At 45.2% G+C, this 72,089-nt stretch overlaps 1 protein-coding gene across 1 annotated transcript; it reads right to left on the reverse strand.

The window, feature by feature from the left end:
- Window positions 1–31,492: 31,492 nt before the first annotated feature.
- Window positions 31,493–32,404, reverse strand: LOC144752622 (olfactory receptor 6M1-like). Its single transcript, XM_078640503.1, has one exon. The coding sequence runs from the start codon at window positions 32,402–32,404 to the stop codon at window positions 31,493–31,495; it is 912 nt and encodes a 303-aa protein (XP_078496629.1).
- Between the last annotated feature and the right edge of the window lie 39,685 nt (window positions 32,405–72,089).

The following is a 72,089-nucleotide window of genomic DNA, read 5'->3' on the forward strand; positions in this document are numbered from 1 at the left end:
CAATTATGCCGTTGCTTATCTGGATGACATTGTTGTGTATAGCCCTGATTGGAAAACACAACTAGAACACTTAAAAAACGTATTCGAAACCTTGGCCCAGGCAGGATTAACTATGAATCCAAAGAAGACCACTCTGGGTACCCATCAAATAAACTATTTAGGTTACACCATAAGTGAAGGAACTCCTAAAAATCCAAGTTGACAAACTGGAAGCTATCAGAAATATTCCCCGACCAACCACCAGAAAAGAAGTACGAGCTTTCCTAGGGTTAGTCGGATATTATCGAAGATTCATTCCCCAGTTATCTGACGTGGCCAGCCCTCTCACAGACTTATTGAGAGGAAAACCTTCAAGAGCTAAAATCGGGTGAGGCCCAACACAAGAGAAAAGCTTTGAAACCCTAAAGACTATACTGTGCCAAACCCCGATTTTGACTTGTCCCGACTACAAAAAGACTTTTGTTTTGCAAACAGACGCCTCAGATGAAGGACTGGGAGCTGTATTATCTCAACCAGATAATCAAGGATTGCTTAAACCAGTGCTGTTTCTGAGTCGCAAACTATTCCCGGGGGAGACACGATATGCCACCATGGAGAAAGAATGCATGGCCATCAAGTGGGCCATGGAATCTTTACAGTACTATTTGTTGGGAAAAACTTTCTTTTTAGTTACCGACCATGCTCCCCTAACTTGGTTAGCAATCAATAAGGAAACCAATGCTAAAGTGTTAAGATGGTTTTTAGCCTTACGGCCTTTTTTATTTCAGATTCTGCATATGCCGGGAAAGTTCCAAGGGAATGTAGATTATCTCTCCAGATTTCCGACAGCTGAATGGCCCGATCGTCCATCTCCAGAAGAGAGGCAATGTGATAGAGAGCATCCTATCACCCAGGCTACTGGGAACTTCAAGATGGTGTCCAGAGGTCCACCTCAACCAGAGGCATCAAGCGGTCTAGTCTACGGAGCACGAGAGGAACAGAAGCCCGGACAGGAGTTAAAAGGGAGCCGTTGGCTCAGCTGTGGGCCGTCTGGTGATTGGAGATTTGGAGGAGGCGCAGCTGCGACGGACAGCGGCAGGAGAGGAGGCAAAACTACGCAGGACGGGACATCGGACGACAGAGCCCGTGGAGACTGAGTGAAGAGTCCAGGCAGTGGAAACACGGAGTCGACGAATCAACGAAGCGGCGGAGCTGACCTACGGGAGGTTTCCCCAACACATTCCGCGCTCGTATCTGGCTGTTCCTCCGAGCAACAGGACACCGCGATACCCACTGCTATGGTCACCGGGGACCGTAGCCCCAGGCAAGTGACATGAGGAGAACGGTGGAGGAGGAGGTTGGAGGGCACAGGACTGTTGGGCTTGTGGCATAAATAAAGTTGTGCACGCTGCATGCGAACACTCTTTTCTTCCCTTCCCCTTTCCTCGTTACCCTGACCCTTCCTCCTACTTAGGAAATAATCCTAACCTCGGTGACCCCAAAGTATTGGTGATGGGTGCATGCATAGAGCTTTAAGAATCTATACAGTTCGTGACGGTAGTGTTCTTCTGTTTGCCTTTTGGGAAACGCCGGTACGAGTGACTTGCGAGGAAGAGTGACCAAGGAGGAGAGAGTCCGAGAACTGCTTCCCTGAACTCCAAAGACCGCGCCCGATAAGCTTTGTTATTTGCTACCAAGTTTTCTGAACGATTTATCCTTTTGACGCGTGAATAAAACGCGTATGTTGCTACTGTCACTGACTGTGTGAAAGAGTTAATTAAAGACAAGATATCGAAACGCTTACAATAACACACTTAATATGAGTTACTATCTATATGAATAAATAAAGTGGTGTTTGTATAAGTTTGTAGCTTAGTAAATGTAAGTATAATCAATTGTTTGCATAAGTGAGTATGATGACTGCATAAGTGAATAGGATGAGTGCTGGTGTGTAATGTCGATGTAGGTGTATAAGTATATTTAATAGTGTTCTATTGATCTTTGTTAGCATGTATGAGTGAATCTATAGGTAAGTGTTTAGATGTGTGTGTAGATGTAGGAATCACTGAGTGGGTTTTTAGAAACTTGTATTGGTGTGTCAATAGTTTCAAATATAGTACTCCATATTTTATAATGAGCGTTGAAAGGGTATACTAGTGTATGATGAGATGTATCAGATTGTCACGTGGATGGTGTCATCAGTGATGTCATTTGAGATTGCATCAGTGATATCATCAGTGATGTCACTGACCATGTCATGAATGATGTAATATGTGACATCATCAGAGATGTTAACTTTTTCGAATGCCATGAGTCTTGAACGTGGGAATGAATCTGAAACGTACAATTTGGAAGCTCACTGCGGAAGAAGCATGACACGAACAATGGACTTACTATTTTTTACAATAGTAATGATGACTTTACAGAAATTGGACAGTAAGGCGATGAGGTGATGCTCATCCACCCCTTTTTGGACCAATCACAGACAGACAAAGACCCTAAAAGTTTCAACTTTAGATAGATTAGTTAGTGAAAAAGGGTATACATTAGGACAGTTGAGATGATGAAGAGAGATTCTTTTTCCAATCTTATCTTTGCACCCGAGATGCTGTTGGTGTGCACAATTTTTCATATGGCGCAAGGACTTTGAATTTCCTGACTTTAACTTTGAATGGGTGCGGATTCTTATGAGCGGGGAACATCGAGAGAGATAGAGAGATGTTTCTCTGGAAATTATTCTGTTTTATCCTGACTTCTGCATATTCGCGTCTTTGTAATATTAACCATTTATTATTTCATACTTTCTATGCTAATAAATGAATGTTTAAATTCTGAATTTTTGTTTCAGGTTATTAAATGTTTGCTTGAATTTTGAAATAAATTAAATGAATATGCTAGCGATTTGAGCTATTCCTAAAGTTAAAATAAATGGAGAATTAATCAGGTCTTGTTATCCATAGTGAATTTTTACTAGCAGATTCATCGACAACAAATGGTGAGGTATCCTTTAATGCTTCATTTGAAATCAAACCATGGTAATAGAATTTAACTGCAGGTGTAAATAATGTATAAAAGTTAGTTTAGATACCCCACTAAATCCCCAGCAGCACTCCTTTTGGTTGTCACTGAATCCTCGGAGCCAGATTATATGAGTGTATGGATGATTAGTAGTGTTTTGGGCCCAGTGAATGAATAGATGATGAATAGCTCCCTGGGTTAAAGTGATGGTTTGGGGAGAATTTCTTGAGGAGCGATGCAACACTCTATACTTCTGAGGTGAGTAGCGTCCTCATCGTTAAACTTACAGTGGTCCATGAAGAGAGCCAGTCTTTCAACACATTTATCTGTGGTTTCATCTACTCTCTGGTGTTCTTAACTGAAGATGTATTGTTTGTAATCTACATATGACACTGGATTTAAGTTGACGTTCAAGACTGATTTGATTTGATTGTAGATCACGTTGTTATAATGTGGTTTCTTTTATATGGTTTCATTTACACCTTCATCAGCCATGTTCTTTAGATACTTGATAAACTTTTTGTCATTTATCTCATCTATTTAATCTATGAAGTCCTCAAAATTCTCTATCCAGGAAACCCATCTATTGCTAATATTGTGTTTTTTGGGCAGTATCAAATGATGATGGCAGCTTTAAGAAAGCAGTAGCACTGTAACCATTGGTGGACAGCAGTGGTCTCTCTAATGCTTCTTGGGAAGCTCCCTCAAGCAAACCATCTCTAGAGCTTTGTGACGTGCTCACTTCATGGTCATCCTTGACAATTGTAGGAACTTTGACCTCGCCCTGGCTTTCCATTGGTGTTTTTTATTGTGATGGAGATTTGTGGTGTTCTTTCGAAGCCCCCACTTGGCAGCTTTTGGAGGTGGGCCACTTGGTTTATCTTCAGCTCCGCAAGCACAACCCTGGCCCTCTCTGGGGCCACTCCATAGTAGGTGGTGGTATGACCCTATGTGGTCTTTTCGGTAAGTCATAAAGTCATAAATAACTTTATTTTGTCGTACATGCCACAAACTGTTTTACATCTTAATAATCCACACAATAATAGAACACATGAGAATTAAAATATGAAACAAGTATTTTGTTTTTTTGGGGGGAGTTTTATATAGCGCAAACTAGACCCAAAGGTATCAGAGTACTTTACATGAGCACCAGTTGCGTTACAGACGGACATATTCGTTTTTGTTAGGCATGGGGAGGTTAAGTGATTTGCCCACACATTTCCCAAATAAAAGAAGAAGGTAAAACAACTGGTCTAAAACTAGCTTTGTAGGGTGTTAAAATATAATTATTGCTTATCCAATCCTGCATCTTGGACAGAAGGGCCTGGCAAAACACTTTATGTATGGAGTCAATTAGGCTTATGGGCCTATGTCACCTTTCCTGAATATGGGAACTGCCTCTGCACCCTTCCAGGACACTGGGATTGGGGCACCTTCTGCTATGGCATTAGAAAGTAACAGGATATAGCATGACCAATTAACTCTTTCATATAGAAAGAGGTCACCAGAGATGCCATCGGAGCACCCAGAGCTTTGGCTTGAGCAATTGAACCAATGTAAACCTCAATTTCGCTCATGGTAAACAGATCCCTATTATCAGCCTGGAGAAGTATTAAAGCAACTGCAGGGAGGTCAGACGTGCAGGTGTCCGAGTAAGGGGCTTTGAAGGGATCATGCCAGTCAGAATCAGAACTATGGTTTGCAGGAGGGGGAGCCCCTAATTAGTTGCCAGGCACAACCAGAGACCAGAACTTTTTTGATTCTCTATACTCACAATCTTCCTTGATGAGCTGCCATCTAGTCTTGTCCCACTCTCTTTTTGCTTTTGAGTGGGCATTCTTATAGGCTCTTCTGATTGTTCTTACTCATTCAGGATCTTTGGATTTTATGGCCAGAGTGAGTTGGTTCCTAGACATCTGCAATCTCGACTAAACCAGGATTTTGATTCCCTGCCGGTATGTCTAGAATTATTCTTTGACACAGGCATGACATGATGAAGTAAGAGCCCAACTGCTCAAAGAATAGGGAATGAGTATCTGAGACCGCCGCCAACCTTCCTGACTTCTCATATAAAGCTACCATCTCCAGCGTACAAAGTAAGAAGTCCTGGTGTGCAAGTTGGAGCTTATCTTCCTGGAGAATCATCTTGTGCCATCTGAGGCAGCGCTTACCATTAGATCAGTGCACCTCCCTTGTTAACTGTTTATTTTCATACCTACAATACATGCCGCTCCATGGGTACACCAATCACAAGAAGAGGGGGTTATGGTCACTATCGGAACTTACAGATACAAGTATATCAACAGCACTACTCCAAAGCCTCAGGTCTAACAGAATATCATGATGTATATGTCATGCAATTTGTTCTAATAAAAGAGTAGGCTCCCATTCTGATGGATTTTGTCTTTCCATTTGTGGTCCTCCGCCCAAACTCCAAAGTCAAGGCTTTTAGTTGTAACAACACATTCAACCATTTTTTGACAGGAGGTAGGTCTGATCATGGAATTGACCACAAATCATCTACCTCCTTAGTGTCACTCACACCTTCTCTATCCAAGGGTTCAAAGGTGATATTAAAGTCATCGGAAAGTATCAAAGGGAGAGTGAGGTTTCTTTCATCCAAAAGCTCCTCAAGTTTTTGTATTGTGACAGATGGCTTTCCCCATCAGGTTCCTCTTGAAGAGACATTGTAAATATTATTAGTAAAACCTGAACAACCCGTAGGTCGTATTCCCATAATATCTGGGTTGTCAGAGGGGAGCTGCAAAATTGCACAGCAAAGAGCTATTCTTACCCATATCAGTAAGCCCCCAGAGGAGTTCCCTGGTTTATTAGGGAATGCAGCGAAGCAATAGCTTACGTACCCCACCTTGTACACTGGCTATACACTCCATATTTCCTGTAGTATACAAATATCAAACATTTCTATAAAATCGTTCCAATGTGGCAGGATCAATTTGCTCTTCACCCCTGCCACATTCCAGGAAACTAGCGAAAGGATAGGTACTGATTCAATAGGAGAGTGAGGGTGATAGCCAGGCACTGGATAGATATCAGCTTCCAGGGCACCGATACTAGGCAGTTTGTTAACTGTAATTACTGGAAAAGGGACCTCCGATTGACCCACCCGATCCTGCTGTTCAATCCACCACATCTATTACACCTTCTTGTCCAGTCCATGATGGAGTCATTAATTAGCATCCTGTCTACAGGGGGAATACTCAAAGTGGTATTAGACATTACTATGGCAAGTTCTATGTCATCTGAAAAATGTTGGTTATGGAGTCAATCGATTTCACACAAGGTGGAATCACCTGGAGGACTTTTAGGCAGTGGAGGGCAGGTGCCGGTGGACTATTTATTAGTTGGCGCTTGAATTGTACATTAGACAATGCAGGAGGACATGACCTAGTGTCCAAAGCTATCAGATTATCAACCAACCTTCCATCTACCAGGAGAAGTCCGATTCAATTGATAGGATTATTAGGGAACTCACATCTCCTGGACTTCACAATGTCTACTCTTATTACTGACCTGGATCCTCTCATATTGCGAATCCAATGAATAATCTTGTTCCTTTGTGAATCATCGCCCTCGTGCCCCATATGAGGGGCTAGTTTTGGAATGTTAGTCATATAACTTTTATGAGCAGAGGAAGTCAGGAGCTCTGGAGTTGTTGTCTGATGCCTTGGCGTGTTTCTGGGCAGGGGTTTCATTGAATGATTCGTTCTCCTACAGTAAGAGTGCCCAACCTTTCCCTGGTTAACTCAAAAGGATTGCCTAGGAGCTTCCTGCTATTAGCCACATTAGCAAAGCTTCTGGCTGCAAATACATGCTCTAATATATGATCATTACATGCTCATAAGATGGACATTTTTGGGATGATTTAGTTGCAGGGTTTTTAACATGAGGGGACAATGCCTTTGTCTGCATACAAGCCCCCTTATTCCTTTCTAGCAGCTGTTTCACCAGCCCATTGACATCACCTACCATCGACCTGAGAGCGTCAATTTCTGCTCTGAGGTCACTAATATGCTTATGGACATTAGAATCAGGGGACTAGGGACCCACTGCTGCCCCTAAAGGAGACCCCTCACCTGTCTGCTCCTCATCAATCTGAAGGTCTTCTGTAAGACTTTTGAGGGGTGAAAATCCATTACTGCAAATAATTTCTGAGTCTAGTTGGCCTGGGGGAGCTGGTTCTAACAAGGTAAGCACTGCCGCCATTATAGAGCTTGTTGGCATGTGGGTGCTTGCTATATGGCTCTTGGGATGGTATTTGATTTAATGAGGTCCACGCTTAATAGGGAGCAACTTGAGCTATGAGGGGAAGTGTCTGTTGGTGGTTCTAAAATTTCCTCGCATTTAACCAGGAGTGTTTTGGGCTCGATGGACTCAATTAATACCAAGTCACAGAACAACACCCTCCTGAAAATACAGCACAAAACTATTACGTGAGTAAAAGAAACAAATCCTTTCAGGCTGTACTACAAATTGTGTTTGGGAACACACACTATACATTGATGTCCGGGAGCAGGACTTAGTGGGGGTGGCTCAGCCAAGCCTCATCTGGGCTCTGATGAGTATGGACTGGCCCACCCTTGGCTCGCGCATGTTCCGCACTGTGAGGCTAGAGGCAGCGCTATAAGCACGGTGATAATGCCTCCTTCCTAGCAGCTGCAGCAGATTGCGGCTTTGAGGCACCCTGGGACAGGGAGTCCTACCAGGGTGGTGACCAGGGTGTGGAGGGAGCAGCCCTCAACAGGATAGCATCCCACACTGCTAGGGTAGATGCAGCACTACAAGCTCGATGACCATGCCTCCACCCACCAACTACAGTAGGTTGTGGCCAGGGAGTCCCACCAGGGAGGTGAACAGGGTATGAAGTGAGCAGCCCTCAACAGGATAGCGTCCCATGCTGCTGGGGTAGATGCATCACTATAGGCACATTGACCACGCCTCCCCCTAGCAGATGCAGGAGGTTGTGGCCTCGATGCACCCTGGGACAGGGAGTTTCACCAGGGTAGTGAACAGGGCATAGAGTGAGCAGCCCTCAACCAGATGGAGTCCAGCGCTGTCGGGGTAGAAGCAGTGCTATAAGCACAATGATCATGTCCCCCCCCTAAGCAGCTGCAGCAGGTTGCAGCTTCAGTGCCTTCTGGGACAGGGAGTCGAGTGAGCAGCCCTCAACAGGATAGCCAAGTATTTTCGTATTCAAATGATTTGATAATCAGATAACGTAATGATATTCTATTGGCTTTGCTCTCAAATGTCTCTTTGAAAACACCTGGCTGATATCTGCTTCATAGCGCTTCATAGCACTTCAGATGGCAGCTTAATTTGACCTTGATTATCACAATATGCTTCCTTTCTAAACCTGGTTGCATCTACCTTTAACATTGTCACTCTGTATGACATATATCATTAATTTGTGTAGTAGCACAGTACCTGTATTTGTGGCATTTTCATTTGACTCTTGGCCACCAATGTGTCGATTTTCAATTATGTATTCTTTATCTTTGAAAGCTTTGTACAGGCTGGCGTTGCATTGAGACTCCACAGGTGCCAGTGAAAGAGGAGAGCGAGCATCTCACTGACCTCCTGTCTGCCCAAGAACACGATGGGTCAGTGGAGAGGGTGTCAATCTATCGCCAACTCTGACCCCAGAACAGCAGCGTCTGAAGCTGCTGGGGGAGGTTTTCCTCTCTGTTCTCCCTCAACCCTAGAATCACACACCTGTGGATCTATGACATTCACACTGGAGACAATCTGAATGTTAAAAATAAGAGTTATAGGCTGACAAACAAGGTGAGGGCCAGTATAAAGGAGGAGGTCTCCAAGATGCTGGCGTTAGGGTTGATTGACCCCTCCAACATTATCTGGTCCAGCCCTGTGGTGCCAGTACTAGCACCACATGGCTGGACCAGATAATGTACAAAACGAATGTAAAAACAGACATGTAACCCCCTTTTTAAAATGTTTAAAACACAACTCTAGAATAAATAATAAATAGAAATACACTAGCCTACACATCTAAAACTCTAAAACACTACCAACACACTCAAACACTACACTAACCTACACTACTGAAACACCACTACATTACCCTAAACCACTACCCCTGCACGACAACCTGACACTACCCAAAACTATAAAACACTACCCTACACTACACTAACACCACAACACAACACTACCCTAAACCCTAAAACACTACACCCAGCACGACACAGCCCCTAGCCCGTCCTTTCTCTACTCCCAAACACTACCCTGCTGCACGACACCCCGACACTACCCTAAACCCTAAAACACTACCTTACACTACACTAACACCACAACACTACCCTAAACCCTAAAACACTACCCCCAGCACGACCCTGCCCCTAGCCCTAGTCCTGTCCCTATGTCAGGATCCTTCCTAATGAACGGTCAGCAAGAGTTTTCAAAATGAGGCAACCGGACTGGAGTTTGGCTCTTTTCTGGTCCAAGGCGTGGAATTCAGGGAATTCCAAGATGGCGGGCGAGCAGGACAACTGCCAGCCTAAGTTGCCAGTCTAGTTTTCTGAACATTCCTGAACGGAGTTCAGGTGAGGCGCGCGCTCTATCAGAGCTGCGCACTTCACTGAGAATTCTGCCCGAGTCAGTTGGAGAATTCCTGTCAGAGTAGAAAACATTGTAGAGAAAGGTTATTTCTTTAGAATTCCAGAGTGGTTGAGAGATAGTTTCCTAGTAGTAACTCAGAATTATAGTATCCTCGCAGAAACTGCCACGTAGGAGGCTAGCAGCAAAAGGAGGAAAGACATTCAGCGAGACTCCGTCAAGACAGCGTGTCCTCGCTTCTGGAGCAGAGCAAGCTGTCGTCACGTTGAGGAAAACGATTTCACAGAGCTAAGTGATAATAAAATCTAGACTGTATTTGGCAGAAATGGTATTACGCTTAAGCTGGTGACATTTATAATTTAAGAGATAACAATAACGTTATTGGAGCAGGTGTTTCAAGACACAGCAACAAGAAAATAAACACGTCCTACAGAGAAATGTAAATAGTTCGTTTAAATGCAATTTAGACAATACTTGAAGTAAAAGGAAAGAAAAGCTTACCTGAATCTAGTGAGGCGAATAACTCGAACAGGAGGCAGCAGTCTAAAAGAAGAAGAAAGACAAGTGCAGAACACATTATAAAGATAGCGGAATACAACACTGGTAGGTCAAAAGAAATTAAGGAACATAACAGATAAAGGAAGGTGATAGAGCAGGAAATTAATCAATTGACTGTTTTGCAGATGAGGTATTCACAAGCCAACATACAATACAAGAGGAAGAATAAAAGACACAGAGTTGCATAGCGTGGTAGGTTTATAGTCTAGAAAACACATTTTCAAAGGGAATAGCTAGAGCGAAAAACTAACGGAGCCATTTCATTTTAGTGAGATTGAACACAAGGCAACTCCAGTTAAAGAAACCTCACAGTAGAAAGAAGAGCTACAGGTCTAAGCAGTCCCATGGGTACGTAGGTTAATTACTAATAGAAGCAGGTAGAACAGAGTTAAGATTTATAGGCTAAAGATATTTGTATGTGTTTAGTATTTACAGGAACCTAGTTTGGCTGGATAAGTCAGAGGAGGATTCGCTGAAGTACCGAAGGACCGGACCAGTCTCTTCTGTGCCTTTCTTTTATTATGGTTATTTTCTCCACTTTTCCCCTTCCCTTTTTCTGATTGCTTGGAGTTATGATTTTAATCTGACTCCGACTGATTGGAGAGAGGGAGTTGGAAAGCAAGCATCTTCTGTTCCTGTGCAAGTGGACATAGAGACAAGGATTGGAAATTCGTGGAGTCCTGACAGAGTGAAGTGCCCACGTTGTAAATTTGCACCCGAACAGAATGGTTGAGGGGGTTAATTTGCAGACCTTAGGGGCGGTATTGGATGCCATCCAAAAAGAATTAGTGACAGTTAAAGAACAGAATCGGGGTTTGAGGCAGGAGGTGATAAATGCCAGAAAGGAAACAGCTGAGTTAGCGCAGAGGATTAGGCAGCCACCTCCAGGAAATAGGGAAACTCCTATCACTTCTGCTGGGGATGTCAATAGGTTAACTACACAGGTGATACACTCTTTGTCACCAGTCATTCCCTTAGCTGCACCAGAGAGATTTAGTGGGGACCCACAGAAGGCACAAGTATTCATCACGCAATGCTCCCTGCATTTCATGTGTCGTACTTCTATCTTCCCCGACGCACAATCTAAAGTGGCATTCATCTTGTCTTATTTGAGCGGAGATGCAGCAGCTTGGTCAATGCCCATAGTGACTCGAGATGACCCTCTCCTGCAGAATTATGATGAATTTAAAAAAGAATTCTTGCGCATCTTTGATCGAAGGCGAATCTCTCAAGCTGTAGATAATGAGCTACTGGAATTAAAACAGGGGAATCGAGATTTGGTGGCGTATTTGGCCCACTTTAATAAGTTAATAATGGAAACAGATTGGCCGGAAAGCAAAAGAACAGCAATTTTTTATCGTGGCCTGAGGGATGAATTAAAAGATGGCCTGGCACAGATTCCCAACCGACCCACAGAGATTTCGGCTCTCATAGATTTAGTCCTGGAGTTGGATTTCCGGCAAGGTGAAAGGCGAGGAGAAAGGAAGCGAGAATTTCGAAGCACCGTGCCCCGTTTTGACAGGGCAAGAACTGACGTAGGAAGAGTTGCGGAAGGGTCCAACAACCAAGAACCCATGCAGATAGGGACAATAAGAGGTCCGCTTACCAAAGAAGAAAAAGAGAAGAGACGAGCCAGTAATTTATGTATGTATTGTGGTTCCGGCGGACATTTTGTGAGGAATTGCCCAAAGAAACCCAAAGGATTGTACAAGCCGAAGGAAAACTAGTTGCACCACCTGTAGAAGGAGTTGTACAGGTGGATGCGAGTCAAAATCCAACTCCACAAGAGCATCAACTGGCCAATACGCTGCAGTCATCCTCCCCGCATCTAATTCAATCCATGACAATTAAATTCCGTCAGGAGGTCAAGAAGGGAGTGACGGTGATGGTGGATTCAGGGGCAACAGGGAACTTTTGCGATCAAAAATTTGCTGCCAAAATAGGATTGAAGGCAATTCTCAAGGAGAAAAGTGAACCAGTTAGAGCCATCGATGGAACAAACCTATCTTCTGGGCCCATAGTGAGTCATACCGAAATGGTGCGGTTGATGAGAGAAGATGGACATCAAGAAGAAATCCAGTTTAATCTAATTGATGCTCCTCAATTCCAGTTAATCTTAGGACTTCCTTGGCTCACAGAGCATAACCCGACCATCGATTGGGCAGCAAGAACTATAGAAATGACTTCGGATTATTGCAAGAATCATTGCTTTGGAGACCAAAAGAAAAAAGATCAAGACAATCCAGCTCAGGCCTTGTGTTCAGCGAATGCAGTCGTGTGCGTAATCAACACACAGTCAATACCATCGCAATATCAAGATTTCGAAGATGTGTTTGAAGAACAGGAAGCTGAACAACTACCTCCCCATAGAGTATACGATTGTAAAATAGACTTTGAACCAGGAGCAAATATGCCATGTTGCAGAGTTTATGCTTTAACTGAGAAGGAGCATAATCATTTAAAGGAATACATCAGCAAGTATTTGGCAAACGGATTCATTCGCCCCTCCCAATCTCCGGTATCTTCGCCTTTGTTTTTCGTGCCTAAGAAGGAAGAGGGTGAGTTAAGAACTTGCATAGACTATCACGCAATCAATCGGATAACTAAGAAGAACAGGTACCCACTCCCTCTCATCTCAGTTTTGTTGGACCAGGTGAAAGGAGCCCAGATATTCACCAAACTAGATTTGAGGGGGGCCTATCATCTCATCCGAGTAAGAGCCGGCGATGAGTGTAAAACCGCCTTTAGGACTCGCTTTGGATTATTCGAATATCAAGTGATGCCTTATGGGTTGTGTAACGCCCCAGCTGCGTTCCAGCATTTCATAAACGATGTCCTTAGTGAGTTTATAGATCAATGTGCCATAGTGTATATAGATGACATCTTGATATACTCCGTCAAGAAGAATATTACAGAAGCTAAGAGAAAATAAGCTGTTCGTCAAACTAGAGAAGTGTGCCTTTGACGTGACAGAAGTGGAATTCTTGGGGTTTGTCATCTCGCCAGCTGGAATACTCATGGATCAGCGAAAAATTCAGGCCGTCTTGGAGTGGAAGTCTCCAACCAGCGTAAAAGAAGTACAGGCATTTATTGGCTTCGCCAATTTTTATCGAAGATTTATCAGTGAATTCTCTCGGCGAATTCTGCCTCTCACACAACTATTGAGAAAAGGAGTAAAATTTCAGTGGACAGCAGAAGCAGAGACGGCATTCAAGGCATTGAAGGAAGAATTCACGTCAGCTCCAATTCTTCACGCAGACCCATCAGAACCCTTTTATGTAGAGACGGACGCCTCAGACTTGGCAGTGGGTGGAGTTCTGTCTCAGAGGAATAAGGAAACAGGTCAATTGCATCCGGTTGCATATCGTTCAAGAAAGTTGTCACCGGCAGAAATCAATTACACAATTACGGAAAAATAATTGTTGGCAATAAAGGATGCCTTCAAGGAATGGAGGCATTATTTGATGGGAGCTCATCATATTGTGACAGTTTACACGGACCATCGAAACTTAAAATTCTTAAAGTCAGCTAGAACACTAACCCCGAGACAGCTTCGTTGGTCATTATACTTTGCTGACTATGATTTTGTCATCACAATTTAGGCCAGGAGCGCAGAATGGCAAGGCGGACGCCTTGTCCCGTATGGGAACTGGAGAAGAAAAAGATCAAATCAAGACACAAGCCATCATTCCAGATACCAAGATCATAGGCGCTGTGGAAACTCTGAGTGTGAAAGAACAGATACCTCGAGCCTTGTCACCAGCAAAGATGTTGGAATGGACGCAGCAGGAAGATAATAGAGAAGTAGTAGATGGGCTACCTTATCACTCAGGAGCATTGTATTTGCCAACTTCTACACTGCAGAACCAAGTCATGAAGGAATGTCATGATCATTTGTTGGCAGGACACAAGGGAGAGCAGAAGACGATGGATTTAGTGAAAAGAAGTTATTGGTGGCCACAAATGAACAAAGATATAGAGAGATATGTGAAAACTTGTGAGATATGTGCGCAGGGGAAGTCAGAACGACAGGCACCCAAAGGGCTTTTACAACCCTTACCTACTCCTCCCTATCCTTGGCACACAATCACCTTAGAATTGATAACCGATCTTCCTTCCTGTCAAGGTTTCAATACTATTTTAGTAATAGTCGATGCATACACCAAGATGACACATTTTGTGGCCATGAAAGGGATTCCAACGGCGAAACAGTTAGCAACTCATTTCGGTGCTCAGGTTGTGCGGTTACATGGGATTCCTAAGGTCATTATATCAGACCGAGGAACTCAAATTGTGCTCCATTTCTGGAGAACCTTCATGAAGGCACTTGGAGTTGAGACACGTTTTTCCACCAGTTTCCATCCGGAAACGGATGGACAAACTGAACGAGTGAACCAGGAGGTGGAGCAGTATTTGAGGCTATTTACCTTAAAACAGGGTGGGGAATGGTTGGACTATTTGTGGGCTGCTGAGTTCGCTCATAACAACGCCACAAATGTGTCCACAGGTTACTCCCCATTTTATTTGAATTATGGCAAACATCCAAATGTTACCATGCTGGATGTTTCGCTTCCAGTTCCAGCAGTTCAGGATTTGGTGACACATTTGAGTCAGGTACATAATACAGCATCAGAAAATTTAGAACAGGCAAAGATTAAGTATAAGAAATATGCAGATAGGAAGAGAAGGGATTCCCCTCACCTAGAGATAGGGGAGGAGGTTTGGTTAAACACAAAGAACTTGCGCTTGAAAGGAAATCGAAAGTTCCAGCCTCGATTCATTGGTCCTTATCCTATTGAAGCACAAATTAATCCAGTAACCTATAAACTGACGCTACCTATGAAACTCAAAGTTCACCCAGTCTTCCATGTTTCCTTGTTAAAAAAGGCAGTCCCAGGATTAAGACGAGAGAGTGCTCCACCACCTGTTCAGTTGGAAGCTGGTGTGGAATTTGAAGTTAAGGACATTTTAGATTCCAAAAGAGTGAAGAGTAAACTGTACTATTTGGTGGATTGGAAAGGCTATGGACCAGAGGAACGCTCTTGGGAATCAGAGTCAGATGTACATGCACCAAGATTAGTAAGACTTTTCCATCAGCGATACCCAACCAAACCCGGACCGGGAGGGCCTTCCTTGGTGGGGGGTACTGTCAGGATCCTTCCTAATGAACGGTCAGCAAGAGTTTTCAAAATGAGGCAACCGGACTGGAGTTTGGCTCTTTCCTGGTCCAAGGCGTGGAATTCACGGAATTCCAAGATGGCGGGCGAGCAGGAAAACTGCCAGCCTAAGTTGCCAGTCTAGTTTTCTGAACATTCCTGAACGGAGTTCAGGTGAGGCGCGCGCTCTATCAGAGCTGCGCACTTCACCGAGAATTCTGCCCGAGTCAGTTGGAGAATTCCTGTCAGAGTAGAAAACATTGTAGAGAAAGGTTATTTCTTTAGAATTCCAGAGTGGTTGAGAGATATTTTCCTAGTAGTAACTCAGAATTATAGTATCCTCGCAGAAACTGCCACGTAGGAGGCTAGCAGCAAAAGGAGGAAAGACATTCAGAGAGACTCCGTCAAGACAGCGTGTCCTCGCTTCTGGAGCAGAGCAAGCTGTCGTCACGTTGAGGAAAACGATTTCACAGAGCTAAGTTATAATAAAATCTAGACTGTATTTGGCAGAAATGGTATTACGCTTAAGCTGGTGACATTTATAATTTAAGAGATAACAATAACGTTATTGGAGCAGGTGTTACAAGACACAGCAACAAGAAAATAAACACGTCTTACAGAGAAATGTAAATAGTTCGTTTAAATGCAATTTAGACAATACTTGAAGTAAAATGAAAGAAAAGCTTACCTGAATCTAGTGAGGCGAATAACTCGAACAGGAGGCAGCAGTCTAAAAGAAGAAGAAAGACAAGTGCAGAACACATTATAAAGATAGCGGAATACAACACTGGTAGGTCAAAAGAAATTAAGGAACATAACAGATAAAGGAAGGTGATAGAGCAGGAAATTAATCAATTGACTGTTTTGCAGATGAGGTATTCACAAGCCAACATAAAATACAAGAGGAAGAATAAAAGACACAGAGTTGCATAGCGTGGTAGGTTTATAGTCTAGAAAACACATTTTCAAAGGGAATAGCTAGAGCGAAAAACTAACGGAGCCATTTCATTTTAGTGAGATTGAACACAAGGCAACTCGAGTTAAAGAAACCTCACAGTAGAAAGAAGAGCTACAGGTCTAAGCAGTCCCATGGGTACGTAGGTTAATTACTAATAGAAGCAGGTAGAACAGAGTTAAGATTTATAGGCTAAAGATATTTGCATGTGTTTAGTATTTACAGGAACCTAGTTTGGCTGGATAAGTCAGAGGAGGATTCGCTGAAGTACCGAAGGACCGGACCAGTCTCTTCTGTGCCTTTCTTTTATTATGGTTATTTTCTCCACTTTTCCCCTTCCCTTTTTCTGATTGCTTGGAGTTATGATTTTAATCTGACTCCGACTGATTGGAGAGAGGGAGTTGGAAAGCAAGCATCTTCTGTTCCTGTGCAAGTCGACATAGAGACAAGGATTGGAAATTCGTGGAGTCCTGACACCCTACTCCTAAACACTACCCCGGATGACCCCTGACACTACCCAAAACCCTAAAACACTACCCTACACTACACTTACACCACAACACTACCCTAAACCCTAAAACACTACCCCCAGCACAACACTGCCCCTAGCCCCAGTCCTTTCCCTACTCCTAAACACTACCCTGCACGCCCTGGACACTATCCTAAACCCTAAAACATTACCCTACACTACACTAATATCACAACACTACCCTAAACCCTAAAACACTACCCCCAGCACAACACTGCCCCATGTCCCAGTCCTGTCCCTACTCCCAAACACTACCCTGTACGACACCACCCTAAAACAGTACCCTACACTACACTAACATCAGAACACTACCCTAAACCCTACTACACTACCCCAGCACAACCCTGCCCCTAGCTCCAGTCCTGTCCCTACTCCCAAACACTACCCTGCATGACACGAAACTACTCTACACCAGACAAACACAGGTACACTAAACTGCATGACCCCGACACTACTTTACACTACACAAACACAAGTACACAACCATGCATGCCATTACACAGCCCCTACACGCCCCTACACAGCCCCACTTACCTCTTACCACGCGTGGTTCTAATCTTTTCCCCCTTCCTGGTTCCTTTGGCTTCCTCCATCATGGGCAGGCAGGATATGTTTCTGATAGGGGGCTGGCGGGCAGGCGCAGAGAGTGGCCCATGGTGCCACTGCCGGCCCGGAGTGCCTCCTACAGGCTGACTCATCTTCCAGCGAACTTCACCTACATCCTTGTGCACTCGCCTGCACCCGGAAAAGCAGCAGCAGACCCAGAAAAGCACTAGCAGCAGACCCTCAGATCCTCACTGGAGCAAATGGCCGCTGTGAAGACCTCCTAGAGTGGCGCCTTCCCCCTACGCATGCGTTGTAACAATGCATGCGATGTAACAGCACGCATACTAAAGGCTACGCATTGTTACATCGCATGCTGAGTAACGCATGCATAGTAATGGTACGCAAACAAATGTCCGCTTACTAATGGATGCTAAGGCCCACGGCCATCTCTCCAGAACTTAGGCTCAGTGTGGATTATAGGGGATTCAATTTCATCATGAAGTCTGACGCACACCCCATCCTCCAAGCTGATGACTGATGAGCTCATCGACAGGGTCAGCACTGCCTACTTCCCGAGTACCTTTGATCTCACATCAGGGTGCTGGCAGATTGCTCTGACTGAGGGGGCAAAAGTTAGATGGGCATTCTCTACCCCAATGGCCACTTCCAATTTAGAGTGGTGCCCTATGGCTTTAAGAATGCCCTGCCACCTTTCACAGGTTGGGCAACAGGGTCCTAGCTGGGGAAAAGGTATTCTGTGCCATCTACCAGGAGGAAATCGCTGTCTCCAGCTCCAGCTGGGAGGTGATTAGGTCCTGCCGCAGGCAGGCCTGACTATCAAGACAAGTAAAGGCCAGATAGGGGAGGGTTCCGTAGTGTATCTGGGCACATGGTGGGTAGGGGCATGGGGCAGGCTCTCCAAACCAAGACTGAAAATATCCTTGTCTGGTAACCCCCAAAAACACAGATTAGGTGAGGTCATTTCTAGGCCTCACAGGATACTACAGAAGGTTTGTTAAGGGATATGGCACCATTCTTGTCCCCTTAACAGAGCTGACTTTGAAGAGGTGGTGATCTGGACTGAGGCCTACCAGAAAGCCTTCGATACCCTCAAGGAGACAATTTATACAGCACCTGTATTCAAGGCTCTACGGAATTTATAGTGCAGACAGACAGCTGTGAGAATGCCATAGAAGACTGTCTTAGCACATTTATATGAGGTTGGGCTAGACCAACATGTAGCCTTCATTAGTAAGAGGTTACTTCTCTGGGAACAAAGGTGGAGTGCGATTGAAAGGGAGGCCTGTGCTGTGGTCTGGATACTGAAGATTCTGGGACCCATAGCTGTTTGGGCCTCACTTCTGGGTTCAGACAGATCCTAGGCCCCTCAAATGGCTCATTCAATTGCAGGGTGTAAATCTCAAACTGTTGAGGTGGTCCATCTCTCTACAGGGAGTGGGCTTTATGATGGAACACCATCCTGGGTCAGACCATGCCATTTCTGAAGATCTATCCATGTTGTTCCACCTTAGTAATGAGAACTCCCAAAGGGTTGAGTAGTTCTCCCCACTTTCAGCTGGGGGGTGACACATGTTAGACCTGTCAGCCCTAGGGTATTCTTTGACAAAACTGTTTGCCTTACCCCTTCATTTTTGCTAATCTTGTTTTTTATGGTATTAGGACTCTGAGCACTTTACCACTGCTAACCAGTGCTAAAATGCATGTGCTTCCTCCTTAAAACATGGCAACAAGGGCTTATCCCCAACTGGCATATTTAATTTAGCTATAAGTCCTCAGTAAACTGGCACTGCATGTGCCCAGGGCCTCTACATTAAATGCTACTAGTGGCCTGCAGCACTGATTGAGCCATCCAGTTAAGTAGGCCTTTAAACATGTGTCAGGCCTGTCATCGCAGTTTTAACTGCCATTTCAACATTGCAAAATAACGGTTTTGTTGGGCCCACCCCTTCCATTTTAATGCATATAATTCATCCCTAGGGTAGGCGTTGGACAGCCCAAAGGGCACAATGCAGTGTATTTAAAAAGTAAGGCATGCAATTTTAGGTTTTATATGTCCTGGTTGCGCAAAAAACTCTACTTCCCCACAGACTAACAGTGGAGTTACATTATTTCATTCAATAAACTATAATATCCAAAGGAGAGCAAGTAACAAGTTCATGTTTTGTGTCCTTGGAATTGCAATGAAAAATCCTAACTTATGGTGATGTCAGATTTTAAATTACAGTTTTGAAAATGCTACTTTTAGAAAGTAAGAACAAAAGGGGATAGGTCCATAATCACGTGGTGGAGGCTAGACCCTTTTTATAACATATATAACACAAATTGCCCGAACCACAAAATCTCCACAAGCTTATTAAGCTTAATAAGCTTAATAAGCTTGTGGAGATTTTGTGGTTCGGGCAATTTGTGTTATATACTTTTAGAAAGTTGGCATTTCCTGTCTTATCTGTTTAGTGTCTGTGCCATGTCACATGACTGGGTGTAGCTGACAGTTGTGCTTTGTCAATCCCTCGTGCCTGGATGATCTATCACTGGCAAGATGGGACGGAGGAGATAGACACAGGTTCACTTACACCTGAATAGATTGTGTCCAACCGCCACACAAAGGTCTACATACCCTGTGTGCTTAATCTGGTACCATGACAGAGAAGGCAGGATGCCTAGGGACTTCAAAGGGAAACCTCTAGAAGCTTCTCCTCCACTTCAAAGGAACAACTGGGTAGAAATACTGTACCTCAGACACTTCAGTACACTTCTGGACCTGTGGATTCATTGCCAGGAAAAAAAACTGCTGTGCTACTTAAGGACTGCCACTATGCTGGACTGCTGCCCAACTGCACTGCTGCCTTGCTGACCTACTGCCCGCTGCCCTCTTGCCTAAGTGAGAAGGACTGGACCTGCATCTCTTGAACCTAGAATCCCAGATTGGTTTCAAGGGCTCATTGGCTGGCCTCCTGGCTTGATCCTTAGGGACAGAAGGCTCCAGCAACCTTGCTCCTGCACATGGACTCTACCATCAGTGAGTCTACTTTGCCAAGTGGTGCCACCCCAGTCCTGGACCCTTGAAATTGGGCTCTAAGGTGCTCTGCCATCCCCAGTGGATCCAGCAGAACTGATGGCTCTCCTCTGCTGTGTGGCTCAACCCCAAGCATAACCTTATGCATAGCCGCTGTTGCGTGAATCTGTTATTATCAACAAGGTGGTTATGCTTTTGATCATGGCAGTTAAATAAAAAAAATGCAGAAATGAATCATGGCAAAATTGCATACTATTTACATTGGTCAAAAGGACAAGGTGCTCCTATAAATTGATGGTGCAGCAAAAGTGACTAAAGTGATCAAACAAGCGCACTTGTGATATATATATCCTCTGGGTTTGTGGATTTGGTGGCATGCATCCTAACCGCTGGTGGTGCAGATGGAGGTGATACAACAAAAGCCTCATTTTTTAAAAACAAACACCTTTCTCCACTTCTGAGAGAAAAAAAACGGCCCTCGAATCTTCAGGGAATTTCAATTTTATTCACTGGCAGAACTCGTAAACAGGAACGCGTTTCGGCTGTGCATGCAGCCTTTGTCAACCTTTAAGTGCATCATTTTTTTCACATTTTCATACTCCCCACAAATGTTGCTTCTTAAATAAACATTGAAAAGTAACTCTGGTTTTCCGGATCCCTCTTGCTGTCAAATATCACAATACTACTATTAGCAATCACCTGGTTTAAAGCAAATGGCAAAACATCTGTATTTAGTTGGCATTTCTTACAATATTAAATCTTCCAAAACTTAAATGTAATCACTGCCAATTTCACTACTGGCAACGTGTGCGCTGTGCTTTCTTTGCGTGAACGTTATTAACATCGTAGTTCACTTCTTTAAAACTGTATCCAAATGCAAGTGATGTCAGTTATAGCAATGGTCCCTTGAATTCATTGCTCGGCCTATGCGTTCAGTAGTGTCCGGCATCGATTACCTCAATTCATCAAATGTCTGGGCTTCCTGTAGAGCTCAAGCCCTCGCCAAGGGTAGCCCTTGGACCCCCAGCACCGCACTTGTGCTGCTGCTGTGGTCCCTTCCCATTCCCGGCGCTCCATTGTGGTACTCAGGTGCTCGCCAGCTTCAACAACTATCCTCTGGGCTTGTGGATTTCCTGGTGTGCATTCTAACCGCCGGTGGTGCAGACAGAGGCGACATGGAAATTCCCTGGAGATTCGAGTGCAGATTGTTCTCTCTAAGAAGTGGAGAAAAGTGTTTTTGAACTAATGGGGCATTTGTGGTATCGCCTCTACCTGCTTCACCATTGGTTAGGATGCACACCAGTAAATCCACAAACCCAGAGGATAGTGGTTGAAGCTAGCGAGCCTCGAGGACAAAAACGGAGTAAAGGCCTGTGTAATAATCCAAGAAATAGACACAGGTGTTGGAAGAATAAGATGGTAGTTTATTCTTTAGAGAAGATCTCAGCCACCAGTTCATTAAGACATCCACTAGTACATCAACTGCTCTCAGGTCCTCTTAACATTTCAAAGGATGCTATGACCTACACACATTCTAAGCATAGAAACATAAGAAAGCTAGAATGATTACAAGAAGGATAATAGAGACAATGAGGAGAGAACAGATAATGAACAAGATATCACACATCTCCCTCCTTAAAGGAAAAACAAAACTAGACCCTGTTGCTTTGTACCCTCCTCAGGTTCCCCTGGTAATCTGTTCTAAAATTGCTCTATTTTTCTAACTCTATTGTGGTATGTTTTCACTGTGTTACTGTTTGAAATGTTGCATATATGCTTTGCCTCATAGTTAAGCCTGACTGTTCTGTGCCAAACAAGCCGAGGGGTGAACTGAGGCACTGCCACCCACTTATCTGGCTCAATGAACCTACTGGAATGCTACTGCCAGACACCGCTTGCTCGAGAATACCATTGACAATAAGTGCTTGGGATGGTGGGATTGTGACATTAAATGCTTCAGGGCTTTCAGAGTGTTGGCTTGCCAACTGCCACCCCCAGGCAGCTGCATCCTCTCCAGAGGGTAGCAGGGCGGAACTTTATCTGAGATAGGACAGGCATAGAGCCACCATCACATTGTCCAAACTTTACAATGGGTTGGAGGAGTGTCCATTTCCATGATGAGGAGAGATCTCTAATTTCATGGAGTTCCAACCAAAGGACATGCCCTCATACATCACTGCATCAAATCGTGGGGCCACTCACTCGGATTGTGGACCTAGATCCGTGTATCTAACACTAGACCAAAGCGTGCAACTCATTGCCACATTTGTTTGCCCTTTTTGAGACTGTACAAGGCACTGTTACTTTTAGACTACCTTATTCAAAGCAAGTAGTTCAGGATATTAAAAAAAAAGAACGAAACTGAAAGATATACACGCATCTCAGTACATTTCGCGCTGTCATGCTCACCATGTGAACAAATATGCGTTAAACTGAATCCCACAGACAATAGCAAATGAAATATCACCTTTCTGACTTGAAACATTTTATATGAATTCTGTGAGTTATAAAAGTCACATGGCAAAATCAACAAATATATTTAAATACAAATACACAGTACCTATCTTGCTAATAGCTACTCATTCTAAAGTGGACTTTGGCGTTTTGAATGTATTTTATCACATAAGGAAAAACACTGAACATATGTCAGGGCATTTGATAGGTAACTGTAATGTTAGGGAGAGTCTTCAATGCATTTTTGCCCAGAAACAATTAACAAAAAGTAATGGGTGTTCTACATCCGGTACCCTACAACTGACCTACCATACATTATTCTGTGTGGAGCAATTAAATGTTGAAATATAAATAATGCATTTCCACATCGACACCATCGTTGTACTGCACATAAAGAGCTTTGAATGTAATGGCGACAAACACATTGTAATAGTGGAGGCGTTAATTTGTGAAAAGGTAGGGCCGAATTCGACCAAGAACCCTTCAGTATTTGCCCGGCGTTAGCCGCCTCTCATACCATTCGAGATTTACCAAACAAAGAGGCAGGCGCTGGAGACAGAAGGCAGGAAACAGGAGTTTATTCCGACGGAGCAGAACACGTCAAATCGGACAACAGGGTATCTTCTCGAGGTGCTCTAACCGCATCTCTGAGGCCTGGCCTCTTATACACAGGTTTATGGCTTTATTACATACACTGCATCCGTAATGTTTCTTTGAAGGACAGAAAAGACATCCTCGGAATCCCCGGGCCAGGCCCGTTCCCACACACATCTACAGTAGAGTTCCCACCCCGATCTCAGCATATGGTGGTTATCGCGCAGCTGGACATTCCGCTGGGAACGGGGATGTGTGTGATCAGTCGGATCTTCGGAGTGCAAAAGCTTTGATTAATCCCCGCTCCTTTGATGTGAGGCGAGGTCCTACTGTAGGGGGCAATAAACTGCATCTGTTGGGCTAGGTGATGGCCTGGGATCAGGCCGAACAATCGGGCAGGGAGGAAGAGGTTATCAAAAGGGTCTGTTCTTTGAATGAGATGAAAGAGTGAGGGGGTTCAGCACGAGATGTGGCTCGGAGACAGGTTTGCTTTAGAGGTGCGCTTATGGCCAAAGCAGGAGAGACCGGGTGCTGTCGGGGCGCGGGGGAATGCTTGCGAGGCCGGGGAGTGAGGGGGAGAGACGCGCAGGCTATTGGCAATGGGCAGAGAGGCCACGACACACAAAATGGCTGCCACTTACGTGCATGATGGGGCCTAAAAGGGACAAGATGGCGTGGCCACTGTTTCACGATTCTCACTTTACTTTCAACAGTGGCTGTGGTGAACATGAATGAACGCCGCTTATATATACCTAATTTTAGTCATTTTCCACAGTCCCCAGTTTTTATCATAAGTTAGTTCATTCCTGTTCACGTCACAGGTGAGGATGTACAAGCTGACATTAGTTATACAATTCACTTTGGTAGCCCAGATGCATTACAGGCAGATGGAAATAATTCTGCTATCAATGCAGACAGAATCGTACATAACCATATGTAGTCAATGTGGTGGGCGGGGAGACAGTGCATACAAAATTACATTAGCTGCGTCATCCGTTAGACCTTGGGGGCGGGGACATTACTTTAGATGATGCAGGAGATTCGTCCGAATACAAACATGATGTCATACAAAAATGTTCTGGCAGGATGAGGGCTATTATCACTTGAGGTCTGGACTCCATGGGGGTCAAAACTAGACAGCATGTTCATGTGCATAACTGGTGTTCTACAATCATCAAGATACAGAGTTAACGCCTTCTTAGTTATCCATGTACAGTTGAAAGTGACCGATGTAAGGTTTCGAAAGCTCAATTGGGTGGTAATCAATACAAAGCGGTTGGGAGAGGAATTCAACTTAATACAAGGGCCAGTCAAGGGGTGGCAATGTTCGAAAAAAAGGTTCGTCTTTCCAGTGTCTTATTACAGCGAGCCATCACTGGTAGGCTCTCATTGTTTTTCTTCTTTCGTTGGCACTGTTGAGCACCGGCGGTGGAGCTATGCGTCCAGCTCGGATTCAGATTTCGCGTTGCAGGGTGTGGCCACTCTTTGCTCTCGGACCACAGTCCTGTTTGTCCTGTTACCTAACTAATGTACCATAGGTACTTTAGTCGGGGTACCCGTATTCCGTTCTTCTTTCGGGACAAACCCTATTCTATCTTTTGTGCTGTGTTTCTTCTTTAAGTCAAGTTAAAAAAAACTCCATATGCGAAAAAGGGGGTGATGGGGGCGTGCTTCGGGAGGCTGAGGGAAAAGAGGGTGGAGTGGGATCAGGTCTGAAACGGACCAAGGAGGGCAGAAATTTCAAGCAAGTGGGCCCATCAATCGGGCACAATGGGCTGGGACTTTCGGCACAAGCTCATCAACATGCAGGGGCTTCTGGACAGCCCTTCTTTCCTTCACTTTCCACGTTGAGAATGGTACCTTGTCCCGCAACTCTTTGCTCTGTGGCTCCACCTTGGTCGAGGTCATAGATATTCCCCGATCTGCAGCCAGGCTGTGCGTCACATCCGGCCCCTCTCCTCCGACGACCGCACGTTATCTTTAAATGAGTACAAAAAAAACAAGTCTTAAAGAACTGGCAGGGGAAGATGTTTACACACTTTAATTTCTCTCCCAACCCCAAGTAGTTGGGGAAACGTTTATTGGTCACGATAGGGTGGATGCTTAGTAACCCTTACATCGGTGTATGCTGTTAACTCATGCATCATGGCTGTGGTGCAGGTCTGCAAGTATCTTTCTATTTTCAAACATCATGTCTGTCTGGTGTTTATTCCTGTTATATTCGCGAGCGTGGCAAGAAGTCTGATATCCAACAATTATATGGTTTGTCGAATTCAAACCGGCTCCTCCAGTAGAGACTTGTGTTTTTCTAAAACAAATCCTGTTGAGCTATATTGTTCTTCAAGGTCTGCTAATTCATAAAAGGGTGAAGTGCTTATTATCATGGGCTTACAGCTACCTTTTCCAGGGAAGGACATACGTTAAGCATTTTTTTCTTTTCTGACAGCAACGGCTAACTTTTATCAGTTTTTGGACGATTTATCTTTAAAAACAAGGTCATCAGCTACAGTCTTTAAGATTTTCTGGGACGGCTGGTTACAGAACTGGGACCATTCTGGAAAAACGGGGACGTTTCGGACATTCTACTTTTGTGCAATGGGCGGTGGTAATCCAAATGATGAGGGTGGGGTTACTAAAGCACTAAAACAAAAGCCACTGACATATATTTCCCTTTTAAGGGTCAGATTAGGGGACATTAGTCGTCTTATCTGTCCTTTCTCTCTCAGCCAATTAAGTTCCATCATTTTACAGAAAGGAGAGGTAGTAATATGGCAAAATACGATCGTTTTGTTTCTGTCAATTTGTTCAAACACTGTCGTGTCTAAAGCCAATTATACCTGTGCCGGCGAGGCACAGTGTCGTCATTTATTCAAAAGGGAACAAGGGAGCCCTCAGAGGGAGAGAGAGTCGTGTGCACCAAATAGGCTATTAGTACACGTACAACATAAAGAGAGAGAGAGAGAGAGAGACGTGTATAATAATAGGTTATTCAGTGCACACACATATAGAACAGTACGGGTCGGTTTCACGTATAAAACACAAGCTGAGGGAAAACATAAATTCATAGTTTACGTACACACAAATACCAGATAGGGTGCGACAGTACATACATCAAGTACGGAAACCTAAGACAGAACACAGAGCTATTTTGGGCAAAAGGACTTTGTCATGCATGTTGCGTATTCTCAGTATTCTTTTTAATTCATTTTGGGGGTCGAGCTCTTTGTTCTCCTTCCTTCCTAATAGTAGACAATTTTTGTTGGTAACCTCGCTTCAAAAATACTTACTCCTTTTTAATTGGTCGGACACTAGTCCAGTCGTGCTTATACTCACGGTGGGGTCTTCCAACATCTAGCAAATGATGATCCAAGCTGAGGTAAAGGAGGGGTGTCAGTCGGACGTGCGATGGTACAATTCTGACTTTTCTATGAGGGTGTAAGAAGAAGGGGTAAATCTAAAAAAATAACAATATCCCTAATATCTGGGCTGAGGGGGATTTTGGATGAACCCCAACCCGGGGTACTCTTTAACTTTTCTTATTTAGTCAGCACATAAATTGACTCATTGGTGTGCATTATTTTGGGTGTACATTTGGGATATCGGTTGGGGTTGGGTTCGTCGTACTGAAATAAGCCTTCAAGTTTCTTGTGTAGGCCACTCTCCCATTCGCTAGCTCCAGAGAGAGTCGTTCCTAAGTAAGGAAAGTGCTATATTTTTATTCGTCTTTTACATGCAGGTACCATGTTCGGGCTTAATTTTCCTATCCCATTAACCGTTTCGATCAACGCCTCAATCATACAAAAAGCATTCTTTTATTGACCCAGACGTGCGCCACACATACGCATTCATACCGTACAAATCAGGGCCCATGCGCACATTCATACCATACAATTTGTCATGCTCCCAGAGACAGCTCCTACATATAATGTACCGTCTCACAGAGCTAGCCTATTTTCCTCGCGTGGAACACGGTGCGGTTTTAGGTTTTCTCCATACTTCAGCTGAAATTCCGATGTAACCTGAAAAAAGAAAAAGAGGGGGGGGGGCAGCGTTCAAAGCACATCAGCGCGCATAAACACGAAAATGTTTTTACCTACCACGTACTTGACTTATCTCTCTGGGATGCAGTCCCTTATGTCTCAGCATTGAAGCCCAGAGGAACTGGTAGTGCGGCAAAGATAACCAATGGTAGTCTGTTCATTACATAGATCGCCCGAGGGCAGTAGTACAGACCGCGTGTAGGAGAGGGTCAAAGGCCAGGGGTATTCAGTATAAGGTGGGGGGGTGACGGATTCATGTTTTCATTCGGGGAAAAGAAAAGGTTTACGGTGGTATAGGGTCGTTCCTGTTCGCAGAGCATGGTATTTAAAAAAACAACCCTATCAATCTAAATGACTGTTACGATGCTAGTTCCATATATTTTTCTTTTAAAACCTTGATTGTAAAAATGTCAGCATTCAAATACGGGCCTCCAACCATACAGGCCGGCCACGGGGCAGACGGGAAACGCATGAGGTAAGGAGAGATTACACTGTAGTATAGGAGTACGTAACGAGCGAGCCATTTAATTGGAAAAACTAAACGTGACAAACGGTTGCAGGATCAGTGGATGTTGATTTTATAATTGAAAGTAAAACAGGATCAGTTACAATAAAATCGTTCATACGCATACCATGGGCGAGTATCATGAGTAACATTACTTCGGAGCTTAAATAATACAATAATCAATAGTAAATAAAACCGACATCAATAGGGTTGTCCCCATGCTCAGTCAGTACACTTCCCCACCCGCCATGTGCACAAAGACCGCATACATCCCCCATAACATCAAGGCTAAGTAACTAGAATCGTCATAAGGAGTTGCAAGTCCCGCCCATACTGGCGCCATTTTGGTCGAGGCTAGGCGGGTCCAGAGTATAGTTCGAATGCCTCCAATAACTAGATGTGTATAAGGCGACGGTCGCCCGGGGAAGCGGCATATCCATGGGGGATAGTCGAGCAACAGTGGCGGTTGCCCCCACCTGAAGCCCGCAGGAGTCGAGGGCCAACGACTCTCGTAGAATCTTTAAAACTGAGAGGACGTCTTCAAGAGTGGGGCTCATGCCCGAGCAGGCAAGCATCCGAGTTCCAAGGTAGCCCAGAGCCATCCTAGTGGACCAGGCCCAAATCCGGGGAGCCGGCCGCCATCTTGAGAGCCCCCGAGCAGCTGCCCTTCACCATGGCCACCGGAGCGGCCCCTCCCGGTCAGCCAGCCGTGGGGGGGTCCGCGATTTGAACGCTAATGGCAGTCTTAGTGCGGGAGAGGAGCCTCCACCTGGGGGGGCGGGGGAGAGGGGGCCGTCCGCGCCGCCTCTCCGCGGGCGCCCCACGTCATCTGCGGGTGCCCCGCGCCATCTCCTGGCGCAGGTATAAAAAATGGCTGGACCAGGCAACAAAGGGGGGAGCCATCAGCAAGGCATCCCCCGCACACAACTTGCTGGACATCACCTCTGGACGATCTGGGGACGGGCCTCGGCGCGTTGGGTTGCCTCCGGCCTATTCGCACAACGGGCCGCCACCGACGCTACCTCGCCGGCTGATGGCTTTTGTAGACTTTCTATAGCCCAAAGCCAACTAAAAAGTAGCCCAAAGTAGCCCAACATTGCTACTTTAAGGAAGGAGGGACAGGAACAGCGTTAAGCAGACGGCGAATGCGTTGGGTTTGTTGTTGCAGCCGGCTGCCATGTAAATAGTTGTATAATAAAACGTTTTAACTTGTTACTTTGCTGGAGCGTTGTATATATTTATAATATTTGCATAGGGTTTGTCGTTATTTGGGCGGGGTGGGCGATGGAGCCGAGCTGTCTTGCGGCCATCATGGCGTCGAGCTCGGTTCTTCTCACTAGTTTCATATTTCTCATGAGGGGTTGTTCCTAATGTTTCTATTTTAGCGGGGTCAAAAAGATCCCATCAGTGGCCTACTGATTTTGCTCGATTCCTTTTGTTTTCCCTAACGATTTTTATGTTATAGTTTGCTAGCACGATACAGCGGCTAATCCGTATTTTTATATATATGTCCTTTTTATTAGGGGTGTCCTCCGGTGGAGCCGGATGATCTACCTCTAATAACAGTCCGGGCTGAACCAACTACTGAACAATGGGGAGAAGATAGGCATGACGGGTTACAATGGGGACAAAAGTCTGCACTACCTATCCTTCACTACTTTGCGGAGACTAGGCAGAATATTTCTATTCTACAGTATTCGCAAATAGGGAATACCCAAAGAGAGAACTAATTCCAAACAGTCAATGTTCGGACAAACAATCAATCAAATGAGGGATAAAAATAGGCACGACGGATTACAATGGGGGCAAAAGCCTGCGTTACCTATCCTTCACTATCTGCAAAGACTAAACAGAGTATTGCGACTCTGTGCTTGTTTGCAAATAGAGAATGATCCAAAGAGAACCAATTCCGAACGATCAATGTTCGGATAAACAATCAATCAAATGAGGGATAAAAATAGGCACGACGGATTACAATGGGGGCAAAAGCCTGCGTTACCTATCCTTCACTATCTGCAAAGACTAAACAGAGTATTGCGACTCTGTGCTTGTTTGCAAATAGAGAATGATCCAAAGAGAACCAATTCCAAAACAGTAAATGCTTGGATAACAATCAATCAAATGGAGAGGGAAGCAGGCACGACGGATTACAATGGGGGCAAAGGCCTGCGTTACCTACCCTTCACTATCTGCAAAGACCGAACAGAGTATTGAACAATCAAACAATCAATTCGCAATTTGTCGTGTTACACGACCTTACCCGGACCGCATGGACAGTTTCTCGTCTTCCGCCTCCAGCACCTGATCGTCCTCTATTCTCCGTAATTGCTGTGGCACTCCTGATGGTTCCCAGTCAGGACCGTAGATCACTCGAGAGAGGTCTGCTCAGAACCAGTGAAGTTCGGATGATCGGCTGCCAGACGAGGGTCTATCGGGCAGGTGCACTTCCCGATCGTTGCAGTCGTTCACTCTGTCTTTGGGACCTCTCCCACTGGATCCACGTGTCACTGATGGGCCCCACGTTTGGGACGCCAATTGTGAAAAGGTAGGGCCGAATTCGACCAAGAACCCTTCAGTATTTGCCCGGTGTTAGCCGCCTCTCATACCATTCGAGATTTACCAAACAAAGAGGCAGGCGCTGGAGACAGAAGGCAGGAAACAGGAGTTTATTCCGACGGAGCAGAACACGTCAAATCAGACAACAGGGTATCTTCTCGAGGTGCTCTAACCGCATCTCTGAGGCCTGGCCTCTTATACACAGGTTTATGGCTTTATTACATACACTGCATCCGTAATGTTTCTTTGAAGGACAGAAAAGACATCCTCGGAATCCCCGGGCCAGGCCCGTTCCCACACACATCTACAGTAGAGTTCCCACCCAGATCTCAGCATGTGGTGGTTATCGCGCAGCTGGACATTCCGCTGGGAACGGGGATGTGTGTGATCAGTCGGATCTTCGGAGTGCGAAAGCTTTGATTAATCCCCGCTCCTTTGATGTGAGGCGAGGTCCTACTGTAGGGGGCAATAAACTGCATCTGTTGGGCTAGGTGATGGCCTGGGATCAGGCCGGACAATCGGGCAGGGAGGAAGAGGTTATCAAAAGGGCCTGTTCTTTGAATGAGATGAAAGAGTGAGGGGGTTCAGCACGGGATGTGGCTCGGAGACAGGGTTGCGTTAGAGGTGCGCTTATGGCCCAAGCAGGAGAGACCGGGGGCTGTCGGGGCGCGGGGGAATGCTTGCGAGGCCGGGGAGTGAGGGGGAAAGACGCGCAGGCTATTGGCAGTGGGCAGAGAGGCCACGACACCCAAAATGGCTGCCACTTACGTGCATGATGGGGCCTAAAACGGACAAGATGGCGTGGCCACTGTTTCACGATTCTCACTTTACTTTCAACAGTGGCTGTGGTGAACATGAATGAACGCCGCTTATATATACCTAATTTTAGTCATTTTCCACACATTGAGTCCTCGTAGCATTGGAACACATTGAGTTCATTGTGCCAGGTTGTTTCTCAATAGATTTCAACTAAATTGCTTGTTCACAGCTGCTTTCACTTCTTTATTCCATAGACAATAAAATAGTGGATTTAGAAGAGGAGTGACTACAGTATTGAAGACACCAATGAATTTATTGATCTCAATAGGGAATGCACGTGTTGGCCTTACGTATAGGAATGTCACTGTTCCATACAAGATCACTACTACAGTAAAGTGGGAAGCACAGGTGGAGAAGGCCTTCTTTCTTCCCTTCTGCGATGGGGTCCTTAGAATAGTAGAGACAATAAAGATGTAGGAAACTACGGTTACCAGGAAGGAAGGCAGGATGGCACAGCAACCATAGAAGAAAACTACAATCTCCATCATGGGGGGATAAATGCATGAGAGTTTTAGTATTGGTGCAACATCACAGAAAAAATGATCGACTATGTATGGACCACAAAAGAAGAGTTTAGATAAACAAATAATCACAAAAACCATAGCTAGGAATGCAACCACGCAGGAGACAGATGTAGCCTGGAGGCAAATCTTCTCATTCATGATGCTGGTGTAACGCAGTGGTTTGCAAATGGCAAAGTAACGGTCAACAGACATCACACCCAGAAGAAAGAACTCAGTGGTACCCAAACTAACATAGAAGTATTGCTGAGTGAAGCAGCCAGCCAAAGAAATGCTGTTCTTCTGGAGAAGGGTGGCTAGCATTTTTGGTACAACGGTTGAGGAGTAAAATATGTCAACGATGGACAGGTGAGAGAGTAGAAGGTACATTGGCGTTTGAAGACTTTGATCTAACTTTACAAGGGTGATAATGGTGATGTTAGCTGCCAGAGTGAGGATGTAAATAGACAAGAATATGAAGAAGAAGAATATCCGAAGCCCCACACCAAAGGGCAATCCCAACAACAGGATATAGATCACATTTGTATGGTTGGCCATCTTTTCCTCTTTTTATCTTTGAAACTAAGCTTCAATGCGTCATTAATGAAAACTTTCATAGGGAAACAGAAATCTGAAAAGAGACATATTAAATCATATATATATGTATATATATTTATTTTTTATTTTTATTTTAACAGTTCAGCATACAATAGTAAACATTATCATGAACTAGAAACAAAAAATTAAGAACAGTTTAGCTAATCAGATTTCAATAACATAAAAAGTGCCAGTGCAGCCTGTTAAAAAAACAAAAAACAGGCATTTCGACAGATTTCATTCATTAAATTGCCGATGACATTCTTCTTTTATCAACAATGTTTTATTGAAAATTTTCAACAGCATATTGTTACATAGTGCTCCTCCAACCACTTCCATCGATTCATACAATGTTAGTCTATAAAGTGGTACAGTTGCTTGGTACAGTTGCTTCTTTTCAGAGACGAAGAACCCATTCACATTTAGAGTTAAAAGCGAAAAAACAGTATTGGTTAGCCTTGAAACATATTCAACTGATTCCAAAGACCCTCTTTACTCACCTCTCCACTCCCCCCAAAACATTAAGGCTGCACGGTACTTGCATTGAGGTGCGTTTGAGTGTATGGATTGCCTGGTCTTCTCTAATAGCCTCAGGAGGCATCTCTTCAATGTCGTCAGCCCTAACCCTCCCCCCACCCACTCCTGTTTCTCTAGAATTGGAAGAGGTGGAGTGCCTGGGTGCACATAGGGCACGCTAATAGTGGAAGGCCCTTTAATGGATACTCCACCAGAGGTGCCCAGGCATATTCAAAGTAGTGTGTCTGCTATCACGCTTGCCATCCTTTCCATGGTGAGCGTTTGCCACAAGCGAGAGTGCCATTGTGCCATGGAGGGTGCATCTTTCCATTTCCATGCTGCTGACATTTTGGCTGCTCCTAGACAGAGCAATAAAATAGATCTATCGCTAACTGTTTGGCGTTTGAGGGTGTCAGAACTAACACCAGTAGTGTTGGTCGAAGGTCAGAGGGTATGGGGTAGCCCAATATATCTTTGATCTGCACTAGATTTTCTGTCCAAAAGGGTCTAATCATTGGGCAGTCCCACCATATATGTCGAAAATCCCCCTGGAGTCTGCAGCCACTCCAGCATTGATAAGATGTCTTGGGGAAGATCAATTTAAGTTTTGTTGGATATAGGTACCAATCATATAGTACTTTATAATGGGCCTCTCTTATTCCCATTGATTAATTGAATCTGTGTATATCCTTATACAGTTTGTTCCACTGCTTATCTGTCATGTCCACCCCCAGAATTAATCCTGGGCATAGTTCGCATAGTAGCGATACGCGTAGCTACGCAAAGTGCACTTTGCACTACGCACGCTATGCTTAGCTACGCGACTGCGTAGTGTGATAGGGAAAATAATGTTTGCACTGATTGCACAGTGCCAGATGCTTGTTCGCACTGTGCAATCATTGCAAACGGCATCTTGTACAGTGCAAGCGGTTGTTTTCTGCTACTCAAGTAGATTTGTACTCGAGCAGCAGCTTTCCCAACGTGGACTGGTAGTTTCTCATTGCGAGCGGTTGCAAGCAAGCGCGACCACTCGCAATGAGAAACCTGACCTCTCCGCGTTGAGAATCTCGCCAGGAGGTTTCTTTTCCACGCCCGCGATCGGCAACTTGATGTTGCTGATCGCGAACAAGGAAAAAGTCTCAACGGGATGGTGATTTTTCTCGCTCGTGGTCACCAACTTGATGTTGAGGTCCGCGAGTGAGAAAAAAATGCTCACTACGCTACTCTATGTGTTTTTGCACTGTGCGACGTGCAATTTGCATAGTGCGTAGTTGCGCAAACTACACACGCTCAGCAAGCGTAGCGTAGTGTTCCGCCCAGGGTTACCCAGCATACGCTCCCAGTGAATTTTTAATCTGGGTTGCCCAATGTACAATGTAGCTTGTTGTATCTTATAAAGGTGTGAGATCCTGCCCTTTGTGCTGTTTTCGAACTTTGCTAGCTTCCCTATTGGTATAAGCTCCCTCGTTGCTTCTTCTCTAACTCCACGGCTGAGGACCCAGGGGGATATGTACAAGGAAGTGGTGGAGAGTGGCGTTAGCCTTCCTGGCTTAACGCCTCTCTCTGACACTTCTGAATGCAAGGCTGCACCATATTTACAAGAATGTGGTGCAGCCGTGCATTTCCCCCTGTTATGATGCTAAGTTTACCAACTTAGCGTCAACGCAGGCACCCTTGCACCACAGTGCAAGGGTGTCTGCGTGCAGGGGAGTATTGTTTTTGTGTAGGAAGGTGTCCCTTCCTGCTCATAAACAATCCTAAATTGCCATTCTGCCACTGTCATGTGTGTTGCTTCGTGAAGCACACATGAAAGTCACAAAATGGCATTTTTTTAAAAGAATTGTTTATGTTCAGGAAGGGGCACCTTTCTGTTCATAAACATTCCATGACATTTTGCTTTTTCCATGTGTGTTGTACAAGGCAGCACACACGGAAAAAGCAAAAACGAGGCCAAATAATGCCTTTTTCCGCGTTTTGCCAATTTAAGACCAGCTTTTTCCTGGTCTTAATTTTGGCACTGCCTCCTATGTACACCATGCTTGTACATAGGGCGCAGCATCAAAAACAATGGGTGTTGCGGTGGAACGCCTACTGCGCACCCCTTTCACGCTAACCATATCGTGAAAGGGGGCCTTATTTACAAGGCAGCGTTAAGCCTGCCTTGTAAATAAGGCGCAGCCCCTATCGCCACCACAATGTCAGTAAAAGTGATGTTGTGGTGGTGATAGGGGCTTGTACATATGCCCCCAGTGTCTAAGTTGAGAGTAGTGATAGTATACATTGGCTGGCAGGTTAAACACCCTCCGACAATGTTCAAAAGTAAGAATATCCTAATTATGGAATAAGTCAGAGATTATACGGCATCCCCCCTCCCTCCATGCAACGAAGGGGCCTGGTATGTGTACAGGCTGAAACGCTGGGTTATAGTGCATGGGTGTGAAGGGGGACGGGAAGGTGGTCAGGGCAGACGTCCTGTGAATGTCGTCCCACACACAGTAGTTTTAGTGGGCAAGTATACGTTGAGTGGGCGCTCTGCTTTGGGTTTCCACAATTACTCTCAGATGCTCATTCCCACCACTGCTTTGTCCATGTGCAGCCGGTGTTTGTTGGATACCTGGGATGACCATTATCTGATCACACATAATTGGGCTTCTTTGTAATACAGATTCATGTCTGATAATGCCAGTCCCTTCCCCTGTTTTTGGCTAGCCGCAGTGGGCAGTTAGGTTAACCCAGAGACATGCCAGCTGCTCAAAGCGCCTCAGCCCTTCCATTACCGCTACTAATGAGGATTCCAGGGCCGTCACTGATAAAAGCATGTCATCTGCGAAAAGAGAAATCTTACGTTCGTCCATCCCGAATGTGGTACCCTGTATCACAGGTGTCATGCGGATTTTCGCAGCCAAGTGTTCTATACTTAGGGCGCATAAGAGTGGTGAAAGATGGTGACCCTGGTGTGTCCCCCTTTTTAAATGTAATGTTGCTGTGTTCACCCCATTGACTGTGACTATAACACAAGGACACATGTAGTTCGCTCTTATCATGGCCATAAATCTGTCACAGTATCCATATCTCTTCAAGGCCTGAAATAGGAAGGGCTAATCCACTCGATCAAAGGCCTTCTCAGTATCCAGAGCCAAAAGAACAGCTAGTACTGATTTTCTATTTGCCTTTTCCACCAGGTATGTTGTCATGAGTCTGCCTGCCTTGTATGAACCGGGATTGATCCGGGTGGATGAGTTCTGGCATTAAAGATTCCAATTATATATAGATCTTAGCCTCCAGGTTCAGGAGCTCTATTGGGCGATAGGAGCTGCATTGGTGAAGATCCTTCCCCAGCTTAGGAAACACTGAGATAAGGGCCTCCCCCATAGATGTAGTCACCCTCCCCATCTCCACAAACAATTTGTATAGGTTCACTAATTGTGGGATTATTTCAGACCCAAATGTATTATAAAACTGGGATGTCCGTCCATGCATGCCAGGTAATTTATGTAATTTAAGATTAGCTTTAGCTCTCCTCACTTCCTCTGTGGTTATACCCGCCCCCAGTGTTTCATTCTGCATTGCCAACACTTTTGGAAGTTCCACCTCCAACCGATATCGTGATTGCTCTGTTGTTTCGTAGCTATCTGCCTTATACAGGTTCTTGTAGAATGGCCAAAAGTGTATGCTTTATCCAGCTCCGTGATTGCTTTATCCCCCTCTGGTGTCGTTATGTCTCCTAATTAGTCTCTTTCCCTCTTGAGCCTCAACTGTCTAGCCTAGTGCATGCCCCCCTTATTGCCTTTCCCATTAGTAGAGCATTTTAGTCGTAAGAGGGTTAGTGCTGCCCTATTACTATGTATGGAGTTTAATTTGCCCCTGAGGGCCGTTACCTTTCTTTGTGGGCTCAAAATAGGCTGCCTCTTATATTACCATCCTGCCTCTTTCAGTTCTGTGTCCAGTTCTAATCTCTCTTGGGCCCTGCGTGTTGTCCAATCTGTGCTAACTGTGATGTACTGGCCTCTAAATACTGCCTTGCAGGCATCTCAGTTGGTAGCCTGGGAGGTGTCCTAAGAGTTATTTCTGGGAAAATAGTCCTTGATGGACTTGCGCAGCTCTTCACGCAGTAAGCGGTCCCTTGTAAGAGCTACTGGAAAAAATCATTGCTTGTATTTTTGAAGGGTACTGTCCTAAGCCAGCGTTAAAATAGCTGGGGCATGGTCAGGCATGGTAATTGGTTGTATGGAGGTAGTCTGTTGTGCTGGAGCTAGGTTTCTACTTGCAAAAATTTAGTTAATCCTAGAATAAGACCTGTGTGTATGAGAAAAGAATGTGTAGTCCCTATCCTTTGGGTGCATCATGCACCATGTGGCAATGAAACCTAATAATGAGAACTCTTTTTTCAAAGATTTGGTAAAAATGCTTGAGATTGCCCTTTTGGATTGCATGCTATTGAGGCCTGCATCCCATGTTTAAGTTGAAATCTCCCAGTAGAAAAATGTTTCCCTCTGCAAACTCCCCCAGTAACAATAAGATTGTAGATATGAATGTGGCTTGATTAGTGTTAGGTGCATAGATGGAGGCAAAGGTATAGAGGCAACCCTGTAGTTGACCCTTGACTAGGACTTTCCTACCTTACTTGTCTGTTTTACTTCCCTCTGGCTGAAACTTCAGAGAGCTGTGAAAGAATAGGACCACCTCGTTGTGTTTGGTCGAGTCTGATGAGTGGAAAATAATTAGAAAGGCATTGTGTTGTAACTTGGGTTCCTCTCTTTTTCATATGTGTTTCCTGCAGGGCTATCACATCATGCCTTTGATCTAGGAGGTATTTCCATAACTTATGGCGTTTGGCAGGGGAGTTAAGCCCCATCACATTCCACATAAGCATGGTAAGCACCATCCTTCCCATCCTTACTTAACTTGTGGCACCCAGCGCTGATAGTGTTGCTACAGATTTAGCCCTTTGGTGGGATTCCCCCGTATCTTCCCATGTCACAAAAGTTCACCTCCCCTCCATACATGCCTAGTGGAAGTGTGAATCACCCGTGCACCCGAAATTAGAACAACAAACAATTCCTGAAACAAAACATTGAGGGTCATCCTGATCCAACTTCCCACTGTATACATCAGCAATGTACATTGTAGTATATGTAGTGTGGACAAATTGGTCCATAACCGCATATGGCAAACTGTAGAGTGCTATAATCAAGTCATTTACTAATGAGTAGCTTTGGGGGAGTGTTTGGATAGTCTAACCCATCCCTTCTCCAGAATGTTCTCACCACCCTTACTACTGTTTGTCATTACACAAACTAGTTTCCTGGTCGTCCCATTCCCCCTGAATGTTACCAAGCCCCTTGACAGATCCTGTAAGGCTGGTCCAGACCAATAAGAACTGTACCTGGACAAATATTCAGGGGTCCCCGTCTTCGCTCTCTCCATGTAGCCACCCTCTGCCATGTTGAGTAATTTCATCTTTTGTGGTTTTGATCGTTTCTGCTGTTGCCGTTGCCCTCCGCTGCCTGCCTCCCCCCACTTTTCCCTTGTGTCACTCTAGGCATTTTCATTTCCCGTTTATTCGGGTGGTGGTAGAACCAGTATATCTACCGCTTCAGCATGGGTGGTCCAATGATAATGTTTATTATGGAGGGAAAAAGCTATTCCAAATGGATATGTCCACCGAAACTTTATGTGATCTCTTTATAGCTTTTCTGTGACTTGGCGAAGTTGATGCCAGAGTGCCAGTGTCGTTGGGGCCACATCTCGGAATAGAGAACAGTTGAAGCCTTTGCTGGTTACTTCATCCTTCGATCTCGTTGCCTGAAGGGTTGGCTCCCTCTTTTTTTTTTTTTTGCTTTTAAACCAATATTTATTTTTAAACAAGGCGCCTGCACCAAAGTAAGTGCCAGGTGAGGCTGCACAGGTAATAACACTTTAACAGAGTTTCAGTAACTTATATTGCACAACTGCTCACCAAGCTACAACATACAACAAAAAAGGGCTTATTGTTATTCATCACATTGTCCAATCATGTACAGAGTGACACCAACTTCTCTTGCTGAACAAGAAAGAAAAGGCATTAAATGGAATTGGGTAATGTGTGCGTTTTCAATGTGTGGTGCCATTTTTCAACAAAACGTTTGACAATCTGGCTTTCACCCAAACATTCAGGACCACTTTATATAACCACCAGATACTGCACAATAAATTGCCTTTCTCAAAAAACAATTAATAACACTTTTTCAGAGTTTCTTAAACTCAGAGGTCTTTAAACTGAGGGGCGGGCCCCCATAGGGGGGGCCTTAAGTAATCTCTGGCTAAAAGAAACATTATTATGATAACAGTGCTTTATTTTCAGCAGAATAAAATGAGTAGCAGCAAGCCGCTCTGTAATGGGCCATCACTAAAATCTTTTGTCAGTTATATCCTGGCTGGGAGAAAGTGTCAACAGGGAAGGGACTCCAAATATTCTTGAAAACCCTCAACCCCATTTCTAATAATCCTTTTTTTTTTTTATTCAAAAAGTTTTTTATACAATATTTAACCCCCCCCGCCCCGCACAGGACAATTTTAACACAAATGCAAATATTAGACATAGTTATACACACAGTTATTATTTACTGCAAAAACAATCATTAAATCCTACAGAACTAACCTGTAGAAGTCGGAGAAGAACCGCGCTTGTTCTTCCATTCTATAATCGGGTTCCATATACGTAAACCTAATGCTCTTCCCTTTTTCCCCTTTCTGGCATAAATTGCCTTTTCCAGATTGGGAGTATACAACATCCTAGCCATCTATTGCTGCATTGTGGGTGGGGATCTGTCTAGCCAGGCCGAGGCAATACATAACCGCAAACCCGCCATAGCCGCAAACAGGAAATGTTCGTGAGAAGATTGGGGGTTGCACTGCCCCACACCCAGCAAAATCACATCCGCTGTTAGTTTTATTTTAAAATTCAAGGATGTTTCAAAAAAACCTTCAATAGCTCCTATCAGGGGATGTGCGTTAGGACACTCAGCGAACTTATGTACTATATCTCCTTCTGTAGTATTGCATCGTGGACACATGATCCCCCGTGACCCCCCCCATTGTGCAATTTTGGCCGGTGTATAGTACAACATATAAAGAGTTTTAAAATGTTGGGCCTGTAGGGGTGCTGAGCATAGAATCTGCTGACTTAACTGCAGTGACTTTCCAACCACCCCCTGTGCTACTCCTATTTTGTTCATCCATTTTAATTCAACCTTTCCTAGATCATCCTCTCTATTTGCTATGAGTTCCCCATACAACCTTTTTATAGTGCACCCTTGTCCACCCTCAATAATTATTAATATTTCATTATCCTCGAATCCGCGAGATCCTCCTCTTTTGCTTGCTAAGAAACTTCTAGCCTGCAAGTATTTGAAGAAACTCCTTGAATTAATACCAAATTCCTGTTGTATTTCCGTGAACTGCCGCACTCCTGATGCTCCTCTCAGATCTCCCACTTTTTTAACTCCAAGTTGATTCCATTCCCTAAATGTTGCATCTGCAAAGATCTCTTGCGGTATTGTAGGGTTATTACATAATCTAGTATATGCATTAAATCTTCCCACACCTGCACTTTTTGTAATCGCCTTCCATATGCGGTATGCTGCTTCTATTGTTTTAAACCTTACTTTCTTAAAATAGCTTGGTTCCGTAATTTTCCGAAAAAATATTCTCTGCCTCCTTCCCTAGGACTAGTCCATATATGGCTATTGAGCTCGTATATGAATCTTTTTCCAGTTCTGCTCCCCCCATAAGACCTGACATTTGCTGTAATGCTGCTGCCCAATAATATAATCTCAGATCTGGTAGAGCCCATCCACCCCTATCCCTTGGCAGTGTCATATATCTCAATGCTCTCCTTGTTTTCCCCTGTGACCAGACAAAACGGTTAAACATTTGTTCTATTGTACTAAACCATAAAGAATTGAAAAAAAGAGGAACATACATGCAGTGGGAGCCTTATACAACGTCTGAACTGATTTCAAAAAGCCTTCCCCACAACCCGCTCTCCTTAGATCTGCCTAGAGAAACTCCCATGATACGCGGTCAAATGCCTTCTTGGCATCCAATAACATTGCTGCCATTGGTTTCCCCTCAACCCCTTGTAAATCAAATAATGTAATCACCTTCCTAATATGCTGTGTGGATTGAACCCATGTTGATTTATGCTAACCAAGTTTTCTATAACCCTAGAGAGTCTTGCGGCTAATATTTTTGAGAAGATTTTAACATCAGAGTTTATTAGGGTTATTGGGCGATATGAGCCTGGGTCCATTGGGGGTTTCCCTTTTTTAAGAATTATTATAATATCTGCCCCTGCCCAGCTGATTGGAGTGGACGTCCCTAATTGTGCCTCAGCGAATGTTGTCAATAGGTTCAACTTGATTGAATTAAAAAAATACCTTATAGAACTCCCCTGGGATCATATCCGGCCCTGCTGCTTTGCCTGATGGTAAACTCAACATAGCCTCCCTAATCTCATCTTCCTCTAACGGGGCACTCAACATTTCACTGTCTTCCTCTGGCAAAACCTTGCTAGGTACATCCTGTAAATAACTCTGGATTTCTTCTGGATCTCTGCCCTGCTCTTCCTTGTACAACTGACAGTAAAACTCCCTGAAGACTTCCATAATTCCCCCAGTTTCTATAATAAGATAACCCCTACTATCTTTTATTTCTTTAATTCCCCCCCTAGCTGCCAATTGTCTTGTTCGCATTGCCAAATTGTGACCCACCCTTTCACTGTATTCATAACATTTTTCTCTCTGTGCCAAAAATTTTTTTATCCGCTTTGGTCGCTATGGCCTCTTCTGCCGCTGCCTTAACCAACATAAGCTCCAACAGTCGCTGCTCAACCTCATGCCCGCTTATGGTGGCATGTGCCAACCTCTGCTCTGCTTCCAATACGTCTAAACTTAATTGTTCTGTCTTAGCCTTTTCCTTTCTTTGTTTGGAAAGACTGAAACTAAGTGTCTCGCCACGGATCCCTGCCTTAAATGTGTCCCATACGTTCCCTATGCTAGTGCTCCCCTTAATAATATCCCGGAACCCCTTTATCCAAGTGTGCATGTAGGTGACATATTCCTCGTCCGTCAATAGATCCCTTTCAAACGTCCAAGACCTTGTCTGCCTCTTGAGTCCACAGCCCCTAATTGTCAAAAATAAGGGATTATGGTCGGAAACAATGCGTGGGAACCTTTCCACCTGTAGATTAGCAAGGAGTGATCCAGATGTAGAAAAATAGTCCAGCCTAACGCATTTCTTGTGTGGGGCTGAGTAGTATGTAAAGCCTGCCTCATCTGGTTTCAATTTCCCCCAGACATCCACTAATGCATTGTTACCGGCCATTCTCAAAATTGCTCTACATACTCTCTTCTTCCTTCCTTGATAATGTCCCTTAAGATCCAAACCTAAGCCTAAGGCGCCATTAATATTAAAATCCCCTGCTAAAATAATTCTCGGTGCCCATGTGGCTAATTCTATATCTAAAAAGTCAAACATCTCTGGGTCGTCCTCTGTTGACCCATATATCGACCCCAATGTAACCCATTCTTCCCCAATCTTACATTCAATCAGGGCCCATCTCCCCATTGATCTTCTAATTTTTTTCTTGTGGTGATATTATAGAATTTAGTGAGAATGGCTACACCTCTTGTTTTAGCCCCCTGTCTTGAGTATGCTAGCAAGCGGAACCCTAATTGTTCTAGCAGGAATGATTTATTACCCTCTATGTGAGTCTCTTGTAGACAGATAAAGTCCGCATATGACTTTTTCAACAATAATGCAACCTTTTGTCTTTTTAGTCTGTCATTAAGCCCACACACATTCAGTGTAAGAATCTTCATTTTTGTAGTCATATTTTGTTGTTACACAGAGCGTCAGCATTTTTAATGCAGCCTTACCATACCTAACCAGCATTAGTTTCATATCAATCCTGGCCCAGGCTTTTTGTTCAGCTATCTTATGAAGCGTTTCTCCCCTAAACTCTTTAATCCGATCCTCCTGTATTCCCTCTCCGTCCTGTTGTGCCCTGAGCAGTCCTCTGCCACCCCATTCCCTCCAACCCCCCCTCAGACTCCCACCCCGACCCCCCCTTCACAGGCAAATAGGTCAATCCTGACCTACGTGTGGCTGTTTCCCAGTCCCCTGGGTGTCGCAACCCTCCCTCTCCCCAACATATATATAACTGTGCCAATAAATCCTAGACTGTGTATTTCCAACCTCATTAGTGGAAAAGCAAAAATATACCTAATATGTGACAAAACCTAAAACTATACATTTTTAGCATTTACAGTTATCTTGACCCTTGACCAGCTTGCGAGGGATCTCCCCGGCCCCTTTTTTTCGACAAATCTGTCAGAAAAGCCTGGGCCTTAACCTCTGAAAAGAACATCCGAGTCTGACCGCCTAGCAGGAAACAGCAAGTATGCTTCGCAGCCTAGTTTCTGGAATGGGTCAATCATCTGTCGTAGCCTCCACCTCCTTTCCACTGTGACATGACAGAAGTCCAGACAAGCGAAGAAGGAGATTCCATAAAATGTGCGGTGGGCCTGAGGTTTAGCTCTATCCATAATATCCTGCCTGGCCAAAAAGTTCCCCACAAACACCAACATAGCTCTGGGCTTGCTTTTCTGAGATGCACCATTTGTCATTTTTTGAGTCAGGGGAAACCTGTGCACTCTTTGGATCTCCACGTCCAAGTTCCAATTCACACCCTCTGGAAATGCCTCTTTTAGAAGTGTGATCACAAAGGACCTGGCATCCTGCCCCTCTGCTCCCTCCGGGATACCCAGGAGTCTGATGTTATTGCGCCTTTATCTATTCTCGAAATCCTCTAGCTTCCATTGCATATCCTCTGTTGCTTTCTCCTGTGCATCCTTGAACTCCTGCCAATGTGTCACCTCATCTTCCAATTTTCCAGTTCTTTCTTCCACTTCTGTTACCCTTCCTGCCATCTCAGCATATAGCTTGTTGATTTTGCTCAGTGACCCCTGGATTTTCTTGTTAGCTTGTTTAGCCCTTTTGCTCTCTATTCTGGCTTCCCCCGCATCTGTTTTAGTGTGGCATATAGCAGGCCCATTGTGGGAGTTTGATCATGCGCATTATGTGGGTTCCCATGCTGGTCTCTTCTATCATCATCCTCCTCCTGATATAAGTTGCAAGTGGCAGAATAATCCCACACCAGTTTTTTGGCCGTTTCTATCTGTGTTGAATTGCTGGGTTTTTTTTGCCTTCGTTGCTGACGATTCCTCTGCCACTCTTTCTTTTGCTTTGAGGTTGCCCGTTGGGCTGTGCCCTCAGATGCCGATTGGCCTGAGTCAGAGTCTGTAGCAGTACTATCCACAACACTTTGCTCTGAGTCGGTGTCCCCAGTTCCTGATGAGGTCCCAGTTTCATCGTTTACAGAAAAGAAGCACTCATCGTTTGGAGAGCCCGGTGCCAAGAGCCCTGTTTCTGATCTGTTCTGAGGGTCCTGGCATTCCTGGGGTTCCTGGCCCACTTGTGAGCTCCCACCTTCTGGGTCAATCTCCTCCTCTGTTAACTCTATTGCCTCTACATCATCAATCATAGGGTCCACCATCCCTGTATCTGCCATCTCATGGATTGCTCTCGTCTGGCTTGTACCAGCTTCCAGTGAGTTTTGACTTCCTGTAGGAATACTTGGCCCTGAGGAGCTACCATCACTATTACCTACTGGCATAGCTAACACCCCTTCTGCTTGCTCCGTTGTGTTTCCTGAGATATGCATAGCGGGTTCACTTGTGGCTTTAACAGTGTCATTCATACCAGCGCGGCTTACCTTATTGTGCGCAACATTATCCTGCTTAGGGCCTGCTATGCATTCTCCATCATGCTGTTTTGCCAGGGCTACTGCCTCGGGTGCTGCCTCGGGTGTTGCCACAGATACTGCTCCCTCCGATGAACTGTGCTGTTCTGGGAGCAACACATCCGTATTCGCCCTGCTCGGCGTTCCTTGCGTGTTATCCACTTCATATGAGTCATTGCAGTGCCTGCCAGGATTGCCGAAGGCGCCGCCATGGACCACGAGATCCGTTGATTTACCACCCCCCCTGAGAAGGCCTCTGACAAGGTTGGTTGTCTTAAATTATTACCCCGTGTTGTCTTAGGCAGAGCTTCTTTTGGTGTGGCTTTTGTGTTTCTCCTAGTGACTGCCGCCTTTTGTTCAGCCTTCTGCTCGGCATCCCTTTCCTTATCTGCTTTGATTTTGGCGGCCGAGTCAGTGACTGCGCCTGTGTTCCTCGCCGCCGCCTGCTTCCTTGTTACAGTGTGATCATCGGGTGATTTCATCAGGTCTGCTGCTGAGCTAATGTCTTTTGTTGGGTCCTTGGTTTCCTTCGCCTCTTTAGATTCCTTTGTCTTAACTCCGCGTGGAGGCATAGCACCGCTCGCAGCACTATCGTGCAAGGTTTTTAGTGTTTTCCTCGAAGCGGGCCACGAGCACTGGAGTATCCTCTGTGGAAGCTTACAATGCAATAATGCCAAGAGTCTAGATAAAGTAAGTCTAAACCAGCAAGGTTTCTTCCGCATTATTCCGAGAATACACAGTCATCTTCCTTTATCGGCAAAAAGAGGGGAGTGCGACTTACTCCACCGACTGGTCCGCGGCCATCTTGCCCCAGATAAAAACTTGGTTCCCTCATCTTAAAGGAGTGTAGTTTAGCTATAATGTCTTGTGGTTGTTTATTTCCTCCAGGTAGCGGTGGACCTACCCTATGCATCCTGTCTATTTTTATCTTCAAGCCTCCTGAGCTTAGTACCTCTACAAACAGCCCCAAGACAAATGCTTTTAGAACTGTCTCTTCTGCTCCTTCCTTCAACTTCCACAGGTGAACTTTATCTCTCCGAGACCTGTTCTCGAGGTCATCACATTTCAGTGTATTGACTTGTAGTTGCTCGTGGAGCACTTTTGTTGAGTTTTCCAGCTCCGCTGTTTTGCGCTTCAATTATTGTAGCTTAAATTCGACTTCTAGTATGCGACTGCCCACTGAATCAACATCTTGTTACAAGGACGTGAGTTTACACTAAATGTCTGAATGAAGAGCCTCCATCGAACCCTCCAGGTCTGCCTTGATTTCTTCTCTGAGCTCTTTCTTGAAATCTCTCACGCGGGTCTTCTTTGGTGAGCACCATTCCTCCCTCTTGTCCACCTTCTGCTGCTTCCCCTCTCGTCTCCGTGGGTGAGAAGTAGCTGGAGACTCTATTTGTCTGCATCTTTTTGGGTGGCATAGAGCCCACGGTATCCACTGGTCGTCTCCTCTAGGACTGAGTAAGCCCAAGTCTTGTGCTGGACTCGTTTGCACTATTCGTCTAGGGCTTGTATTCCTCTACTAGTCTGGGGTCTGTGTGTGTGGCGGCAGTCTCAGTGTCCCTTCCCGTCACATTAAGTGCTCTCAGTGAATCTACCCAATTGCTGTTTCCCTGTGCCCTCCGTTATGATTACACTCATGGGGGGAAACGCTCATCAGTGTCCTATGGGGAGGACTGTGTTAGAGCTCTCGCCTTATTGCGGATATTATTCTTGGCTAGTCTCAATAGGCGATCCTTTCCTGCCAAAAAACCTTCTCCCTCATTGTGCATGTCTCTATAGGGGAGATAGCTACCTTTAATACCTCCTGGGCTTGGCTATGTTCAGCCCTTCTGCTATTGATGACACACCCTTATGAGGCACTGGTCTGCTGCAGGTGCCTCTTATCTTTCCTGATGGTGCCTTTAGTTTGTTTAGATAGCCGCGTATATTAAGGTCAGGCACCCAGGGAGTGGGGGGAGCCACAACCTATGGCCCGCAGTTGCAAGCAACGCCTGAGGCAAAATTCCTCCCTTTTCTCTTCTCACACAAGGGGCTGCTTTCTGCTTCTTGCTAGATCCACCGACTTTTTGCATCTCATCGGGCTGTCCAAGTCTCATGCGGCCTCCATTTTGAGGTCAGGCTCCGGCCTCCATGTGGCCTCTCACAGGCCCATGCTCTCCCGTGCTCTCCATGCCACTGGAATCAAGCTATCCTGGCTGATGAAGACTGATAGCCAGAAACCGGTCCTAGGATGCTTGATTCCGGTCCAGGGAAGACATGGCTTGGCAGTTCGGGCTGGACTGTTCCCATGAGGCACAGGTTCAAGACTGATTTGCATATGGCCATGTCTGAACTGGGGTGTTGTGGTGAGCAAAATAACGATGGATTAAACCCAGATCTATGACTGGGGGTGAATATTTTGCCATTGTGCAACATTCCGTCCATCAATTGTTGTTTTTGCGGATCACCATGATCACCAAGAAACTTTTTGAGGAAACGTGGAGTGATTCCATTAAACTGTCCCCTCCTGACTGTTCTCCAGTTTCCTACGAGGTGCGTAAAATTGATCTTTTGGGATTTTTTCAAGGACAAATTGTATTTTAAAGGGAGATGGATCAAGGGCAAGATTTATGTCTCTGTAAAGGGATTGAACATCCTTGGGTGGTTTCACCAGGGATTGTTCGGGATGATTCTGAGGCCCAGAACACTTGAACAAGTCTTTGTAGTGGATTGCTGTGATGACCTCAAACAAAAGTGGAAGGCAAAATTTCCTTCTGTTTTTGGAGACTCTTTGGGTAAAGTTAAAGGTTTCAAACACAAGATTGTTGTCAAGCATGATGCCACCCCAGTTAAGCACAAGCTCAGGGGTATTCCTTTCAGTGTTAGGTCTGACTTGGAGAAAGAACTGAAAGAGTTGTGTGCCAAAGGAGTCATTGAGCCTGCTGAGTCATCTTTGTGGCTTTCTCCTTTGGTGGTTGCCCGGAAAAAAAATGGCCAACTTAGGGTTTGTGTGGACTTAAGGTCCCTTAATAAAGAAATTTGCGTATATTCCCATCCAGTGCCCAAATTCTCTGATCTTTTTCCACCTACCAAGGGAGCTAAATGTTTTTCCTAGCTCAATCTAGCAAGTGCCTACCATCAAGTTGACCTTCACCAAGATTCTAAACACTTCACCGTGTTTGTTTCCCCACTAAGCACATTCCAATATTGCTTAATGCCATTTGGTTTAGCCTCAGCGGCATCCATTTTACAAAGAATTATGAACAACATTCTTCGGGATTTGAGTTCAGTTTTAGTGTTCCAAGACGATGTCCTTGGATTTGGCTAGGATAATGCCACTCATGATGCCAGCTTAGATAAAGTTTTGTCTTTGTTCAAGGAACACGGTGTCGTGCTCAAACTTGAAAAGTGTAAATTTTCATGTGACAAAGTTGAATATCTGGGTCACATTGTGTCTCAAGAAGGTGTGAGTCCTAAACTGGGACTATTGGAAGCCATCACTAATGCTGCTGCCCCCACTGATAAGTCCGGAGTCAAATCCTTACTGCGGCTTTGTGAGTATTACTCTAAATTCTTTTCCTGATTTTGCAATGATTGTCCGCCCCATAAGTGCACTGTTAAAGAAAGGTGTAGTGTTTGAGTGGGACAAAGATTGTATGATTGCTTTGGATCGTGTCAAGTCTTCTTTGAGCTGTTGCAAAGCTCTCAAACCCTTTGACCCTTCTCATGAATGCTTCATCATGGTTGTCGCTAGTCAAGTGGGATTAGGAGGCATGTTAACACAGACAATTGATGGTATTGAACATACTATTGGATTTGCCTCGTCGGTACTGAGACATGCTGAACACCAATATTCAGTCATAGAGAAGGAGTTACTGGCATGTTCTAGGGCTATAGAGAAGTTTCACCCATATGTGTGGGGTAAACATTTCACTCTTCTCACGGATCATAAACCACTGGTAAGCATTTTAGGGGATGGCATGAGTAAGTGTTCTACTCCCAGAATACTCAGAATGGTCTCCAGGTTGTTCCAGTTCAGTTTTGATGTTAAACATATTTCCTGTGGGAAAAACTTAAGATCTGACTTTCTTTCAAGGTTTCCAGTTAGTTAAAATGAACAAGACAATGTTGACTTCATTGTTCTTATTGATGAGGATTGTGAAGATTGCTTTGTTGCTGCTGTAGATATTCCTCATCACAAAGTAGGCTCTGTGGAGTAGGGGAGATCAGCTTTCCTTTCTGACTCCGTACTTCAGGATGTTAGTGATTTAGTTACCAAAGGTTGGCCACGTGAAAAAGTCCTTTCTCTTTTACTTAAACCTTTTTGCAAAATTCGTCAAGAGTTGTCTCTCGAAGATGGTCTATTACTAAGGGGTGAAAAGCTGGTGCCACCTTCTTCCCTCAGATCAAGAATTTTGAAACATGTGCATGAAGGACACCTTGGAGCCACTCTCACAAAGTGCCACCTTTGCGATGCTTTCTGGTGGCCGTCCATGGATGCCGACGTTGAAAACATGGTTAAAAAATGTTGTGTCTGTTCTTCCGACAAGTTTCTTAAAGTGTCTACTCCTCCCTTGAATCCTATTGAGTGTCCAGACAGACCCTGGGTGAAGGTTGGTGTTGATGTACAAGGACCATATGATGTTCTTTGTGGTCCCTACAATTATATCCTTATTTTGGTTGATTATGCATCCAAATGGCCCAGATAAAGTTGGTGAGAGAGGCTAATACCAAACCTGTTGTGGATTTCCTTACTGATATTTTTTTGAGAGAAGGCTTTCCAGAGGTTATAGTCTCTGATAATGGCAAACAGTTTGTCAGCAGTGAGTTCTAACCTTTTCTCCAGTCTGTCTCTGTCAAACATCTCAGGAGTTCATTATATCATCCCCAAACTAACCGTCTCATGGAAAGGATGAACTGGGTAGTTGGGGATTGTGTGAAGTGGGCAAAGTTAGGTTGCCATGATGTTAGACGGGCCCTTGATAATATGATGTGGTTTTACAGAACTACACCACACTCTGTCACCAAGGTTGCTCCATTTGTCCTCATGAGGGGAAGAAATGCTAACACATCTTTCAAACCTGGGTAGATGGCTAAGTTGCAGAAGTCTACCACAAATATTGATGATCTGATGTGTCAAGTCAAGGAAAATGTAACTAATTCACAAAGTAAGGAAAAGGCTTGGTTTAATGCAAAACAGGGCGTCAAGATGTATTTTCTTAATGTGGGGGATTTTGTTATAATCAAGTCTCCTTTACATACAAGGAAAGGAGAGAGCAAATTTGGTAAATCACAGCGGTTGTACAAATTTATGGTAATGCTGGGCAAATTGAAGATGGGCACTGGTGGAACCTTAATAAAGTTTCTAAAGTTTTGCATAGTTCTGATCTGAGTTCATCCCAGCCGTATGATAATGTACCCAAAGCAACCTATTATGGTACTTCCAAAACTTCATATGGTTCTCACAGAGCTCAGGTTAGTCATGCTTCTCTAGATAATGAAGGTGTTAGGAGGAGCTCAAGGAAATGTTCTTTTCCTGTTCGTTTCAGATAAGTTATGTAGTTTTTATGTTTCATAAGAGGAAATTTCCTTTTGGTTCATTTCATATATGTTCTTTAGTTTTTTTAATGTTCTTTAGTCATTTTTTTATTTTTTTGTAGGAACAAGGGAAGCTATGTTGTATTATGTATACATGTCATGTGCATCAGAATACTCTGGTTTCTAGGTGGCGGCTGTTGCCTAGTCACATAGAATGTATCTTGCCTTTTGTCCTAACTGCTGAGCCTGGTGGAGCCTCTCGTTTCTGCTCCATGACTGTGTAATTCAATAAACCCAGTTTGAATCCGTTCTGCCTCCGGGTCAATTACTACAGACTCAAAACCTGATTTGAGCTAATCCAGAATTGGATTTAAAGTACATTCTTAGAGCTCAACTGAATAAAGATAAAGCGCCTCCAATTTTTGAAAAGCTCCAAGCAATCACAAATTGTGGTTTTCCCATCCAACAGGACCCTTGATGGTTTCACCCCTCAGCTGACAGGCATTGTAAAAGAACTTGGATTGACCTTCAGCACATACCTCTCCTACAGAGAGCACATTGTCAGAAAGACCATGACAGTAGGGTGCCAGCACTTCCCTCCTGAAAAAAAAGGGAAGCCTTTCCCTCCAGAAAATGGTTTCAGAATGGCAGTGCAAGTCCTGCCCCTATTGCACGAGTATGGGGGCAACGCTCTGCTCATTACCTACCCAGTACCACTCCAACACAATTAAAGGCTTCCTACACTCTACAACATGCTTTACTCTACAACATGCTTTATCAAGGGCCTGATGAAGTTCAGCAATTGCACTTCTACACAAAAGAAATTACAATGGTCCCTTCTCCAGGCTGGCATCACTTTCAACTCTAGTAGCATTGCCTACAAGGCCATCTGAAATGATACATCGATGTATCTGGCAAAAACCTAACCTAGAGTGCAGTGCTCCATACCATAAATCACGACATCACTAGACTGGAGAAAAGCGTGCCTTGAAGAAAAAGTGTTTTGAAAAAAGACAATGCCTTTAAAATATGGAAGAACGTTCCTTATAACCGCAGAACTACTGCAGCCATTTTGCATATTGGAAAGAAGCTGAAGACTCACTGTTTCAATTAATAGAATCTCTCCTCAAAAATAGAACTCATCTTTACCTTCCTCTCTATAAACAAACTTGATGCCTACCTCTAAGAAAGTTAATTATTAATGGGGGTGAATAATAGTCGATCACAAGTATGTGAGCCCTCTCCAAGCAAGCACAGCAATACTAGTCAGGGTGAACCACAATTGTTGTTGATCTAAACCATGTGCTTAACCCTCTGGTAACATGGACACAAGCAGTTAGTTTAACTTAGGAATAATATATAAAGTATTTCTGCAGCAAACAAACAGTAATATGGTTAAAACACCACACACAAATGGTCCCAACCAGATTTAGAAGAATAGAACACATGCTAATAAATAAAATGACACAAAAACTACAAAAATCCAATCATTAGATCTTAAGATATGCAATTTTTAAGTATTAAAGAAAAATAGCACTTAGAAATAGGACGCGCTGTACCACTTGTCATTGGAGTCCAAAAGAGCCGCAGTGCTGGAGTTGAACTGGGTGTTGGACCGGGGTCGCTGTCTAATTGTCGGAAAGAAGAATCTGGACGTCAAAGCCACTAGAGCAGTGGATCGGGTTCTACTTTGGAAACGGAGTCATGGAGCTGCCATCGGCAGCTGCTGTCATCAGAGTTGGTCGGCAGGCACCTGTACTTCAGAACTGCTGGTAGTCTTTATTCTGAGTCAGGGCATCTGGACCTTTGGAAAACGTTGATCAGAACTGCTTTGGAGCCGGAGAAGGAGATCTCAATGCTGCTCGGTGTCGCTCATTCGATGAGCCAAAATGTACAGAAATTGCAGGTGGCAGCACCCTCTGACACTGCCCAAGGTTCCTGAACCTTTAGGACAGGCAAAGGGGAATCAGGACTCACTACTACAGAGACAGAAAGCAGCAAGCAAGGACCAGGGCAGGTTCCCGTCATGGAAAAGCAAATTAGACCTCTGGAATTTGTTATAGTCCTGAAAGTTCAAGCAGAGAACCAGCAAACTGGTTCTTAGAGTCACTAAGGTGTCTTGGAACAGAGAGCAGGTCCAGTCTACCAAACAGCAAGGCAAACAGCTGTGCAGTCTTGTCTTCTGGTTTCCAGTCCAAAGATGATCTACAGGAGTCTCTGAGATAGGGCTTTTTATCCTGGTGCAGACCTTTAAAGTGGAAGGTAGTCTATTGAGACCAAGCCCTGCCCTGAGCAGTTCCTCTCCCCTTCTTTAGAGATGCCAAGATGTCTGGCCCCTGGTGTGCTGGTCATTGTGTGAGTGTTAAGATAGGCCATTGAAATGCTAGTGGTGTGAATGTCAGCTCTACCCCCCTCGTCCTGCCCCAAGTGATCACCATTCAGTACACCCAGTCCCTATTGCCTAGTGGCTGGTTACAATTCACAACCCAGGGAGAGGGTAATCAGCATGCCAGGTGGGAGGCTATACCCTGGAAATGCTCCAGATACTGGAGGCAGTATAATAGCAACTTTCTAAAAGGGGTATTTTTAACACTAGGAGCTAAAATCCAACTTTACCACTAAAGAGGATTTTAAATTTTAATGCAAGTGAGCGTACAAATTATTTCTCTAGCTGCTCCTAGTCTGATTCTGGCCGTTAGTATGTAAAACCTAAATTATATATGTACAAATTGTTACCTACACAGCACCCTGCCCTCTGAGCTGGAAAGGCCTACTCTAAGTGTGACTTGCATGTAATAAACAGGTAGGTGTCAAGTTTTACAGGTTTTTATCCTGCCATGTCGACATGGTAGTTGGCAACTAAGATTGCAGGCTGCAGGAGTGCCAGCCTGAGACATAGTTTTAGAGCTATAGTAGTGGATGTCAAAATAAGTGCTACAGCCCACAAGTAGCATTTAATTTACAGGTTGTGGGTACCACAATTCCACTTACCAGGAACTTAACAGAAAATGAAATGTACCAAATTAAACATGTTTAGGGGAGAGAACAGAAGCACGTTATCACTAGTTAGTGCTGAAGAGATGTTCAGAGTTCAAAAGCCAACAAAAACAAATCCAGCCACAAAAGGACCAACAGGGAAAAAGAGTCGACGAGTGATCACTCAAGTGATTTTTGGTCCAACAATATAAAAATGAGTGATTTAATTATTTTTCTAGTGGATTCCAAACCTGAAATTACAGCATTACAATTTGAATCAGAAGTGTTGTTTTTTAGTAGGACAGCCAGGGCCTTCCATAGTGGAAATTGCTTTGAGAGGTTGTCGCTGCAGGGACAATAAACTTCTACATGGCCAATTATTATTTATTTATTTATTTTTACAATTTATTAAGCGCAACGTATACCCGTAGGCGTCTTGGCGCTAGAAAGATTCCCTAAATGTCTTTGGCGGCTCATAGTGATGTTAAGTACCTTATTGATCGAAGAGCCAAGTCTTCAGCCCCTTACGGAACTGAAGGAGTGAGGAGGACATCTTAATGTACTGTGGCAGAGTATTCCATAATTTGGAGGCCGCCACTATAAAGCGACGGTCTCCCCATGAGACAGTTTTAACTCGAGGGACCACTAGTTGGTTCAGGCTGGCCGATCGAAGCTGTCTACCAGGTTTATAAGGTATCAGCTTATCTTTGAAAAAAATGTGGCCTTGGTCATGGAGTGCTTTATAAATTATACAAAGCGATTTAAATTTGATCCGATTTCGGATCGTTAACCAGTGGTATCTCTTGATGGTGTCAGATATCGGAGAGAACTTGGGTGTTTTAGAGAGCAGAGGGGCTGCTGCATTCTGTACAGATTGCATATAGATTATATACTATGGGCCTCATTTATGACGGTTTGCCATAGGGAAGCACCGCAGGCCTACCTGCTGCGCTGCCCTACAACAAAAGAAAAGGGCAGGAAAGCACCATATCTATCAGATACGGCACATTTCTGTCCTTTTTCCCTGGGTCCCAGGACACATGCCACGACCCATAAAACATGTTTGAACTTGGCACTTTTTCCTACCCATAAGTCCCTAATATATGGTACAAAGGGTACATAGTGTCTGTAAGTTGAATGTCACTATTGGACTGCAGCTCCCATTGTACCACCACCTACAGGCCTACCACTGTAGTCTTTCTTGGTGGTGTTTAAACTCCTAATTATACCTCCCAAAATACCCATTTTTACAAGCCAAAATCCTCTTTTTGAATATGAATAAGTCACCAGTAAGGAGTCTTTAATGCCCACAAGGCAGAGTGCATGGCATTTAAAAGTATGTGCCAAATCTTAAGCATGTCCTTATAGTGAAAAGGCTAAAAAGCAATTTTCACTGTAGCAGGTTTGGATGTGCATGAGGAATGCATCGAGAGACAATAATACAATTACATTATGTTATATCTGCCTAGGAAATGCTACAAAATTAATTAGTGAACTTTTTAAAACATTTATTAGACACCCAATTAATTGGTAAAGTCAGATTTGAATGACATATTTTAAAAGCATGCACTTTTATAAAGTTACCTGTTACCACAGGAAGCTTGATTCCTGTCCAGGGAAGGCATTGCTTGGCAGTTCGGGCTGGACTGTTCCCATGAGGCACAGGGTCAGACTGATTTGCATATGGCCATGTCTGAACTGGGGTGGCAGAGTGGGCTAAAGAACGGTGATGGATTAAACCCAGATCTGTTGAATGGGTGTGAGTGTTTGATTGGTTCAAATGCTCCGTCCAACACCACCCCCTGTTGTACCGCTTTGTTCGCCATAAGTTGGCAGGGTATGCTCAGACGTTAGTCCGTTGCTCACTTTGACACTGGATTCGAGCAGGCCTGGCTGAAGACAGCTGAAATGCCAGAAACAGGTCCTAGGAAGCTTGATTCCGGTTCAGGGAAGGCATGGCTTGGCAGTTCGGGCTGGACTGTTCCCATAAAGCCCGGGTCAGACTGATTTGCATATGGCCATGTCTGAACTGGGGTGGCAGAGTGGACTAAAGAAAGGTGATGGATTAAACCCAGATCTGTTGACTGGGTGTGAGTGTTTGATTGGTTAAGATGCTCCGTCCATCACCACCCCCTTTTGTACCTCTTTGTTCGCCATAAGTTGGCAGGGTATGCTCAGTCATGAGTCCCTTGCTCACTATGCCACTGGATTCAAGCAGGCCTGGCTGAAGATGGCTGAAATGCTGGAAACCGGTCCTAGGAAGCTTGATTCCAGTCCAGGAAAGGCATGGCTTGGCAGTTTGGGCTGGACTGTTCCCATGAGGCACAGGGTCAGACTGATTTGCATATGGCCATGTCTGAACTGGGGTGGCAGAGTGGGCTAAGGCACGGTGATGGATTAAACCCAGATCTGTTGACTGGATGTGAGTGTTTGATTGGTTCAGATGCTCAGTCCATCACCACCCCCTTTTGTACCGCTTTGTTCGCCATAAGTTGGCAGGGTATGCTCAGACGTGAGTCCTTTGCTCACTTTGCCACTGGATTCAAGCAGGCCTGGCTGAAGATGGCTGAAATGCCAGAAACCAGTCCTAGGAAGCTTGATTCCAGTCCAGGGAAGGCATGGCTTGGCAGTTCGGGCTGGACTGTTCCCATGAGGCACAGAGTCAGACTGATTTGCATATGGCCATGTCTGAACTGGGGTGGCAGAGTGGGCTAAGGAACGGTGATGGATTAAACCCAGATCTGTTGACTGGGTGTGAGTGTTTGATTGGTTCAGATGCTCCGTCCATCACCACCCCCTTTTGTACCGCTTTGTTCGCCATAAGTTGGCAGGGTATGCTCAGACGTGAGTCCCTTGCTCACTTTGCCACTGGATTCAAGCAGGCCTGGATGAAGGCGGCTGAAATGCCAGAAATCGGTCCTAGGAATCTTGATTCCAGTCCAGGGAAGGCATGGCTTGGCAGTTCAGGCTGGACTGTTCCATTGAGGCACAGGGTCAGACTGATTTGCATATGGCCATGTCTGAACTGGGGTGGCAGAGGGAGCTAAAGAACAGTGATGGATTAAACCCAGATCTGTTGACTGGGTGTGAGTGTTTGATTGGTTCAGATGCTCCGTCCATCACCACCCCCTTTTGTACCGCTTTGTTCACCATAAGTTGGCAGGGTATGCTCAGACGTGAGTCCCTTGCTCACTTTGCCACTGGATTCAAGAAAGCCTGGCTGAAGACGGCTGTAATGCCAGAAACCGGTCCTAGGAAGCTTGAATCCGGTCCAGGGAATGCATGGCTTGGCAGTTCGGGTTGGACTGTTCCCATGAGGCACAGGGTCATACTGATTTGCATATGGCCGTGTCTGAACTGGGGTGGCAGAGTGGGCTAAAGAACGGTGATGGATTAAACCCAGATCTGTTGACTGGGTGTCAGTGTTTGATTGGTTCAGATTCTCCGTCCATCACCACCCCCTTTTGTACTGCTTTGTTCGCCATAAGTTGGCAGGGTATGCTCAGACGTGCGTCCCTTGCTCACTTTGCCACTGCATTCAAGCAAGTCTGGCTGAAGACGGCTGTAATGTCAGAAACCGGTCCTAGGAAGCTTAAATCCGGTCCACGGAAGGCATGGCTTGGCAGTTCGGGCTGCACTGTACCCATGAGGCACAGGGTCAGACTGATTTGCATATGGCCATGTCTGAACTGGGGTGGCAGAGTGGGCTAAAGAACGGTGATGGATTAAACCCAGATCTTTTGACTGGGTGTGAGTGTTTGATTGGTTCAGATGCTCCCTCCATCACCACCCCCTTTTGTACCGCTTTGTTCGCCATAAGTTGGCAGGGTATGCTCAGACCAGAGTCCCTTGCTCACTTTGCCACTGGATTCAAGCAAACCTGGCTGAAGGAGGCTGTAATGCAAGAAACCGGTCCTAGGAAGCTTGAATCCGGTCCAGGGAAGGCATGGCTTGGCAGTTCGGACTGGACTGTTCCCATGAGCCACAGGGTCAGACTGATTTGCATATGGCCATATCTGAACTTGGGTGGCTGAGTGGGCTAAAGAACGGTGATGGATTAAACCCAGATCTTTTGACTGGGTGTGAGTGTTTGATTGGTTCAGATGCTCCGTCCAACACCACCCCCTTTTGTACCGCTTTGTTCGCCATAAGTTGGCAGGGTATGCTCAGACGTGAGACCCTTGCTTACTTTGCCACTGGAATCAAGCAAGCCTGGCTGAAGATGGTTGTAATGCCAGAAACTGGTCCTAGGAAGCTTGAATCCGGTCCAGGGAAGGCATGGCTTGGCAGTTCGGGCTGGACTGTTCCCATGAGGCACAGGGTCAGACTGATTTGCATATGGCCGTGTCTGAACTGGGGTGGCAGAGTGGGCTTAAGAACGGTGATGGATTAAACCCAGATCTTTTGACTGGGTGTGAGTGTTTGATTGGTTCAGATGCTCCGTCCAACACCACCCCCTTTTGTACCGCTTTGTTCGCCATAAGTTGGCAGGGAATGCTCAGACGTGAGACCCTTGCTCACTTTGCCACTGGATTCAAGCAAGCCTGGCTGAAGATGGTTGTAATGCCAGAAAGCGGTCCTAGGAAGCTTGAATCCGGTCCAGGGAAGACATGGCTTGGCAGTTCAGACTGGACTGTTCCCATGGGGCACAGGGTCAGACTGATTTGCATATGGCCATGTCTGAACTGGGGTGGCAGAGTGGGTTAAAGAACAGTGATGGATTAAACCCAGATCTTTTGACTGGGTGTGAGTGTTTGATTGGTTCAGATGCTCCGTCCATCACCACCCCCTTTTGTACCGCTTTGTTCGCCATAAGTTTGCAGGGTATGCTCAGACGTGAGTCCCTTGCTCACTTTGCCACTGGATTCAAGCAAGCCTGGCTGAAGAAGGTTGTAATGCCAGAAACCGGTCCTAAGAAGCTTGAATCCGGTCCATGGAAGGCAAGTCTTGGCACTTCGGGCTGGACTGTTCCCATGAGGCACAGGGTCAGACTGATTTGCATATGGCCATGTCTGAACTGGGGTGGCAGAGTGGGCTAAAGAATGGTGATGGATTAAACCCAGATCTGTTGACTGGGTGTGAGTGTTTGATTGGTTCAGATGCTCCGTCCAACACCACCCCCTTTTGTACCGCTTTGTTCGCCATAAGTTGGCAGGGTATGCTCAGACGTGAGACCCTTGCTCACTTTGCCACTGGATTCAAGCAAGCCTGGCTGAAGATGGTTGTAATGCCAGAAACCGGTCCTAGGAAGCTTGAATCCAGTCCAGGGAAGACATGGCTTGGCAGTTCAGACTGGACTGTTCCCATGGGGCACAGGGTCAGACTGATATGCATATGGCCATGTCTGAACTGGGGTGGCAGAGTGGAATAAAGAACGGTGATGGATTAAACCCAGATCTTTTGACTGGGTGTGAGTGTTTGATTGGTTCAGATGCTCCATCCATCACCACCCCCTTTTGTACCGCTTTGTTCGCCATATGTTTGCAGGGTATGCTCAGACATGAGTCCCTTGCTCACTTTGCCACTGGATTCAAGCAAGCCTGGCTGAAGATGGTTGTAATTAAGCATGGGCGTAAAATCCGCTCCGCTCGCGGTTTTTTCGGATTTTCGGCAAATTCGCAATCCGCGAACTCTCGCGAATTTGTTGAAAATCCGTGAATCCGCTCGCGGCGGATTTTTTGCTTGGTTGCGGCGCGCGGCGTGGTGCACGGCGTTCACTTTCCGTCATTTAGCGTTTGCCGAGTTGTTTTTCTTTGCGAGTGACGCGCCATTTTAGATCTTGCTGCGTGTTCCCGCGGGAGTTTAGCGCCCGCGAATACGTACTCGCGGCTTGCCACCTTGCACAGCACACCTCGCGAGAGTTCGCAATTGCGAACACGTAGTTGCGGCGGAAAGGAACAATCTCGCACTTGCGAAATAGAGATTTTGCAATTTCGCACAAGAAAATCACCAGCAAACAGGATAAACCTTCAGAAAATTATGATTTTTATCAGAATCACTCCTCAGGTTGACATTTGCATGGCCTTTTTTTTTTCAAGGAGTCCATTTTGGGGGGGTGGAGGAAGGAAGTGCCCCACAGTCTCCAACTTCCTGTTCCTGTCCAGCAGGCTCCTCCCAGTGCTTTGTCCATCTCCTGGTCACTTTCATTTGGATCTGGAGCTGGAAGGATTACTTTTTGTGGGTGCTGCTGGATATTTGGATTTGAGGCCTTTTTGACTGTCTTTGGATCACTTTTGGATTAGAAATCAACTTTCACAAGTAAGTTTGTTTGGGGCATTACAGTTGCTGCAAGTAAAATTTTGGAACTTTTTCAGAACATTAAATAAATTATATTGTGGGTAGCCACAGTATCCAGTAGGACCAGGGTTGGTTAGGGGTGCATGATACAAATGTTTTGTTGAATTTAAACACCATTGAGGCCATGAATGGGCTGGGATTGTGCTGATTTTTGTCGTTTTTTTGGGCCTGCTGGTGGGGCCCTTTGCCCAGGGGTGGTGAGTGTTGCATGGGCCTAGTCTTTCTGTGGGGTGTCTTCTTGAATTTAAACATAATTGAGGCCATGGATGGGCTGGGATTGTGCTGATTTTATTGTTTTTTGTCGTTTTTGGGGGGGTGCTGGTGTGGCCTTTTGCCCAGGGGTGGTGGTGCATGGACTGAGTGTGACTGTGGTGTGGTCTCACTCTCTTTAATGTAAACATCATGGATGGCATTGGATTGTGGTGATTTCTGGCTGTTTTTCTGTTTTTTGGGGGTGTACTGTTGATGTGGACTGGCCATGTGGGTGGTGGTGGTGGCCATCTTGAGTGCTGGCTGGTACAGGCAACATGTGCTTGGGGTGTAAGGGAGGGGCCATTTTGAGGAGAGGCAGTGTCTGAGGCCTGCACTTATTTTGCCTACTTTTCATCCATTATGCCCAGGGGTAGTGAGTGTGCATGGGCCTAGTGTTTCTGAGGGGTGTCTTCTTGAATTTAAACACCATTGAGGCCATGGATGGGCTGGGATTGTGCTGATTTTATTGTTTTTGTCGTTTTTGGGGGGGGTGCTGGTGTGGCCTTTTGCCCAGGGGTGGTGGTGCATGGACTGAGTGTGCCTGTGGTGTGGTCTCACTCTCTTTAATGTAAACATCATGGATGGCATTGGATTGTGGTGATTTCTGGCTGTTTTTCTGTTTTTTGGGGGTGTACTGTTGATGTGGACTGGCCATGTGGGTGGTGGTGGTGGCCATCTTGAGTGCTGGCTGGTACAGGCAACATGTGCTTGGGGTGTAAGGGAGGGGCCATTTTGAGGAGAGGCAGTGTCTGAGGCCTGCACTTATTTTGCCTACTTTTCATCCATTATGCCCAGGGGTAGTGAGTGTGCATGGGCCTAGTGTTTCTGAGGGGTGTCTTCTTGAATTTAAACACCATTGAGGCCATGGATGGGCTGGGATTGTGCTGATTTTATTGTTTTTTGTCGTTTTTTTGGGCCTGCTGGTGGGGCCCTTTGGCCAGGGGTGGTGAGTGTTGCATGGGCCTAGTCTTTCTGTGGGGTGTCTTCTTGAATTTAAACATAATTGAGGCCATGGATGGGCTGGGATTGTGCTGATTTTATTGTTTTTTGTCGTTTTTGGGGGGGTGCTGGTGTGGCCTTTTGCCCAGGGGTGGTGGTGCATGGACTGAGTGTGCCTGTGGTGTGGTCTCACTCTCTTTAATGTAAACATCATGGATGGCATTGGATTGTGGTGATTTCTGGCTGTTTTTCTGTTTTTTGGGGGTGTACTGTTGATGTGGACTGGCCATGTGGGTGGTGGTGGTGGCCATCTTGAGTGCTGGCTGGTACAGGCAACATGTGCTTGGGGTGTAAGGGGCCATTTTGAGGAGAGGCAGTGTCTGAGGCCTGCACTTATTTTGCCTACTTTTCATCCATTATGCCCAGGGGTAGTGAGTGTTGCATGGGCCTAGTGTTTCTGAGGGGTGTCTTCTTGAATTTAAACACCATTGAGGCCATGGATGGGCTGGGATTGTGCTGATTTTATTGTTTTTTGTCGTTTTTTTGGGCCTGCTGGTGGGGCCCTTTGGCCAGGGGTGGTGAGTGTTGCATGGGCCTAGTCTTTCTGTGGGGTGTCTTCTTGAATTTAAACATAATTGAGGCCATGGATGGGCTGGGATTGTGCTGATTTTATTGTTTTTTGTCGTTTTTGGGGGGGTGCTGGTGTGGCCTTTTGCCCAGGGGTGGTGGTGCATGGACTGAGTGTGCCTGTGGTGTGGTCTCACTCTCTTTAATGTAAACATCATGGATGGCATTGGATTGTGGTGATTTCTGGCTGTTTTTCTGTTTTTTGGGGGTGTACTGTTGATGTGGACTGGCCATGTGGGTGGTGGTGGTGGCCATCTTGAGTGCTGGCTGGTACAGGCAACATGTGCTTGGGGTGTAAGGGGCCATTTTGAGGAGAGGCAGTGTCTGAGGCCTGCACTTATTTTGCCTACTTTTCATCCATTATGCCCAGGGGTAGTGACTGAGTGTTGCATACTTGCATGTCCCACTCCCTAGTCTTTCTGTGGGGTGTCTTCAATGTAAACATCATGGATGGCATGGGATTGTGCTCATTTTTCTGTGCTTTGTCGATTTTTTGGGGTGTATAACTGAACTGATGTTCCTCTGTCTTCCATTGCTTTTAGGTGCACAAAAAGACTCAAGAGAACCACCAGTGCCAGGAAGAAGTCCTGCAGCGGTGTGTGTGTGCAGCATAACGTCACGCGACGTCACGTCTGGACACAGAACCCTCTGCAACTCGTGCAACTGCTGCCGTGCTGACCTGCTCTGAAGAAGATGGCCCCCAAAAAAGTAACCCGTAGCTCCTCTAGCAAGAAAGGTGCCAGTAAGGAGCAGAAGAAGCAAGTTACCAAGGACACTGGTGTGCTGCCCGCCCCTTTTTTTGGGAGTAAAAAAAAAAGTATGCCTGCAGCAGCAGCAGCGGGATCTGTTGGGGACCAAGCTGGCAGCAGCACCCCCGCTCCATTGGGCTCAGTGCCACCACCACCACCACGCCAACTTAAGTCCAAGCCCTTGAGTGCTGCAGAGGCAGCCAGTATAGTTGTTCAATCACCATCGACCAGTGATGTTGGCTCATCGCAAGAAAGCAGCAGCAATGTCCCTCAATCAACACAGGTTGTTGTAGCTCATCTGACGAGTGTTGAACAACCACAGCCGCAACAACAATCACATGTGCAAGTACAAGCCCAAGTACATGTGGAAGGAGAGGCAGCGCAAGGAGATGCGCATGCAGAGGTGCATGGAGGGTCACAACAAGTGCCCACAATAGTTGTTTCTCCCGAAGTAGGGGCACATCAGGAAATCGACAATCAAGGCGAGGTATCATTTGAGGAAGCCACTCCTCCTGATGATCCTTCATTGTCTTCCACACCCCTAGCAAGGAAGAGATCAAGGGTGGTGTCTACATCTTCTTCAAGCACACCTCCTTCTGATGATACGGATCAAACTTGGGAACCAGCACCACAGCCGTCTGAGAGTGAGGCACACCATGATCCGACAAAGGTAGTTAAGCGTAAAAGGAAGCTCGTCCAAAGTCTCAGAGTTATGGAGTGTGATGAGTCTCAACAAGAAGTGGCGGATACTGCTGCTGATGAAGACTCTGCCAACGACGACCCAGTCATCATAAAGGTCACTGCAGCCCCAGCGGGCATGCAGCAAACAGACATTTTGACCCTAGCCCGAAGAGCTGCTGAGTGTGATGATGATGATAATGTTGTTGATGAGGAGGCAGTGGAAACACCACAATCATTGGAGTTAAGTAGTACACCAACTCGTCCCGCTTCCATATTTCTTTCTGGCAAGAAGAGACCTCCGTCAACCTCGACCTTAATTAGTGGCGGTGAAAGTGCAAAACGTACAAAAGTTGGGCAATCCAGATCCTCCACTTCATCTGGCATTAGCTTCATGACCACCACCACCAGTATCGCCGCCTCCTCCATGTCCCACAGACACTTCAAGTCCCCAGTTTGGGACTTCTTTACTGTTTGTCCAAAAAATCCAAAGTTTGCCATTTGTACCATTTGTAAGCAAGCAGTTAGTCGTGGTAAGCCAGGTACCAACTATGGTACCGGAGGCCAGAGAGGTCATCTTAGGAGACAGCACACTGTCATATGGTTTGCGCACCTAGATGCGATCAAGAAAGGCCAAATTCAAGGAAACGTTGATGTTTCATCTGATGATGACGAGCAGGAAGAAGACGTGTCAAACACTTCCCTTACACCCAGTACCCCTGTCAGCAGCACACCCAATGTGAGGCACACTAAGAGTGTTGGAGCGAGTGAGACACCAACGCACAAAAGTTCACCAGCGAGCAAAATTGGGTCAACTAAGTCATTATCAGCCCGTAAATGCTTGGTCCAGGGCAACATTAGAACAATGCTTACTTCAGACGTGCCATATGAACGCAACCACCCACTGACGCGTCTGTATAACACTAAGCTGGCTAAAATGCTAGCTGTGGACCTTCTACCTTTTTCTTTTGTAGAAGCGGTAGGTTTTCTTGAATTAGTGGCAACGCTCTGCCCTAAATGGAAGGTTCCGAGCCGGTTCTATTTTGTCAGAGTTGCGGTTCCAGCACTACATGAAGATGTGCTGGAGGCGATTGGGGCAGCTTTGCAGAAGAGTGCTGTTCACACAATACATCTGACAACAGACATGTGGACCAGTGGCGCAGGCGCTGATTACATGTGCATCACTGCACACTGGGTCTCTTTTTCAGGTGTTAAAGCAAAGCTAAACGCAGGTGTTGACCCGGACAAAGTTTTCAAAGCTGCTCGGAAACATGCAACACTAGCCATGTTTGGCTTGGAGAAAAGTCACACAGCAGAAAACCTTTTGGAAGAGTTTGACAAAAAGGTCTTGAACATGCTATCCCCCCTAAAACGCAAGATTGGTTATGTTTCCACGGATAATGGCGCCAATGTAGTTAAGGCCATGTTGCAGGGTCACTATTTTAGAGTGCCGTGTTTGGCGCACTGTATCAACCTGGTAGTTCAAAAATTCTTGAGTGATAAAGGCAGTACAGCGTTCGAGGTAATGGCCACCTGCCGCAAAATGTGCAACCATTTCAGCCATTCTTTTAAGGCCCGGAAGCATCTGAGGAGACTGCTACTTCAACGTGGAATGCCAGTGAAAGCACTCATCCAGGAGGTGGCAACACGTTGGAACTCAACCTTCTACATGCTTGAGCGTCTGTATGAGCAGTATACGGTACTCGATCACTATTTCTTCACAGAGGGTACATCTCAGAAGGAGGACCTGCGGATGAGTGCGGCGCAATGGGACATAGTTAAAAGCCTGACAGACATGCTTCGTCCTTTTGAGTTCTTCACGCGTGCAGTCAGCCAGGAGGACTGTAATTTGGGAAAAGCTGTCCCATTGTTGTGCATGCTGGAGCACCAACTGATGGCGGTGTCTTCTGAGTTTGAAAAAGATGAAAAAAAATAGACCATTTTATTTTGTCTCAGAAATTATTAGAGCGCCTACGTGGTGATGAACGTCTTAAAATGATCAACTCAGAACAGCATTACATTTGTGCTACTATTCTGGATCCACGCTACAAAAAGGCGCTGGAAGACGAAGCATTCTTTCCTTTTGCTGATGCAGATGTTCAAAAGTACAAACATTGGTTAGCCTGGTCAGCCAAGAGGTTTGAAAAAGAACGGCAGGTTATTGAAGGAGAAGCCAGTACATCAGCATCAGCATCAGCAGGCCATCCCCAGTCACAAGAATCCACTTCTGCACCTGTGGCTGAAGTGACCTCTCAGCCGTTAAAGACACCGGCAACTGGATCATCTGCACCACACACAACAAAAACAGTGGCTGCTGTAGAGGATTGGCTAAGTTTGCTTGGGTATGGTTCTCGAAAAAAAGTCACAGGCACAGCAAAAAGTAAGCTAAGTGGAGGAACCGCTGATGACCTTGAGTCGATGGTGCAGGACTATCTGAATGACTCAACAGAGGTCTTTCTTAATGAGGAGCCATTGCAGTATTGGCATGGCAAAAAACAATTGTGGCCACAGCTCTCCAACCTGGCTATAAACTATTTGTCTTGCCCACTCGCAAGTGTGTCTTCTGAACGTGTTTTCAGTGCTGCTGGTGGCATTGTAACTCCCAAACGGAGCCGCCTCTCGCCCAAAAATGTGGAGCGGCTGACAATGATCAAGATGAATCAGCACCTCATACCACCAGATTACAAAGTACGAGAAAGCACGCCGCATGAAGACGAGGAGGACGGCAACGTAGATGAGGGGATTTTTTCTCTGTTCGGTGGCACTGACCTCATCCAGCCTGAATTCGCAGAGTATGATGACGAAATCTTGTTCTTATTCCCTGACACCGAGCCCTGAAAATGAGACAATCAATCAAGAACTTTCTTTTTCGTCCTTATTCACTTTTATTCCTGTGTGCTTTGTGTCTCTCTTTCTTTGTTTTGCACAGTTAATTTAATTCAAACTTTAATCACCTAATCCCAAAAACAAGACCATCATCAGAACTGTCTTCACTTGTTTGCTTATTGATTTGAAGGTGCCGCAGTCTACATTCCTCAGGTTCACAAGTTCTGAAGAACATGCTCCTCTATCCTCCTCCTCCAGACTGCGATTTCCCTCCAAGCAGAGTGCTGGATTACGCCCAATGAAGAAAGACTCAGCACTTGTGGGGGTGCTGTACTTCTTTGCGGGTGAGTTGACGGATTTGGGCCCATTGCTGTGAAGCTCTAATAATGGACCAAATATGAGGTGGAAATTTCTTGCCGTTTTTGCTGACTTGCTTGACTTTGAGGTGCTCTTTGGCGGGGTTCCGGGTGTTTGTGGGGAATTTTTGTTGTCTGTCGAAGCACTGCTGCGAGCCTGCGACAGTCTAATCTTGATTGCATTTGCTTTTCAGGAAATCCGTGGTGGAAAACAGGAGTTATGATGATTGATGATGATGATGATGACCTAGCTGCACAGCGCCGCGTTTGGACCGAAGGCCGAGAGACATTGTAAGTATGAGATTTAGCTTTTTCGCTGTTTGGGGGTGTTGTCGGGTGTTTTTTTGCGGGTGGGTTGGCGGGTCTTGCCTGGGGCATTCCTGGGAAGGTCTAATACCGGATAGAAGTGTTTTGGACAAAATCCATAAGGAACAGCCTTTTTTTTGCTATTTCTTCTGACATCTTGCTCAATGTAGCGTTTTGGGGGGCTTCCTGCTGTTCGTGGGTGGGTTGCGGCCGGGGTCTCTGTCGAAGCACTGCTGCGACAGTCTAATCTTGATTGCATTTGCTTTTCAGGAAATCCGTGGTGGAAAACAGGAGTTATGATGATTGATGATGATGATGATGACCTAGCTGCACAGCGCCGCGTTTGGACCGAAGGCCGAGAGACATTGTAAGTATGAGATTTAGCTTTTTCGCTGTTTGGGGGTGTTGTCGGGTGTTATTTTGCGGGTGGGTTGGCGGGTCTTGCCTGGGGCATTCCTGGGAAGGTCTAATACCGGATAGAAGTTTGTTGGACAAAATCCATAAGGAAACACCAGTTTTGGCACTTTTTGTAAGTTAGGGTTCGTTAGGGTTAGCCCTAGCAGCAGGATTGCATGTGTTTCGGGGGGTTCTATTGCAACGCAGTTCTGTTGTTGTAGAGCACTGTTGGAGCGATGCTGGCTATGGATACTTTTGCTTGCTTGCAAGTGGTTTGAATACAATCCACGGTCTGTATTTGGGCCTACTGTTACTTTCAAAGTACGTTTTGTAACCATTTTTCTGCTAGGCATCGTTTTTGGAGATCTGATTGGGGTTCTTCTACATTTTTGCGACTGGCTTTAGTAAGGGTCTTGGTGGGAGCATTGCTGGGAAGGTCAAATTTTGTTCTAAAACACAGCAGTACACCTACCTTGAGGGGAAAGATCCGCTATAATATTTTGGCCATACTTATTGATCCTTAAAAAGGTGACTCAGACAGAGCACGCAATTTCAAAAATATTGTACTGTCTATTAGGGAAATCAAAGTGTCACTTTTTGAACCACACAGCGTACATACCTTTTATTTATTTATCAGTGGTATTGTAATAGCACTTCCTGTTTTCCGTTCAATAATTACAGGCCGGGTTTCAGTCAACATCCGCCAGGCAGGCAGTGGACAGGGTGTCTTCTGTCAGTGGTCACCACATTGATGGACGAAGCGTCAGCTGGAATGGAGGAGTGCCGCCAATAAGAGGAATTGTTTGCTGCATGCAACTTACTTACCAAATTCAACAGGACAACTCCAACAACATACGCAATACAGATACAGTATCCATTGTTGTCTTTTATTCTATGAGTGTGACTGCATGTGCTTACCTTTAGTTTGTAACCAAAGATTGTCTGTATCTTCAATTATTGTTTGTCCATGCTCTGCTTTTTTTTTCTTCTCTCAACAAAACCTACCCAAAAAGAAACCCCCATTCCCATCCATTTTACAAACCCTAACCCTCTTCCCCCGGGCTGTGTTGTTTTGCTTGATGTCTGACTAAAATGACATCAATAATTCCACACACTTGCTGGGGAGGATAAGGTCATAGCAACAGGCTGGTGAAGGAATACGAGGATATCTTCTAGACTTACTCAGCTTCAGTACTATATCTTCTAGTAGTAGTAGCCAATGTCAAATAAATTCAACGCAAGTACTAGTTATACTTGCAAGCAAATACTTTACCATTTGTTAGGCTACATTATGGCATTGTTCTAGTGTACTGTCACCTGCTATTTTCTCGATCGTACCGTAACCGTTGTAATGCTACAGTAAGGAGGACAAACAAGGTTTCGTTTTCTTTTTTTCCATAGGCATGCAACTGCCACTGTGTCACACCACTAGTACCACCGCAATGAGGAAATGTCACCCGCCCAGGATTGACAACGTTAATCCCCATTTCACCTGGAGCCAGCCCTGGGCCTAGCCCTAATTTCTAACACAAATTACAGGTAAGATAAGCGTTTGGTGGGAGGTAGTATAATGGAGTATTATTTCGGAGTAGACAAGAGATTGACGGTTGTACTACTAAAGTCCTACGACTGTTCAGGAAAACAAAGTTACTGTTACACCCCCGCCCACCACCCACCAGACTGAAAAGCAGTAAAAAACAGGTATGGTCAGATAAAGTTTAAAAATATATTTATTTAGCCCTAACAAAATAATCTCCCTCTCTGAAACGTCCCAAAACGATCCCAACTCCCAAATCCCACCCCCCAAAAGTCTATAAAAAAAGGGCAAGGGACACTCCACTACTGGAGGGTGCTGGTGCTGGTGCATGATGCGGCATGGGCATCATACTCCTTGCGGAGGGTGGCAAGCTCGGAGCGGAGGCCCTTAACCAAGTTCTTATACTTCAGGACCTCCTGCTCCAGGTTGGACATGCGGACTCGTAGGCGGCGTTGGCGGTCCTTGCAGCTCCTGTGGGGGGCAGCTGGTATTTCGGTTGCTTGGCGGTGGCGGTCATCTTTCTTAGCCCGGCTCGGTCCTGCTGGCTTAGTCACGGAGGAGGATGCAGTGGTCACAGTCGAGGATGTCGTTGTTGCCCCGCTCGACTGCGTGTCCTCCTCCTCCTCCAGGGCCACCAGCCGCCGATATTCGGCGACAGTGGCCTCCAGCCTCCGTTGCCGGGCCAATCTAGCCTGCTCCCTCCTTGTTGTTGATTTGGAAGGAGCAACTATATGAAGAAAGAAAGACATAGTCTGTAACCAATGCTCCTTATTAATAACACAAAGTGATTGAGCCGAAAGTTGGGTCACAGAGTACAAGTAGCAAATTGAAAGCACAGTACATAACTATTGAGGACAGTATCTATGTAACCTCCCACTTCTGCATCCTTGCTCTAACATTAGTGGTAGTTTAATGAACAAATTCTACGACCACTATGGACTTCCATTACAGTCGACTATGACAGTACACCAGTCTTATTCTTCTTCTTCTCTCTTGTTTAGGGAAATTGTTACGTTATCTTATGCAAGCCGGCAGAATGACATGGACAGCACAGTGAACTTGCACCCGAGAAAAAAAGTTGCACACCATGATGAGTGAGACAGACTTGCGTTACTGTACCGGTCCAGTACATGCAGGTGGTGAAGCTATTACTTTTCTATTACGGGTGGCACTGAGAATACTCTGTTACAAGGGCTACTGCTTAATTAATTTACCTTTCACCCTACAGTGCAAATGAGTACTAGAAAAGGAAAATGAAGAAGCTAACTAATTTGATTATCTATCACTTCACATGGGACGTATTTGATGACATATGAGATGACTTTAGGTGCTTTGCTTAGTATTGAGTGAACAGTGATACACCCACACATGAATGACGTACTACAAGTAAACTAAAGTTATTAAGAGAGGTACGGAGTGTCCACCGTAATAACCAGATATATGCTGTGATTGCAAACGCAATACAAAGTACTGCTACTATTCATGGTAGTATTGGACACATTTACAATTTCTTTTCCTTGCCTTCCCTGCACTGGAACGGACGTGCGGGTGCGGTGGTACATGCTCTTCAAGGTAACACTTACTTCACCTGGCGACCATCTACTCTCTCTAGATACACATGTGCTATCTAAGACTCAGAGAATACCATGCTCCGGGCATCCATTCAGTCAAAGTATACGCACACATACAGTTTCTGTTTCACCCACCCAGGCTGCTGTCCTTCCACCCATCCATGCTTCATCATTGACCCAGCCATGCACCATACCATATTCTTTCCTTCCCAGCCACCTCGGGGGCCAAGCAAACACATATCGTTCTTCTTTGCCAGCCATCATACAAGTTCGCGTCCCACTTACTTACACCCTTCTTTCGCTTTTCGTTCATCCCATCCATCACGTTCGTCTAAGAACTTATTGGGATTCTTCTCACCAAAAACTTCACAGCTAAGTCGAAGTACATTTCGAGGAGGCTACTACCTGGTTGATTTGTAATTGTAATACACCGGTGCAGAAAGCACACTATGCAATCTTCAATCTCAATAAGTAAGGAATATATAGCTTACCTGTTTCCGCCACCACCGTTTGAACCCCCACAGGACCGTCCGCCGGCTCTTGCACCGCCTCCTCCCCAGAGTCCCCCGAGTCCTCGCCCAACACAGCCACCTCCGCGCTGGCCCCGTCACCAGATGTTACACCTACGAAGTACATTTAAGAATGTTAGAATACACCACTCACTACTATATAATATTTGGTCTAGGAGAAATGTTAAAAAAACAGAATACAATGTAATAATTTGTGACTGTCTACTCCATAGTACAAATGTCCCATTTTCAAGGGAAGGCTGTTGTCTTGCTGCACTTTTATGCACAACTGATGAATGCTTGCTTTTGATTTTTAACACGCACCACTTTTTCTCCTAACAGACAGAAGCTTGACTCCTAAGAACACGACCAGGATCAAGTTCAAACCAGGTGAGAGCTCGGCTCGACCACAAGAAATGTGTCCAATTTATCGTTAGCACTAACCACTTTTCCATTTTCAGTTAAATAGTTTTATGACAAAGTAAATTTTAATAAATGTGTTTACTTTTAATAAAGCTTTTAAACTTAAATAGACTCTGTGGTTTTTGTTCCTCCAGACTAGAGTGGATGACCTAAATTTTTTGGAATTTTTGCAAGCATGAGTGCCTCTGACACTTCTTGACTGTGCTGTGACTCCGTACTACTCTCTTGTCCTGCGTACGATAATCTAGAGATCATTGGGGATCTATAATCGGTGACTTCGGGAGCTGAATGATTCTGCCACACTATCTAGTCAGTAAGGAGACAGTGCATAGAGGTATTGCTGAATATAATGGGAGTCCAATGGAATTGCCAAATGTCCAATCTTAGTTAGCTACACAGACAGACTAATAAGAATAGTCTAGTAATACCACAGGGAGTCATATTCGAGGCAGGATAAGAATTTATATCCAGTCTACAAGAAGATCAAAGACGATTTAGAAAAAATCGAATGAGGAACGCTAGGAAAAAATAGGTACTGTTTATTAAAATGTAAACTTACTGGGGCCAGCAAAGGAGCCCTCGCCTGCCCGATCCTGGCCTGCATCCTCAGCACCCTCCTCCTGTGTCCTCTTGCCCTTGGGGGGAGCTGATGTACAACATGAAAGAAAGAAAAACCAGAAAACATGAATGAGATTTTTCAACCAAATCAAACATTTCAAAAGAACAATAACAAAATATTTTGGAAAAATAGCAAATAGATAGACAACTATTCCACGGGATCTATCTCATGTGGTATACTACGTTATTCGTATTGCCTGATTTGCGGAACGTTGACTTAGAAAGTTCCTATGTAACTCAATAAACAGACTACTAAAGAGGTTTGCCTAGGCCTGGCACTGCAGGCAGCAGTGCGCAGCACGCGAAGTGACAGACAAAGTCCATCCTGCTTGCAGATCAGTGAATACTCAAACTATCAATCCACCCGCCACCACCGCCACTATTTCTTCTTATAGCCATGTGTCTAAAGGAAGGACTGGACTTCAGTCTGTTGGGGCTGATTTAGAAGTCCCTTGCGGAAGTTGCGGCTCATTTTCCTCCATTGTTGCGTGCCTTTTGTGACGCAGCGGCAGAACAAAAGACTAGCCATGGTGTTGATGCGGTGTATATATTTAAAAAAAACACATATGGGGATGCATCACGTTGTAAAGCCCTGCGCCATCAGGGGGCGTTCCGGCGCAAGGGAGGGCGTACCTGCGCAGGAACGAATCCTAAAAGTGGCTGAGGGAAATCGACAAGATGTCAATCAGTCACTTTTAGGACAAT

This window comes from Lissotriton helveticus, chromosome 5_1 (assembly GCF_964261635.1).
Source record: "Lissotriton helveticus chromosome 5_1, aLisHel1.1, whole genome shotgun sequence".
In the NCBI taxonomy this organism is placed as follows: Eukaryota; Metazoa; Chordata; class Amphibia; order Caudata; family Salamandridae; genus Lissotriton; species Lissotriton helveticus.

What these genes read in the sequence shown, in the direction of transcription:
- LOC144752622 (XM_078640503.1), bottom strand. Translation starts at nt 32,404, where the DNA reads ATGGCCAACCATACAAATGTGATCTATATCCTGTTGTTGGGATTGCCC.